The sequence below is a fragment of the Puntigrus tetrazona genome, unplaced genomic scaffold (assembly GCF_018831695.1).
Source record: "Puntigrus tetrazona isolate hp1 unplaced genomic scaffold, ASM1883169v1 S000000266, whole genome shotgun sequence".
NCBI lineage: Eukaryota > Metazoa > Chordata > Actinopteri > Cypriniformes > Cyprinidae > Puntigrus > Puntigrus tetrazona.
This window is the reverse complement of record NW_025047928.1, coordinates 9,571-81,659: the sequence shown is the minus strand read 5'-3', so window position 1 is coordinate 81,659 and position 72,089 is coordinate 9,571. Positions and strand designations below refer to the sequence as shown.

Below are 72,089 nucleotides of genomic sequence, written 5' to 3'. Positions count from 1 at the left end.
TTGGGTGCATCAGGAGTTCCTCTTGATGTGCTAAAGATGAGAGTCATTGCTTATCAGCAGATGTTCCCAAACATAAAAATTACTTAGATTGCAAATGGATCTGTGAATGATAGTCATCTGATGGTCTGCCTAAATTTGGAAGGTTAATTAGGATGTATGTACTTAAGATACAGTAAATTTCATAGTCAAGTAGTTATCAGCTTGAATTAGGAGCATTACTGTGCACCTTGAACTGCAACCATGTCTAACTGGTAAAAATGTTCACATGAGAAGTATCCACTACAAAGCTACTTCCCGTTTAGGCCACTCCGACTCGTTACATTTAAAAGAATATCCTTATATAGATTTGTTAAAAACTTTGTTTCTAACCCTTATAAATGTACATTTATCATAAGCCGAGTTTACATAACACTCACTTGTGTATGTCATTATCTGTATAATGCACTTGTTTCAGTGTTAGCCATGCAGACGTCTTGTCACTGAACCTGAAAGTCTATCATAGTAAACTATAGTAGCAATCGGTTGGTGATGTTTGGTCACAGTTCAGTTTGTTAGTTATTTCGTCTGGGAAATTTGGAAAAGAGAACAATGGTATTTGAAACATTGGACACTACTTGACCAGAGTATATGCACAAGATAACACATGTAATATCTTAATACATCTCAAATAGCAAATAGCAACAAATTTAAAATTCAAAGTCTCACTCAAGCATCATGGTAAAGCAGTTGTATTGAATTTCTTTAACAGTACAGTAGTCTGAAGCAAACCATATAACGTGGAGATGCAACTTCCAAAGGAGTACAAACCAGGCCTTACGTGTCAAGCAAGAGCTCTCTCCAACTCCCCGCCACAAACTGAAATTCAGACATATTGGAAAGTTCTGGCTGAGGCAAATAATTAAGTTCAAGGAGTATCCTTCAAATTTGGAAATAGAATCTGTTGCTGGAGGAAGCACTGGCAATCAAAGCTCACCCATGTGTTTGAGAGACAAGGATCTTCAGTAGGTTATTATGGGGCTGGAAGAATTAACACTTAAGTACAAGATGGATAACTATAGGACAAAGCTAAAGAAACTAGGTTGCTTTAGAGATGTAGCATTGATTCCCTCAAGAACAAACCTGCAGATAAATGCTAACCAGAAAAAAGGCCACCAAGTAAATTTCGCTTTGTTGTCCGAGGTAAAAAAAGACACAACAGTGCAGTTATCAAAGGAGAAGGTGGCCTTTAACATTATAGGAGACAGAGGTAGTCAGAGAGACAAAAAAATTATTGCAGAGTTCAGATGGCAAGGACTGTTCACTGTGCCACAAGGTAAACTGCTTCTTAAAACATCCATAATCAATGTTTTGGTCTATTTTCTAAAACAGAATTTGATAAACAACTGTTGCAGATTGAACCTGTTGTTAATTCAATCAATCAATCAATCAATCAATCATTTGTATTTTATATAGCGCTTTTTTAACAACACAGGTTTTGCATCAAGCACTTATGTAATTCAACCTAACTAGTAAAAATTAAAGTTAGCAAAATGATTTTGATTGGATTACTAGAGCCTGAATTAAGATTGAGTGTCGTTAAGCCATATAACATAACAGCTTTTAGTTAAAAATCAAGCGTCTCTCATTGAATTAGTGAATATAGCTTGGCTTGGAGTCAAGATTTTTATTTCTCCTCAGGCCCCATTCAGCCCCAATGAATTAGCCTCACAAAAGAAAGTAGAGTCAGGAAAGAGAAAAGATCCTTGCAGCATCACGAGCACAGATTTGGACATGTACTTCAGTGACATTCAGACATTTTTTTAATTGTGAGTTAATTGCCCAAAAATTCAATCAGAGAACTCGCTTTTGCTATGGAAATGAAATCATGGCAAAACAGCTGAGCAGTGACTGTCACTTCCTACGAAGCAATGAACATTAATCAAGCTGGTCTCCTGCACACACTCAAGCTATTCTGGCATTTGTGTACATTTGAATAATTGGCATATACTTGAGAATTATTCTTCAAAATACTCATTCAACCTTGTAAGCATGACAGCTGCCTTCCTCGAACTCTACAAGTTACATGTTCTACCAATCCAGTTTGAAGCAGAAACTGCTCTCATCCTGCTCTCGAATGCGCAAAGCGCATCAAGTGGTCAGTGGAGGGACTGTAGATGGCCTGTGGATGAGACTATTGGATTAATAAATTCCCAAACTCCTTTCTGTCTCGCAAGTCTATTAACCACTGTGAGCAAGCACTATTGATACCTCTTAAATTAGCCCACATCTAAGCATCTCTGCGATACGCCACCACTGTTTAGCAGTTCGCTGCTTTAGAAGTGGACCGATTAAAATTTAAAAATGCCCACATTTCTTTTCATTCATTTCAAACTCCGCTGCTTCAAAAGCAGTTGCGTCCGCTGCCAGCATTTCCCCAATTATAAATAAACTCGACTCTAAAGCTGTCCGCCACTCCTAACTTCTAAATTCACATGGAAACAAAACCACACTCTTTATTTCTTTCAGGATCAGCTCTCTTTTTTTTCCAAAATACAAAGGTAAACACCCTGAGTACTATTTATTCGTTCTCTCGAAAAAACCCTCCCTAAAAAACATAGCCTCATTTTTATACCTCGCAGTATATGATTTTTCCCCAAAGCACAATCACAGCAGGACCAGGTCTTTATTATGTCTGAAATGTGTTTTTGTAACCAAATGCAACAGATTACTCAGATTAGAAGGCCCGGAGCATTTATGAATAGACGAACAATTGTGACAGGCTGAAAATCAAGAAAGTGGTAGTGTATCACACAGTGAGAATAGATACGCTGTAATGGAAGAGCCACAGTCTGTATTTAGCAGACTGCAGTTTCATTAACAACACTGCTGAGGGCTTTAATTAGATGTATACAGAATTCCAGTACGAGCGCCAAGGAGCAATCAAAGGGTTTAAATTTGTATTTGTATTTATGTAGCATAGGGTGTGAGCAGTGAAGTAAAATTAATACCATGAGCACACACACACACACACACACACAGAAAGTAGGAATTTAGTGGATTCTGGTTGTGATTACAAGTCCACTAAATTCCAGTCCTGTAACACTTTTTATTCTTTATATTTTGAGGAAGGAACACTGAAGGAATATTTATTTATTTATTTAGCATTATCTTGTTAAATTGTAATATTTAGACTTCGCATAATAAGAAGTTATTTTTGTTTTATTTATTTGTTTTAAGTTATGATCAATTATTAAAAAAACAGCATCAAGATTGTACTGCAACTGAATCGCTCTGATCCTGAAATAACTATGTATTATTTAATTTACACATATGTCAAGTATACGACAAACTGCACTGCAATTATTTCTTTCTTGCATAAAGTATTGCTTTTTATCTCATAATTAATTTGCTCCTGAATTATATGTCGAGCTGACACAGAGGTTATTTCTTGTTTACATATAGGCAGAACAACCTTGCCTCAAGCCAATACTCCCGTTGAGGTCGTTTGTCAAAATCTGAAATACGACCCATCAGAGAACATTCTACACTTGCACCCCTGTAAAACGTAATCATGTGATCATGTGTTCAATCCCAGAGAACACGTGCTTATAAAATATCCACAGTATAACCATTATTTTGCATGATTTTTGTAAGGGGTTAGGATTAGAGTTAGTTGAATTAGTGTGTCAGTCAATTTATACGAATCGCGCTGAAAGTAAAATATGTATGAATTACAATGACATAGGTGTAAAAAGTCTACACATTGCATTTAAAGAAAGCGCATTTTGATATGACAGTCATATGCCATTTCATGGCGACAGATGCAACCACGACACTGTCATTATTTTTACACCCCGCTCAAATGTAAATAAATAGGACATATTAAAATATCATTGATATTTGCATCTATCACTATTTGCAAAATGCTATTTTGTTTCCTTTTTATTATTTATATCCAACATAATTAATTTGCCTCATGCATTACTTTTCAGTCATTTCAAAAGTGTGTGAGTGTGTATGTGGTTCAGTTATACACTACACTATGGGGACAAAATGTCTCCACACAAACATAAAGTTATGTCAAAATCTTTGTCCTTTTTAGAAGAGGTTTTGAAAATCAAAAAAATTCTGAAAGTTGTGTTTGGGGTAGGTTTAGGAAAAGTGGGACAGAATATAAAGTTTGCACATTGTAAAACCCATTTCCGTCTCCATGTAATGTCCCCAAAAACATGGAGATCAATAAAGCGCGCGTGTTATTGCATTACAAAGAATCCACAGTATGTGTTAAAAATATTCACCTGCTTAAAAAAGACTTGTGCCTCTCAGCCACAGATTCGATATCAGCTCCTAGAAAGTACTGCAGGATTCTGTATTGGGCCTTTAATCAATCTTTTTTTTTTTCAGAGTCGCACTGGAAGAAAGACCAGTCAATCTGGATGCAGACACACATTTCAGGAGGAGAGATCATGTTCTGAGTATACACTGCTGAGTACACAGCTCTACGCACACAGTTCAATTCAATAGAGCCACACTAATCTCTCTCCTGAGTATGAAAGAAAACCTGAGATAGATTCTATAGCAGACAGGCCACTTCATGTGACGACCCTGGGTCTATAAATAGGCCAAAGACTTCCATTCTTGTCAGATGTTTGGCTTCACATGGGACCACTGGGGTCTGTCAGATTGAAAACGGGCAGGAAAGTAATGAAGCCTCCGTGTGACCAGCGATTTGGTGTCATATGGAAGAGATTTGTCTGTTAGTGTCGGCTCCACTGCACTCAAATGAATCAGACACCTAGAGCCTAGAAGACCAGGCACAGACAGAAATCCCAATCGCCTACTCACTTATTCTCTCTCTTTAGAAAAAATCTCTTAAGCAATGAATGCCGCATTAGAAAAGCCATTTAAAGACACATTTTGCTTTTACAGAGTGAATGTAAAAGCCATTGTAATCTTATAACAATTTTAATCCTTTTACAATCGTAATATTTGTTTGAGCTTTAAAAGTTATCGGGCCCAGTTCCTAAAGCACTGAAGCGTAATGCGGGTTCACCCTCGAATAAAAGCCCTGGGATTTAGATTAACTGGCCTTGTTATGTTTAAGACTATCAGGTTGACACAATCTTGATAAGAGACCATACTTTATTACTCAAGATGCCAGGTTTGCTTGCTATCTCAGTAGAAGCGTGGAAATGCTATTGCACTTCTTTTTAAACCACAGCGAGCCCCATGTTCAGTAAATGAATCAATTTAATGTAAAGCGGTCATAAATATTCATCCCACTTACTTTCTTTCGCCACCAGAGGCCCTTTCAATATAGATTCCACCTCAAGCAATGGTTACAAGCTCCAGGAAAGATAAAGTCCTTCCGGGTTTTGATAATCGCATTTCCACTTCCATTTACACACAGTTTCAGAGTGGAAAGATCTTTAAATACATGATTTATCCATTAGAGTTGGCGCTACATTCAATCGCCATGGATTCCGATGTATAATTCTGCATAATCCTACTTTTTATGGACTGAAGAAATGTCCAGTATGTTTGGCAATATGATTTGAAATGTCATTTACCAGAAATGCTCTACATTTAAGCTCATGTAGCGTATTGCAGGTTAATACTCAACCCGATTTTTAACAAATCTGGATAACAAACCCCTCAATTCGAACTGATCGCACTCTGATTATCTTCTTTTCAGTAATTCAGTAACCTCGCTCACTTTGATTGAGCTTCAATGAACAAGCAAACTGAATTTATTTCATTCCAATTAGCTTGAAGATCAGAGTACATATCAGAGCTATTGGCACAAAAATAAGAACATTTTCCACGGAAGCCAGTCGTATTTAAATCGTATTGCACATTAGTGCATTAAATATTTTATGCCTCCAAAGTCTGCAAAAACCTCTAAAGGGTCAATTCTTGAAAGCGTTTCCGTTTGATGAACTGGAAAAGCCAACCGATCTCAATCAGCGTTATAATCTAAAAAAAACCCACGTAAATAAAAACCAACTTTAACAAAACCCCTGTTTCTGACCGTGTGTGTAGCACCTTCCACTCTGCATAGAGATTCACTGTTAAGAAAAACAACATTTACAAACTGTTTTAAAGAACACAGAACAACAAACCTCTACAAAAATGTGCATGACACGACCCTTTGGAGCACTTTGTTGTGATGTGAATCAGGCCTATGGCAGGAAAGCAATAAGACCGTTCTAGCAATAACTGACATTCTCAGAGCGCCTCGTATGCGTCGTCGGCAGCATATGTGAACCGTTGGTTTGCTGAATGTTTTACCGAATAAGCTTCAGTAATGGAAATCCATTATTCGTACCTCAGGGTACAATTTGTCTTCCAAGTATTGTAATACGTTGTTATTCTTTTTTGGTGACGGCGTTACGCTTAGCTTACAGGCAGCCGATAATTTAACGACATGCTTTGTGTCCATAAGGTCTCATGTGTGTTGGCGAGATTCCTGACGTTATCTTGATTAGGAACCTGGCGCTGCTTTCAACGCAGGCGCTGTATACTTTCGAGATAGAGCTTCCAAAGCAGCCGAACAACAATACAGAGAAACGGTAGAGAGTAGTTACCCGTGGCAATAAAGAAAAAAAAAAAGAAGTGCATTCAGGGGTTAGAAGTGAGTTTAGAAGAAAAACTGAAGGGATGATCTGTGAAACACAGTCTGATACAGTACCTTGATACTGACTAGGGTAAAATAATGAGGGCCCTAGAACATTACGACTGCATGAGGTATAAACACAAACCATGGAGAAAGCATTGCCTTATGTTCTAGTCATAACATATAAAAGAGCGGCGACGGTCAGGGAGTTTCTTTGATACATACAGCATGTAGTGAATTAGGAAAATCCTGTTTATATCAAAGGAATACTGTTGTTCCAGAAATGAAAATATTTTTTTTTCTTTCTACATCAACTGCAGGAATAGCTGTCTTTGTTGCTCCTTTTTTTCGTGCAATGACAACGAAAATGGAGATTAGGGATATCAAGCTGTGAAAAAAATACCTGAAATGATCATATAAAACAACGGTCAAAGCATGAGCTTTATTCTAAATCATAACAACTTTGTGTGGGAAATAAAATAAGACAGAATAAAATGATTAAAAATAACTATAAATAATTAAATATTCCAAAGCAATACAAATATAGACCAATAAATAAATTAATAAATATAAAAAAACATGTAAATAATATATTTTAAAATGTATACATTTTAATTGCACATTCAATTCACCAAAAACATTAAATTGCGTCCTTTAAAGATTCTTATTTTTAAATTACAGTTTCATAATAAGAAATATAAGAAGATTTGCATATTACAATGACTTCTGAAGGATCATGTAACACTGAAGACTAATAATGATGCTGAAAATGCATTAAAATTAAAAACAGTTATATGAAATTATAATAATATTTCACAATGTTTTTGTACCAAACATAAAAAGCAGGCTTGTTGATCATAAATATTATTTCAATTGTATTTATATGATAGTATATATATATATATATATATATATATATATATATATATATATATATATATATATATATATATATATATATATTTTCAGGTTGTTGAAAAATGCTTATCTGACGTGTTATTTTTCATTTGGTCCCAGAAGAAAGAAAAGTCATGCAGGTTCAGAACAGAGATGAGGGTGAGCAAATGATGACTGAATTTTATCTCTGGCTGAACTATTCCTTTAAATTATGCACATCATTAACATTCCTCAGAGTGAAAGACAGTGGTGATTTGAGAAGTAGCCGATGATGCCGTGTACTGCTGCGCTGCAGACACTTATGCTCCTCTAATTCAAAGTGCACTGAATGACAGTTTTAAAACCAGCTGTCCCCTCGCAGCAGGAGAGGGCCCCATTTTTCCCTTCACGGCTCATTTTCCTTTGAGTGTGACAGGAGTATGGGTTGCTAACAGGGAGAGACATCAGCTAGACACGCTAACTTGACAGAATGAAATGCATAACAGACTGATATTAACACTGCATTAATCTTAATTTTGTTTCTCTCTGGCTTACACTGATGCTGAATAATTACCAGTCTATTTGTACAGGAGATCCCTGATGGGGCCGTGACAGCTGTCTGTGTTTCTTTCTCACCTCTGGCGTCTTGTAGCACACAGCTTTACAGCTTGTGTGACAAACTGTATCTGCTAGCTGTGTGTTGCTCTTCCTCTCCCACTGAACCTGTTCTCCACAAATGCCCGGGACTCCTAGTCATCCGCACAGTGATGGCTATAATATATTCCCCATCAAATTCACAGCCATTGTATTCTTGGATAAGTTAGCAAAGAGGCTGTGCTGAATTGTTATAGACTGATAGACTTTTTATGCCTAATGCGCAAATTCTTGCTCACTAAGAATGCATTTATGTATGTATATGTGTGTGTGTGTACATTTTACAAAATTTGTACTTAGCTATGATTAAAGTTGAAAATAAAATACTACAGTTTAACTATATCATTTAAAATAAATCTCTAGTGGACAATATGAGAACTATAAAGTCATGAGCCAGGAGCTCTGAGGTATAAGAGGCAAAAAAACAAAGAAGAAAAGTTCTAAGTTATTCCCTTTTGGGCAGCAGTGGTTACATATGTAACCTGAGAAGTTCCTATTCTAGAGGACTGGAAGTGCTTCTTCTTGCAGACCTTCGCTTCCCTGCAAGGAAACTACAGACACATAATTTACTCTTTAGAAGAGGCAAGTCACTGAAGCCTGAGGCTATCCATCTCTGAAAAAATGGGGAACGCAGCCAAACAGGAGGGTCATCCCACTAGAAGCTATACTCAGCAGCATATGTTAGCCTGCAGGGGTCAGTGGGACCACCTTTCTTAAAAGACCCTGTAGGAAGGGTGGGGAACTACCTCAAGATTAATTGTAAATGAGGTAGACCATCAACTTAAAGCCCTAACAGCTTAATAAGAGTGCTCAGGGGTGGCCTCCTCATAAAAACCCTGATAAGGTGGTTAGTCCACTGCCCACATCACAAGGGAGACCAAATCAGTCAATGGTTCATCAACAAGTGAAACACATACGAATACGAGTCCAGCCTCAGAACACGATGTAAGAAAGCGGTGTAAAAACACTCTTAAGGGGTGAGAAAGCATCAAGAAGTGTTAGAATCACAGCGTGTTTCAGAATAGGAACGCTTTTCATCCAACACCTTCCTGAGATTCACTCTTTCTCTCTCGCCACTCGCCTCTGCGCCCTTCTCCTAAAGGGGTGTGGTGGCCAAGATACTTTCTGATCCTGCCTATGATCCTCAGATCAAAATGGTTGAGCCCCTCAGAAGTTATAGGGAGACTCGGGACAGCAGAGAATGAGTTTGCTAAAGTCAATGGACTTCACCTCCTGAACTTCTCGACCGCCAACTTAGTTGAGGTGCCGAAAAACCAGAAGGTACCTCAACATTTGCATAATGTGCATGCTAAAAGATGCAGCCGAGCTAAATATGGCTCATCCACAATCTCACAAAGTCCATGTGAAGGTCAGGAAGAAAGGGAGGCAACTGGGAGTAGGAATATCACGATTGGCCCAAAAGTGCTGACCAGACTAAACTGAACTCAAGTACGCCTCAAGAACCTCAAGAACCTTTAGTTAACACACTTGATTCCAATAACAAGATTGTTAGAAGTGAGCTCCGTGCATGAACTGTATTACGGTCAACATGGTCCCGACACCTGGCTCATTGCTTCCTACTCTCTAAAAACAAAAAGGTTCTTCACTTGAAACACCTAATACAATTTACATTTTAAATTCACGTCTCACACCTACAATGCCTCTTTGAACGGAACGAATACGTCACCCAGACTTGATATCTGACAGAATTTACTGATGTCCACTTCGCAGGAGCACTTACAAAACGATAATATTAATATATACACATGAATTAAATGTTTATTGTTAATAAACTCTGAGAACCAGGTAGCTATGGTCATGCAGCTTTGTTTACAGATTAAAACCGTGACCATGAGAAAAATATTTGGTTCCTCAACACAGCATCTTGAGGCCACGACGGCCAAAACGTAACTATCCCTTTTTACAGGTCGCATGAGCTCCTATTGGTAGTCGCCGCATGACCTCACTGCTAATTTGCATAAAGCTGCTTTGTCACTTTTCTAAACACGCCTACGTTGGATCACCAAAATTTTTAAATAAGTCAATTATTTCCACATCAGTTCATTTTCCTGAATTCTTTCTTTGTCTTCTGGGTTTTGACATCACAGGAAGCGTATAGGCGCGTGCACTTGTATATGTCAGCAGTGTCTTATAATTATTCGCAGAGGCTTTATTGCCTCATCCTACAGGAAGATTGTTTTATAATTATTCATAACTCCACGTGACCTTTTCCTCTGACAGGTACTTCAAATGCTTTACACCACGCGAGAGCGCCGCAAGTGTTGGGTTTTCACGGTGAAAACAAAATAGTGCTCTCCCTTCAAGCAAACAGAAGCGACAGGCTTTCAATCAACAACTGCACACTTTTTGAAATGCTTGCGTAATAATAATTTATTATAGGAGAGTTTCTAGATTTATGGAGAGGTGGACTTCTGCTCGATTGAAACAGCGCGATCCGGCGTTGGACGGACACGAAGCGTCGCAAACACTATCCATCCTCACTGTCAGCGTGCTCGCATATTAGCACCGTTATATCTGGGAATCATCAGCGCAATGACAGTTATTTAACAATTCTCATAAAAAATGTTTTTTATAAGCCATTAAAAATGCAAAAGCACATCTCTTTCATATTCAGAAGCAGAGGACAAATGCAAACAGCTCTGGTTTTCATCTGTGCGTTAAATTAATGAATCACGAAAATAAACGTTTATGGGTCTAAAATGTAATGTAACATATTTTGTAATTTTTGGGAAATAAAATATAACACATTGATGTTTTTTCATCCTTACCAGCATTAAAAAAGTTGAAAAAATAAACCAAAAAATACTAAATTCTGTAATAGGACACGAATAAAGTGCGGAAATGTTCATATATATTTATAAATGGTATATTTATGCGCTTTATTGAAGCATGCATGTAAAAATTTGAACATAAAAAAAAAAAAAACCGTAAAAGGAAACGAAAAAATTACTAAAATGGTTTGTTACTGTTTGCGACTGAAGCTGAAATGTAATTAATTTGATATTGTGAAATAAAATACAATTAAAATAGTTCAATTTTAAATAATGGAAATAAAAATAAAAAAATATTAAAATATATGCAGTAGCATAGCAATACTACAAATACTAATAGAAAATGATCAATGTCTATAATACGCTGTGAGCTTACAAACAATATATATTTGTGCGTTAGCTGTGTAGAAATGTGACTCAAGCATGCATTTGCACATTTTAACTCTGTTAAAATGCAATAAAACAATAACGGAGGTTTTAAAATAATAACCTGTCCTCCTCCACTCCACAGCTTCAGGCATGCATTTATTTTTTTACATTTTCATATCTTGGCGAGAACAGACCTGTGCCGAATCTGAGCTTTTTCGTGACATTTTAAAACACGAAAGGACGACAAGCTTCTATCAGTAGCATGTGCTGGGCTTTTTTGACAGGAAGCATCAGTGTTTCATGTTTTGCTGTGGATCTGAGCTCGGCTTTGACACTGACAGCACACAGCCAGCGGGGAATAAAGATGAGAATAGAGGACGGCAGCTGCTGTGGAGAGAGAGTATCATAAACCTCTCCAACAGCTGGAGAACAGACATCTGCCTATTCCCTGCAGAGAAAACACATGAAGTATGCAGTGAAGAGGGAAAGCCAATCAGAGCGCGCTGCATTAGTGAGAGTCGTCGGAGAGTCAGGAGACACTGAGCTACAATCAGGACTAATTCTGGGCTTTTCTGTGCTGAACAAGGTGGTTGCTAGGGTGCTCTCGGTCGTTACTACGTGGTTGCTAGGTGGAGTCTATCCCGCAAATCTATGCGTCTCTGTCTTATAATCTGCTGAGTCTCCATATAGGCAGCACTGTAAAGCGGCATGAGCCCTTCATAGTCCGAAGACTATAGTATGCTGTAGTATGTTTTATGGAGTAAGAAATAAATAGATAAGAAACAAATGAATGAATCAAATGTTTGGCAGAATAATTAGAGTAATCAGAAATGCACTGTATTACGTTCTATAAATAAATAAATAGGTAAGTAAATCAATAAATCGAAAAATGAACGAACAGACAAAACAAAATGTTTTGAGAGAAATATAATTTGAAATGAAATCAGTGTCAGAAATGCACTGCTTCACTTTCTGTAAATAAATTGATAAATCCTGGATAAAGCGGAAAAATTTCCCAATCGATAAATTTAGATAAATATCAAATAATGATAATATAATAATTATAATAAAATGAGTTAAAATAAAATAAAAATATATATATATAAAAATAAAAATAATTTAGATTTTATTCAATAAATAAGTTATACAAAACAAGTTATTGTAGTTATATATAACTATATAGTATGTGTATCCAAAATTATAAAGAGGAGAATAATCTTAAAATATATTTAGAATTTTTTAATAAATAATAATAATAATGGATCATCATCATCATCATCATCATCATCATGCAACAATGGTGTCTAAGGCAGAATTGCCTTAGAAATATATTTCAATTTCTTCAATAATAAAAGATCTTCCAAAGGAAAATGCGCACACATTCAGACATGTGGAGTACTGCTGAAGACTGTTTATACCAAGACTGTTCACCTATATTACTACTGGATGAACATTCAATGTGCATTGTCAGAAAAAGTCCGGCCTTCTAGATAAAACCAGCCAAAAATGCATTTGTAAATTCAATGCGTCACTACAGCTGCCATCATAAGCTCCATTTCCCCTTTTGAGTATTTTTGAGCAAAGGAAACCACATTACGGAGGCGGTTCACATCAGATTTTTGTTGCTGATTTTTATTTGACTGTGAGTTTATATAACTCAGATACATAGGAACTGGTCTTGCGTGCTGCAAATACATTAAATCAAGTCAACCGACATTGGTTAAAAGGGAATTTAAAACTGCGTCATTAGCATGCTAACAACAAACTCTTTTGAAATCGCTTGGATTTAGCCCGTTCTATTTTAGTTTTGGATGTTGCCTTAGAAGACTTACTGGGTTTTGGAAAACAGCCTGTGATATTTTGGTCCCTATAGATATGGCTCAGGTCCTGTTAAGCTTAGGGTTTGTTTGTTGGCAAATGCAAGCGACGAGAGACATTTATTTGTAGAAATAATTTACTTGAGCGAATCGGAGCAGAGCAGTCTTGAGAAACGGAGAGACACAGACAGTTTCTAGAGTGATTCTATTAGACACCGCAAAGAATTGATAAAGCGCATTAGCGTGTTGGCTCTCATACAGGCGGTTCACTGTTTATGCAGGCCGATTTATAGACGTATCAGATCATAATAGAGGAATTCATTTTGCTTTCTCACGACAAGACTATAGAAATCGCATTTCATCCAACTTCAAAGCGACATATTGAAGTCTGTCAGAGATATGGATCGGCAAGACCATTAACTCCGGCAGCCTCGCATCTTCTGACAAAACAGATTAAAGAAGAATGTCTTCGGTTAAGCGCAAAACTGTAACTGAAGCGATTTTCGCACATTTCACTCGGGTTAACAAAAACCGAACGCGCTGAACTTTTGAAGCGAAGCGGAATGGCGTTATCTTTCAGCGTATTGAAAGCATTAATCAGAGAAGGGCTGATAGAACTGTCTGCCGAACAGAGACTGGCAGATACTGCGGTATAAAGCCTTTCTTGTCTTTCGCGTCAGCGTTGCTCGATGCATTAAACTGTCGAGCAAACCGTGAATTGCAACATTACCTCCAGCGCTTGGTTGTCAATCAAGCATTGTTGCGTATAGCGTTCAAGCTGTTTCAACTTTGACCCCGTTTGCAGTCCTTTGAGGCATATCCAATGATTACCAGACAGTTTGCGATGACAGATCCCACTTTGCAACCTTGTGGCATTTTACTCGTAATTTTGATTGACTGACCATGCGTTTTAATCCTGGAAACTGGCAGAGTTTGAAAGTGAAGGTAAAATGAGTCCTATTTCATGCAGCATTTCATATTTTATATCAATCCGTTTTAAAAACAAGAATCAGTTCATTTGATATAGAGCAATGACATATATTATATATTATTTTTTAAAATCAATATAAATTTAAACACCTCATAATTGCAGCATTTTGAGAGACAACTCAGGAACTATTACAGAAGTTTCAAGCGCTCACTGAGAAACCATGAATTAGGAACAAGGGGGTGAAAACTTTTGTACAGAATGTAGATGTGCGCATTTTTTCTTATTTTGGCTGAAACTTTTTAATATTATTATTTTCTGTCGTCCATTTAGTGCTGCCCTTTAGAGGCTACCGTCAAACAATCAATCAATACTTTATTTACGTGGCGCTTTTAATGATACAGATCGTTTAAAAGCACGAAGACAGTCGCCTTTATGATATAATTGATATAACTGCAGTCCATCATATCTTTCCATGTAGCGTCCACACTTCTACGTTGTGCAAGAAGAAAAATTGTACCAGCCTTTTTCTCAAGAGAAGGTCAAGCCGGTTGTTGTCCAGCCTAAAGCGAGACAGAAACCTGTTGTCATAGTGCTCCAGTTTTTCAACTAATTTAAATTCACCAGGAGCATCCAGAGATAGTAAAGTTCAATGTTAGATGTTGCCATTTTCTTCCTGCAATTTATCAAAGCCTTCACCACAACATTCATTCGCTTCCAAGCTCATATACATGATTTAACGGTTTACTTTGTTCACTTACCGCCTCTCGTCAACAGTTTGACAAAGTCGTACCCGATTACATGCTTACATTCAAGCAGGTGTCACCCCTAGGGTATTTCATAATAGCCTTCTCTTCTGCTCTAATAAAAACTACAGCATTCAAGGCAAGTATAAATGATGCGCTTTAAAATCTTTCAAGGATATTTCGCGTTTAAATAGAGCAAGCATAAAACGGACTGTCGTGCGTCTCACGGGAGCTGTTCGTAGCGCTGAAATACACTCTTAGTACTGTGCGCAGGAATTTAATGAGGTGACTTAGAAAAGGTAAGAGATGACAAAAACTAAAACCGTGCAAAATACACAGTAGTAGGGTTCGGTTGGGCTTGTTAAGTTTTGTCTGCAGTTCATAATGGCCACGGTGTCGCTAATAATAAGGGTTTCTGAATTCTATAAATAGGTCCTATGATAATATGTAATAGTGTATCTGATTCAATACGATGCAGCTGAAGTACATCTACACAGGTCATCAGATCGTGAAACAGTACCGAAGCTTTTGAATAAAAGCATTATCAAGAGACTCACCCCTGCAGTTCTTTGACTGAGAGTGATATCTTGAGGTTATGTCCCAGCACATGAAGGGTGGTCAGGATGTCTGCCCACTGGACCATCTCTCCGAGCGGGCCACCCCTTCAGCACCTTTGGACTGAACACATCACCAGACTCCTCTGTGAGAAAGCCCACGTGCACCAAGATCTGAAGAAAGAGGAAAAGAGGTCCAGAATGACATGTTTCTACGTGACTAATAACACATTATGCTATTTCTGCATTACTGTGCACATTAGACTTAATTCTATCTCATCTTATTTTAATTGGAAACCATTTTAGTTATAGTCCAGTCTATAGGCATGATTGAAAAATGCATATTATTTGGATCTGCAGTTCTTCCAGTCACCACGCAAGGTTGACAACATTTGCCCTTTTCACTAAAAACACGTTTTCTACATTTCAAGTGAATAGGTGCACTCAACCCTACATATACAAAGGATAAAAACATACAGCGCTAAGTCTCTTTTCCTGACAGCAGTCTGAGTTTACTTCAGTGTTGCGTTCCCTCTTTCGGATATAAAGAAACGTATACAACCGTCCAAAACGAATGAAAGATTGCGTTAAAGCTGCGTTCTTACATAAGTCTGTATGAATACTACAGCAAAAGGAAAAAAAAAAGCTCCAAATGAAGTATGGGTTTGTACAGAGATGTAGGTGAGGCACTGTGAGACCACGAGAAGAAGAGGTTTTTAGGAGTAACATCAATCTCGATATAACTGCTCCGATGCACTGAATGTAGCAACAATATCCAGCTAGCGAAGCAAGAAATAGAATGTAACATGCGCTCTCTAGTTTGTTGTTGTGTGTGTGTGTGTGTGTGTGTGTGTGTGTGTAGTGGACAGTCAAAGTTTAAAATGTGTAATGCTTTTACAATTTCATATTAAAATCAAACCAAATCTTATGTGCATGAAACAATTAAAATAAATTGCTCATACTGCTACTACTACTACTACTACTAATAACAATAACAACAATTGTTTTAATTCATTGATTTCTTTTGGAAACACTTAATTGTGTTGCAAATATAAAGTTGCACTCAATAGTATTTATTTATTTATTTGATTTTGCATAACCGTATTTGGGAATGAATAGGTCTCTGAAAACCTCCACCTCCCCCAGCTCCACCTGTCTAGAGATGTATGCATGCTCTATCATGCGACACTTTTACTTCAGCTATCTTCAGTCTTCAGGGGTTCTGTCAGCGATGAATCTATGGCGGCTAGGTAGAGTTCTGTCCGAAGGCTCCTCGTGATCGACTTCTAATGAGCGGTCGAGTGCACTATTAGCATTTCCAGGCGAAACATTTATTCATTTAGCAAACGCTCCAAGTTAAATTGGCTAAATGAAGTGATTTTCAAAGTGATTTTCGGAGGCGCATTTTCAGCAGAAGCCGCATTATTGTTAGCTCGTCATCTTTGTTCGTCCATGTCACCCGACCGTGAAGAAGCGAAAATTACATACAGCCGCCCGCCTTAATGTTTAATTGAGGGCAAGTCGCGAACAGGTTTAATGGATCAGCACTAATCGTGGATCGCTGTTTGTTTTCTTTTATTCTTATTTCCACCTATTCATCCCTCAACGGACTATCTCAGCATGCGAGACATTTCCGTTGGTTGGTTAGTTATCGAGCGCAATCAGAGGCGGGCTAAAAGATTCAATCAGAGCACTGATTGCCCAGCAAATCTCAACCGTCCGACCGAACCAAGGCGCTTTTCATGCATGAAGACAACGATAGCGTATTCTTTGTTTTAAAGCAGAAAGCAGTTCATTTAGCGAACTCACAGATGGACTACTTTTATTGAGCGAAGCGTCACTGAACGCACCTCAGATGAGTAATGCGGCTCTCACATATTTCAAGCTATTTCAGAATGATTCATAGAGCTCATTGTCTTATCCTTTTCTTTTTTTTTTTTCCCCAGCCGTTCACATGGCGCAAAAGCGTATGAAAGAGTTGCATGGCCTTCCCCGAGATGACGACAGGCTGACACCTCTGAAATATTTGTGTGGGTTTCTTAACATGTTGATATACTACAAATGACACTTTGTCTGAAACTAGACACAGACTGACAGCACCTCAGCATCACAAACCACCCCTAACCGCATGCGTATTTTTTTAGTGCTTTAAATTGTATCGTAAACCTGTATTACGTCATTTGTTGGTGATGTGGTATTTGAAGCAACATTTATCGCAAATGCATTGATTAAGCTGCTGAAGAGTGTATTCGGAGATGGTGAGCCTTCACTTTTTTTCTTTTTTTACTGCAACTGAATGATGGAATATCACAGAATATCCAGACATGGACTCAATTTCTTTTTCTGCGGTTTCCCAATGAAATCACTCTCAGTGAAAATGAATTGCTGATAAAGTGATAGATGGGAATAGAGGCCGAGTGCATGATCGATACTGGTTTTGCTTCAGCCACTTCATTTGACCTCTCTGCCTAAAATATAAATGCTTTCATTAATAAACGACGCATTGATGATTTTGATTTGATTATTTATTTCGATTTTATTAATTGCTAATTTTATTTTGATTGCATGGGAGCCAGTCTAGTCTACTATATTGTTAATATATTTAAAAAGTATTAATAACTTGTTTAATTAGCTATACTATTATTATTTATCATTTAAAATCACATTATAGTTTAATAATCAATCATTCTGAGTATAATAAGGTTTATTTAATATTTATTTAATATATACACATTAATTACATGAACTCATTATTAACAATACTAGTTTACAATTTACGCGTTTAACATAACATCACATAAAGCGATAATAATTCATTTTATTTTTATATTGCAAATTATTAATGTTATGCATGAATGCATTAACCTAAAGCATGAGACCTCATTTTTAATATTTTTCTTACGTTGCCATAATTTGTCTGTCTTATCATTAATGTGTCTGTTTGTGTCTATTTTGTAGATTTTTTATACATATATTTATATACTAATATACTTAACCAAAAGCTTATGTGATCACACTGTTTATATACTCAAATATAATGTATTTAATTTTATTAAACTAAACACTTTAACTGTGAACTATATATTTTATTTCCAAATGTTGATTTTAGCACCTAATCTGTAGTTTATAGAATGGTTTGTGGAGTCATTAAAGATCCAAGAAATTAATTCTAAACCAAAACCATAAGATTCCATTAGATTCTCCTCCTACACACGGTAAACAAAGACATCTGCTAATCCGTGTCTATTACTGGCTTTAACATCACGTTAAATGACTCAATAAGGACATCAAAAGTGCACCCAGCCAAAAGGAAGGTTGAGAAAGCACGAACAAGGACAAATCGACAGCAAAAGTCCATAATTAAAAAGCACCACATGGGAAATCTGTGCAACCAGCCACCACGAACATATTCACAAGCACCCGCAATTACCCTGCCCTCACCGGCCTAACTCACGAGCAGCAGACTTCACCTACAGTAAACAGCTTTTTCACGCTCGCAGTCAACCTCTTCACAGAAAACCACTTCTCTGTGTGACAGAAGCGAGAGTCTGTAACTCTGCCGGAGACTGATTTAATTTAATCCACAGTTTTTCATTGGGCTTGGCTCTAGGACAGGAAATGAAAATAATTGGTCTGTAAAACAGATAAAAAGGAAATGGCAAAAATAAATATAAAAATAAATAATATAAAATAAATAAATAAATTAAAAATATATAAAATTAAAAAAATAAATAAATAAATAAACATTATATATATATATATATATATATATATATATATATATATATATATATATTTATTTATATTATATATTATATATATATAGAGATAGGTTAGGTAAATGTGTGTTCTGTAGGCCTATTTTTGTATTTTAATATCATGCAGATCAATTAAAGCCTCTATAAAAAGTAAATTCCATACTCTATTGGTTCCTCGGAGAAATCTAATCCCATCCTTATACCGACATCTGTGATTCGCATTGCATGATTGCGCGTCTCTCGCTTTATTTTGACCTTCATCAAATACCATATCTGCAGCTAAACTTCTGGTTTGAAGTCCCAGTCGCATCCGAATCCATACATGACAGACTTCCTGTTAATAACGAACTCAAATGTCACTTCGAAAAACAAATCGCTTCCGTATGGCGTGAAGGAAGTCATTGTTTTGCGAGGAAACCTCGTTGTGTCCCATAAAGCCTTTAATTCACCTTCTTTAGACAGTGTGTGACAGCTCACCCTCTTCTGTTCTCTGTACTGACTGCATGAGACGCTCATCAAGTCTGGCGCGTGCAGCTGCAGCCCACTGCGCAGCCAGCCTGCGCATACGCCTCCTCATGAAGCTTAGAGATTCTTTGCCCGAGCCGACCCGCTCCAACAGTAGAGACAGATCTGAGCGGAAATATGCCTGTAGAAAGAGATAAAGGCCCATTAGTTGCTTGTTAGCATGCATATTAGTAGTATATTAGATATTTATTAGTGCTTATTAAGTACATATTTATTTTACGTTCCTAATCCTACCATATTCTTCAATATATATATATATATAAATAGAAATGTAAACAAGAACACCAATATATTATGTAAAAAAATGTTTTGACAGCACTATAGTAATTTTAGGATATACAGTAACATACCGTTCTGCCAATCTAGAACATTGCTATTAAACGACTTGCTACTTCTCTCTGAATATCATTTGAATCTAAAACCCGTAAAAATCCAGTGATTAGTTCTCAAAAGCTCCAAAGCAGTGCTTAAACACAACCTAAATGAATGGACTTTAAGCGGTCGGTGGACATGAGGTTGAGGTTAATCAGGCTTTTTGCAAATGAAAGAACTGTCATTTTAAAATAAGAGATTGTGGCGTATTTCTAAAAGAGTTCAGGCGCGTGCTGGTAATAGCTATGTAGAACTTACAGAGGTAATTTAGCTAGGCAGGAAAACGCTACAGTATTGTATGCCTTAGGGGAAAAAAGAATAAAATGATATCTCATTTCAGTCTTAGCAGGGCTTAGAGGCGTAGTGAATAACAGTTAAACAGCTGGAACTCTCTCACTTGAAATAACACACTGTGAGAGTAACTAACCAGGTGAGAACACGCGTGCCGCTCAAACAGTCTCTGCGCTAAAACCCACTGAGCGGCCTTGCTTTCTGTACAGCTTGCTAAATCGGAATTCTGACTAAAATGAGTCCTAATTTGGAGCTGCGCGTTCTGAGATCGTCTTCCTGGTAAAAAGATACCTGTAATACTGCCTTTGTGTTTCCGAGAGAGCCGTGTGTTCTTAGCCCTAATCGCACTTCACGGACTCCTACACTTCTCTGTTGCAATGAATTCGGTGCAGTGATTGACACTCGCCTGTCTTTTGGCAGGCTGCCGGTTGTGGGTGGCTGCTTTGATTCCTCCAGGCCAGCCGGGGGCAGAACCACTCGACTTCACTAAGGTAGATGAGGAAAGAGCAGTCGGAGCCGTCTACTCCATAAAAGGAGTAGCAAGGTCCGATGTCCACCTGGCTCTCATCCACTAGAAAACAAAGAGATGAGCAACCGTTAAATCAGTCGAGCATGGCATAGGTGGAATATCTGAAACCATCAAAGGAACTGTTTTCATGTGGGACGGGGTTTCCTTTCGGGTTTTGATCTTGCAAGCCTCACATCACCAATGCAATGCTAATACAACGTGGTCTTCACTCCTGCAACCGAATCTATCGAATCGTACCCATGGACACAATGTCCTTTTTTTGTTTCGTGTCACGATTTTCAGTGTAATGTACCTCAATAGGAATCGTCTCGGTTCAGTGCTTGGTCTCGAGACACTCAAGATCCAATGCCTTTTCAGAAATCGGAACCGGCGTAAATGACATTTAACTATCGAATCTGACCTAACGCTTGCTTCTACGGGCGTACATACCCAAGTACATACCCAAGTTTATTAGATTCGCAATGATCTTATAGGATTACTAAAGTTGTGCTGTCTGTGCAGGCACAGGATGCCAGCTCCATATCAATGTCTATGTAATTAGAATGTGTTTGTGGACCTTGACATAGTTCTACGAGTTGAACATGGTGAGAGCACGAGGATCTTTAAAGATAAGGTTGAGTCGATTCAGGTCAAAGGGTCTTATTTATATACTCTTCAGTCTTCACCTCAATGCCTCCATAAAACCTTTACAAGAGCGTAGCAAACCAGAACTCTAAGTGCTTTTAGATTTTATTTCAGCTCAAATGTATATGCCTTTCAAGCAAAGATTGGTTTAACTGCTTTCAGGATTTGTTTGGAATGGGACCGCCGAACGAACATTTGACCCAACGCCTACTACTCTCATCCACACGACAGCCATTTCACGTGGGCGATGGATGGTGTCACACTTGTTTGAATCAATTGAGCCTTGAGTGAACAGTCCTTTCACGCCAAATGAGAAGTAAAATCTAAATGTTTCGCATTTTTACGCGGTGGAATTTAATTAGCGGGCGTTAGCAGCAAAAACATCAGTGAAGCGAAGAAAGATAAAGCCCTGTTTTGTGGATTGTTTAATTACTGTTCATAAAGTTCAGTGTTTACGTTCATTTTGAGAAATATTATTTGCTGAAATACACTCCGTTTCGTTTTCTTTTGTGCATCCGCTGGCGTGTTTCATGCGATCGATACATTTTAGCAGTAGCATAAAAAGTAATGAATGCACGTATAATTAATTGCCAAACAAGCTCTTGCACGTTTTTTTGTTGCTCATCACGAAAAAGGAACTTGCGAGGTAAGGCGAAGTCAGAAAACAAACGCTTTTCTGTGTTTTTCAGCTCTGGAACCGGTTTATTATTCAGCGTTCATGCAAAGTCAAGGTAAAAACGTTTATAATGTTTACAAAAGATAAAAAAATATGTCAGGTTCTGTGGTGGTCTGCCTCCATAATATAGCAATAAAGCACTCCGTGGCAGTTGTGAGATCTGAAGTGTGTAAAATGCGCCCCAGCAGAGATTTTCAGGGTGTTTTTCGAGCTGCTGCCTGATCTGCATAATTAATTTAGTGAATCGGGGGCTAAAGCAGTGCTGACAGCACATGCAAATAAACAGCTTTCAGTGGGAGCAATTCATTCTTAATAAATTCCCCCCTGTATGCATTAACCACAATACAAATCATTAAATGCATCGTAATTATTTTAAACTTTTGACAGCCCGAGATTTTGTTTCATAAAACCCACTTAATGCAATAGGCGAAATATGCAAATGTAAAAAACGTGTGGTAGAAGAACGTCCGCGTAGAGCCGGGTGAATATGTGCAAAATGGAGACGGAAAAAGATTAATGAGGATAAACCGTGCGTCACGCACGGGGCGAAATGTGAATGATTGCAGATTATTTTATGTAAACAACTTATTTACCACAGGTTATGCGTGTAGTTCAAGAAGACTCAAGAGCTCACGAACTGCAAATATTTTACGTAATAAGGATTTCTCAGGCTTGTGCTTATAAGTACAAAGAAATCAGCAGTTTTAAGTTCTGTGGGGTTTTTTTTTGCACCAGCCTAATCTCACAGCAATTTGTACATATTTTACGAGGTGGCTAATTCGTACAAATTCGTATGACCTCACTCGTACAAATTCATAAGCCTAATCGTCCGTATTCTACGAGTTGTAGTATTCGTATGAATTTGTACGAATGACCTACATTCAACCCGGCCCCAAAACCTACTTCTCAGTTGGGTTTAGACAAATTTACATATTCGTACAAACGAGGTCGAACTGATTTCCACGAATTAGCTACCTCGAAAAAATTTTCATGAGATGATATATATGAAGCCAATTTAGAACATTTTATGAATACACTCTTGAGTCTCTTGTGGTAACTGATTAAAGGCTGAGCACGTTTTGGTAAAGCGTCGTTTGGGATTATTTAATTTTACAAAAAAATACGGAAAAAAATGTATATTCGAACTAAAAAAGGAAAGAGACATCATCTAAACAACAACATCATCAATCAATGAAACAGGTGAGAAAACACTCAAGCGAAATCCATTTGTTGGATGCCAGTGTTTGCTTCCACCAATCTGTTTTTCTCTAAGGCAACCAAGAAATAAAAAGTCCAGACATAAAGGAGTGTGAGGGTTTGTTGAAAAAATCTCTGTCAACTCACATCCACTTTGCTAGCGCAATCCGGGTACCTGGGATCCTTCGGGACTTCGCACTGGCCTGTAACTCCATCTCGGCCTGCAGATGAAAAGGACAGGCAGTCACAGTCTGACAGCGCTCTTCCACACTACAGTAGCTTCACCGTGGAACACCAGTGGGATCCAAACGCTCTTACGCTTTTAATGAGGCTTTGGGAGAGCCTCCGTAACTCCTTCCATCTCCTCAACTTTCTTTAGGCTAGCTTTATTAAACATTAAGAAAGCGACCTCTTGCACTCGCACCTCTTAGTTGTCTGAGTAATGCTTGCTCTGGGCTTTGTTAAGAGCTCTGCGCTGCTTTGTGTTCAGTTGGGTAGAAAAAAAGCAACAGAAAATTGCAAACATCCCCTCGCCTTGATTAATAAACTCTCATCTCTCACTGGTAGCCGTTCCCAGTCAGCCTAATTAACAAAGAAAGAGGTTGTTCTTTGTACAACATGCTACTTCAGATCCATCAAGCGAGCTCAAAGAGAAAGGAATTATGGGCTATTCTGCTTGATTATGAAAAGATACTAAGCAGCTGAAAAACACCCTTGAACTTTTCAATCAGAAGACATCCAATGACTCCTGCGTTCTATTCAGATACGGAACATTGATTTAAGAGATTCACTTCAAAATTGAAAAAAATATTTCTAGTAACATATTTCTTATTATAGTATAGTACTTTTGGTTTAAATTTACGCTATTAACCGATTTCTTATCAGCATGGTTATTACTAGCAAATTAACTGTTTATAAGTACTGATAACGCACAAAAAAACAAATGACCCATAACTTTTTTCTTTTAGGCGAACAGAGTTTATTTTTATTTTTTAATTGTAAGTCATTATAATTAAATTCTTCTCGACATAAGTCGTAGCGTAAGCTCAAAGAGAACAGATGAGCGAGGACAGAGCAATACTAAATGATGGATATGAATTGAGAAAAATAAAATGTCAGAGAATTTCCTCATAAGAACGAAAACAGAGGTCAGCCAAGAAGCCCATAACTAAATTTACCAGCTACCAAACTAACTCTTCGTAAGCAGCACATTAAGTTTTTTTAGACAAAAGCTGTAGTTATAGCTAGTTAATAGTGTGAACCGGTCCCAAAACTAAAGAGTGGCAATATATATTCTTATTCTCTGGGATTGCATCACATTTTCACATTTTCATTTTCGATGCGAATACCCGGTCCTTGGAAACCCAGAGCACGGTGTACGACTTTAGATCAAAAGATACTGTAATCGGAAAGTCATTAAAACACAATTGCAAGAGCACAAGTGTTCGCTTTCAACATAAAAGTTCTCATAAAGTAAGCTGAGCATGAGCGGAATCCTCGAGCATTCTGCTCAAAAAGGCAGAGCAGAAGTAAGAATTCTGTTTGTCTTACATTAATAGTTTAAATAAACCTCCCACACAGCTTGCACATATGCTCGCTAAAAACCTGCTGGAATTCCACCAAACTCTGTTGGCAAACTTTAGAGATATCAAACCCTACAGAGGCTCTCGCTGTACAAATAGCGGCAAGAGATGATTGGCATTATAGCGAAGGAGCCCAATCAAGTAGCATTAAATAATAAAGAGCGAATGTGCTGTCCTGAAAAAATGGAACGGAGCCCAGACCTCTTCATGTCTAATTTTAAACAGTGCATTTTAAAGATTTTTTGGTGACTAAAACGAGCTGAGTTATTCAATCTTGTGTGTTACGTGTACCTCTTTAAGGACCTAATTATACTTGATATAACGTTAGACGAAATGAAGTAATTGTTAGTAAATTATAAAATATGGAATAATTGGGAAATAGGAAATACATTTTGCAATCATATCTCAGATCATTGAAGATTTTTGACTGGTGATTCATAACATTCAGATTGGACCACTGATGGCAGATGAAGCACTTTCATGCTCGACATTGTTCAATACTTGGCAGTCAATGGAGCAGTCGCAAGCCTCCCGGTTTTACCTTAAATTGTGTTTCGAAGATTTCGGAAAGTCATGGGGGTACGTGATTAATGACAAAATTTTCATTTTGGGCTGGAGTGACGCTTTAATGCGATTGCTCATTCTTATTTGATTGTATCCAAGTCCTACTTTTGCAACAAGGAAATGTTCCAGCAGTTGTCACCCAAAAAGAAATGAGAGATTCACCTCTGGCGGGGATGTTAGTCTTCTTCAGAATCTGCTCCATTCGAACAGCCATGTCAGAGACATTCTGGGCGATGGCCTGGATTCGCTCCACCAGACCCACCGGCTGGAATCTGTTAAAGTGAAGGGAAGTAAGAGAGAGAAATGATGTGCGGCAACAGGACTATTAAAGAAATAGTTCACCCCCAAATGAGGCTGGGCTACTTTGATGATGCTCTTCTGTTTTTAGGTAAGAATCAGCTTTGATATTTCACCCAAAATCTCATGCTGTGTTCCATATATATATATATATACATAGCAAACCTATAGTACCAGTGTCTAATGGATAATGGATATGATACATTATTAATGGATGATTGTGTGTGTGTCTAATTTGAATTAAAATACACCTACACATACCACAGCCTTGAGAAGAACTAAAAGTCTGAAGCACCTGTACTGAAGCAAGTCTTTCTATTCATTTTTGAACTGCATTGCAGCATCCTTGAATGGCACGATTACCCATCGGACATGCTAATTGTTTGAAATATGCTCGGAGCATGAAATAGCAATGCTTCCGTACTGACACCATTCACGTAGATAGATAATGAAAATGACACGCCCGGCATGTTTAGGCTTGGCCCTGAGAGAAAACATGTTACAGCAATTAAGTCGGTAGCAACTTAATTCCCTTGATGTTGACGGCATAAAAAAATGATCTAAAAGATTAAAAAGCTGGGTTAAAATTAAAGGAAAGGCTGCATCATTTAATTGTCCCAGGGTCGACTTTTTTTTTTTTTTTTTTAAATGAAGAGTTTTGTTATTTAAAGATAACATTAAAACAGCTCTGGAAACCCTGTGCTCAATATGTTCAAATGCTTTTTATGTATTCATTATGTATTGATTATAAAAATAATATGTTACCCTGGACCACAAAAGCGGTCTCAGGTAGCATGGGTATATTTGTAGCAATAGCCAAAAATATATTGTATGGGTTGAATTTATATATATATATATATGTTTTGCAAAAATCTGTAGAATAATGAGTAAAGATTATGTAAAATGAACATATTTTGTAAATCCCCTACACTAAATATATCAAAACTTTATAAAAAATGTTAATTAGTAATATACATTGCTAAAGACTTCATTGGGACAAGTTTTTGCACTCTCAGATTTTCAAAGTTATGCTTCATTTTTGTCCGTTATATTGTTATTCATTCAGCTTTCGCATGATATATAAATCTCTATATTACAACAAATGGATGCAAACTAGAAACAAGGAAACGGGTGTTTCGAGTGATCTTGGGGGTGTCTCAGCAACTTTTGTACTAGACACAGGAAACCAACAAACTCTAACAGAACTCACGGGCACTCCAGCTGGCAATCATGACACGAACATTTAAGTTTTTAGGCTAGGGTTTGAAAGCATGAGATCCCGCCCTCCCTGCGGGTCACTCCCTAAAGCCACACCTCCTTCAAAACACAAGAACGCGATCCGGCAGACCAGACGAAAACAGAGACACGATGAGAGACAGCGTTGGTGGTTGACTGAATGCCTCACGTCTCATTCACCGCTGAGAAAACATTACGGTAGAAAACGTATTTATTACAGTAATAACGCCTTCGGTTCTGGAACAGTGCAATGAGCGCGCTGACGATGTATGACATGCGGGCAGGGCAGTCTATCGTAGAAACATTTGGGTGAAGTTTTTATGGTCATATGCCTTCCGCAGATTATATAGAAAATCATTAATCTATTTAGACCACTTAACTTATTGACTGCTATAGGGACGCGAAAAAACAGCATAACAAAAATGTTTTTTAACCAAATCACCTACCCTGGCTTTAAGTAAAACATATTTATGAAAGACAAGGCTGAAGTGAGCTTTACCGGAATTGCGGGTACCGTTTTTTTTTAAGTTGTAAGGCAATAACGGCACAACTATGTGCAATACAGCATGCTGAAATCATTTTCAGTATTTTGGCACAATTCCCCAACAGCCAGTTTGTTAATATTTAATATAAGAATTATCTGCATTACAACCAACTAAAAGATTGAGACATGTGCCCTTTATCCCTAAAAATACAATTGATCAGTTATCAAAAATGTTCAGATCAAGCAGTTTACCATTTCTACCACTTTTACCCTGCACTATAACTTTTGCTATTTTAAATATGCAAAAACTTATTTGTTTGCGAGTAAAAAAATAAAAAAACTGGCTGCTGTCTCGGTACCCACTGTACTTTTCAAGCTTTGTGCAATGCGTGACTATATTTTCCTCTCGCATTTGAAACAATTCCAATAAAGCCCCGATAGGTTTTATTTCAGGTATCTCAGAGACTTGAAAAACCTCTTTCAGAGAGACAGGAAAATGTCTTTCAGCAAGCTTAAGGAGCGCATTGTCGTCTTTGTTTCACACCAAGAGCTTGATTTCTTTATAATACAGCTCACACGAACCGCCTGCAACCCCGTGCCCTGCAGCTACATCAGCAACACGCTGAAGCAAACAGCCCCCCTCTGCGAGCAACTCTGTCACTCCCAATAAATGTCACCTCCGCGCGGCGCAAAGCCGAACGCTCAGAAAAACAGGCCGCCTGAACCCTGACCTTTCTGACTTCACACCCAAAGACAATAAAGTGTTCAGGCGGAGCTGTCACATGCATGTTTGACTTCCGCGATCGCTGCACTTCTGAGATTTCTTTTTTTAGGTACTGTCAGAGCGTTTTACCTCCTGCGGTCTTTCATCCACACCAATCAAATCAGCTTTGGAAAGAACGTCAGTGGCGATTTTTCAGTTCAACAGACACGCTTCAAAAACGCGAGTTCTGAGGCTTTGCTGATACTACACCCGATTCGATCTGTACTGTATTTCAAACCCGGTCATTAGGACTGACTTTCACATTTCGAGAGCGATGACATTGGAGCCTTTGTTGGGACGGTGTAGTCAATATCAGTTATATCTACATCGGTTACTGTTGTAATTACTTATGTTGCCAGAGGCTTTCTTACAAGACAATGCACGGTGTTCCTGAGGTACATAGCACTTTGTTTCGTCCACTTTATACATTCTACTAACAGTAAGCAGCTAAATGTCAACTAGCAGTCATTAGAGTATAAGCAAACAGAGTTGATGTTTTTTTTTTATATTAGATTTTAATGTAGTTCTTAATAATTTCATCTGGTTTCATGCTGTTCATTCTACAAAACCAAAATCTGAGTCAAATACGGCTACAGATTATGGCTACCAAAATCCATTGTGTGTCTACACCCAATGCTAATATACTTGCTAATAAACTAATGCAAAATTACTCGTAAATTTCTGTTTAGAAATCATGTGAACGGGGCCTTGTAAAAAAATGACAATAAATTAGTCCATTTAATACATTTTCCAGAAGATAAAACATTACTAGTAAATTTCCACCGTAGTGAACAAAACATTAGATTACTGCTTTATGAGCATGTACAGGATCTCGTGTATTATTATCGTGTATTATGAGTATTTATAGGCAACTATCTTGGTCAAAAATGAGATGACAAATTGACATATTGATGTTCATCAAGTACTTTCACTTCGATTGTGCTAAATTCATTTGTAGAGTACCAGCACTTGCATCTGAACTCTTCATTACCGCTTCAGCAAGTCAGCTACAAGTTCAAAACTCTTTTTTACTTCCTGTTGTTTTACGTTTAACTATGTAGCTCTGAGATCCTGCGAGACACAATTATATGGTTTTGACAGTGATTATGCCATTTTCACAATTGAACGTATTATACTAATTTCGTTTTTTTTTAATTATTTTTTATAAACATGCTAGCCAGACATGTTTGCAAATGGTGTCTGCTTTGCCTTGACTTACTTTCCATTCAGCAGTGTCTCTGCACTAAATATTATAATAATACACTGCGCAGTGTCTGCCTCTCCGTTTTTTTATTTATTTTTTTGCGTTCTGTGAGATCGTTCCCTCATGCCTGTCGCTCAGAATTCAAAAAAATGTTGTCAAGTTGGACAGATGGTGAAACTAAAGTGCTTCTCCTCATCCGTGCAGATGTAGAAAGCGCTGAAGCGTTTAAAGGTCATTTCTGTTGATTGACATCATGGAGCTTATTGGTACTGATGCGTGGACAGTATTTTAGCGGTAGTAAGTACCAGAAAACCCGATCTAGTAATTTTTACGGTAATTTACCAGGTAAGAATCGGTAGTTATTTTTGCAGTTCCATCGGTGACACCAGCGGTGCAAGAATGACACGCTTCAACTTTAAACTATCACTTCCATTGATTACTTTTCAGCGTAACAGAAGACATAGAAAGTTGACATTCATACTTTGATGCGCATCAAAGATTGTAGAGCTTCGGTGTGTGGGTGTTTTTATCCTCTAAGATTTGTTGATGTCTAGAAAAATCACAAAGTAAAGCCATGGCACCAGCGCCCGTTTGAACTTCTGATGTGACAGGCATCTGTTTCCATGGAGACGGCTGAAAACTCTGGGAAGTGTCTAAACTAACTCATCGGCAAGAAGTTGACTGTGTCTGAAACATTCAGACAGCTGCCGCCTTCAAGACCTATTGGGAACTTCCCACTTGCAAACTCTGAACTTGTCACTGCGGTGTGATGCGCGTTCGAGTGCCGTGGCCGGAATAAAACGGATGCGTTGAGCATTTTTGCGAGGGTCAAGTGCAATCTCTAGGTTTTCTCAGTTTGAAATTATGACAGATGCGTTTCGGTCTAGCTGGCCGCTTTTTTCCCTTTTACCAGGAGCTAGGCTAATGTTTTCTGGCGAGACTTGGCGCTGCGCAGAAAAAAGTATATGCAAACAAGCGACGAGGCTCTTGCGAAACGCGCCGACGTAAATCCAATCAAATCAATGCGGTGCATCGAGTAAAGTTCTTAAAATGAAAACACCGTTTGTTAGCAGCTGCAAAACCTCATTTGGTTACGTTTTAGTTTCACAGACTTGATTAATTTGTCCTCAAGCCGTGATGAACTGCATTTTCAGTTGAACCGTGCGCTAACAGCACAAAGATAAACATGGAGATAACTGGCAATTAAAACATTGCGGCGCCGTTCGTGTGCATTCATCTTGTAAATACGATTATCCCTACGTGACTTGAAGGCAGCGAGTGACACCTGACTTGAAGAATGTCACTGCTGCGTTGCAATCACGAGTGTGGAGCCGCACCTGTGGAGAGCAGAGCTCAACTCCTCCAGTCTGTGGGACTCGCTGCTGTTGTTCATTTTTGATAGGGTGTCGATCCTCTTCATGATGATCTCCAACATATCGCTGATCTTTCTCAGGACCCCGCGAGACTCCAGACCGCCCAGCACTGTCACACAAAGCAACGAGAACACGTCAGTTCAGACAGGTACTATATGTTGCAACGTGTTGTGATTAAACACCTAAAATCAATATTATTTACTCTTTGAAAACCTGTAATTATCAGTATCACGAGAAGAAATGCCACATTAGACTCTCCATTCTAGTTATAAGAAAGATTTTTATAGTGTAGGACTTGGTTTGCATGTTGTCGAAGTCATTTTAGTCTATTTATTCGCGAACAAACATCTGACAATTCTCAATACATAATTAAACACTGTTTTTGGACAAATCCTTGTTTTATTTGTGAATGGAGCCACTTGTAGCCTGAACGTGGAATCTTCTCAGTGAGCAAGGACTCACATTGACTGCAATTTACCTCACAGTCCGCATTTTGAGTTCAGCTAATCAGTTCGGGAGAACGCAAACGATGTGATTATTAATTATGAGTCAGTCGCACAAAAAACAATGCAATATGTCTGAGGGAAGACATCTTTCACTATGGCGATTAAAGTGTTTCTAAACAGAGCAAAAAATGAGCTTTATTTATTTATTATTTATTTGTTGTATTTTTAAATATAACTTTTAGCTTAAAACTCATTCAAGCATCAAAAGCCAAATATATTAATTTTCATTCATTCAGGCTATGTAGATGCAAAAACATTTTAATTCAAACTTATAAGTGCATTTGTATATATATATATATATATATATATATATATATATATATATATATATATATATATATATATATATATATATATATATGTTTATATAATAAAGTCACTCCAGCTGCACGCTGATGTTTTCTTGAATTTTCAGAACATTTTCAGAATCATCTTTAAACACATACTGTCTTAATAATAATGCATCATAAAGGCCTGCTTTTATTTGATGTCCATGTTAATGTTTATATACATTCTGTTTTAGAAAATAAAGAAAAGAGATGGTATGCGACTTTCTGTAAACAAATTAAGCAAAAATTAACTGAAACTCAGCATATATATAGGCTACGTTACCTGTAGCACTGTTTTCCCTCTTGTTTATCTGTTAACTAAACTCTTGTACGTATATGCAGATTATTAATAACATTATAATGCAATACAATATTACATATTTTCCTATAATGAATCATAATTTTCCCTTATTTTCTTTTTAGCAACCTTAGCTTTAGTGTTTGCTTTTGAACAGTCACATGACAGGAAACTAGGAAATGCACCAGTATTCACAGATGAGCATGGCAATCAAAATGGCTGTCACCTCACATAATGATAGCTGCTGGGGATACTTTGGACTGTGAAGTTCACTATTTGTGGGCTTACCTTCCCAGAGACTGGCTTGAAGGCTTTTGGCTTATCAGTTTGTGTGGATTGCATATACACTGGTGGACACATTTGGACTTTCAGCACACTGAGACTCTTAAAGACTGTTTGAGATATGGTGCCAATGCAATTTAGACAGTCTATTTTATCCAAGCATTCCTTTTTCCTTTTTTTTCTTTGTGTGTGTGTTGCTTTAATTTCAGTGTTTCTGCACTCATAAACTAATATCTGTGATTGGTTACAATTTTGAGCTCCAAATATAACAAAAATCAGTACAATACTTATTGTACACCCCCTCCATCACGTAACAACATTTGCCAAAAGTGCTATGATTATGAGCCGACTTTTAATCATATTTAGCACACATTTTTAGAGTTTATGTTGTGGGAAGTATTCATAAATCTAATTTCTTAAACATTTCTTATTATCAATAATGAAACCAATTGTTGCGAAACATTTGCAATATGAAGGGATCTTCTGAACGGAGTTTATTGGAAATAGTATGCACAAATAAGTAGTTGTTTACTGTATTGTCACTTGATCGGTTCATACATCCTTGCTGAATAAAAGGATAAACCTCTACTGCTTTTCAGCAAGCGGATACCTTAAATTTAATATAAATCTACTGCCTTTTTGTCGTTTTTAAAGCTCAGCAGACCCATTCCCACTTCGCTTTTTATTGTATGGGGAAGATTAGTGTGCCATGAATTTGTAAACATCTTTTTGTTCTGCAAAATGAAAGAAAGGTTTGGAATGACACAAGGGTTGACACCGGTTCCCCACGTAGCGAGACCGGCACCAGTCCGGCATGGAAATTTATGTTTCTTTTCAACGGAGGAAAAACACAATACAGAGATAAATATACTCAAGGGCCGCACTCTCTGCTGAGAAAGGCTCAAAAACAAAGTCGTGGCAAAACAAAGAGCCTAAATGGAGACTGAACTCAAATTCGCTGGCATATTAGTTGTATTTACTCATAATACAAACAACAGGCTGAGGGTTTTATTCAACAACATTTCAAAAGCATCTCATTAGCACAGCCTCTCTCTCTCTCTCTCTCTCTCTCTCTCTCTCCAGAGCATCAGCGGTGAGGCAGCCTACTTCAAGTCTTCTAACTGAAGAGAGGACACAAACAGCACAATACAGGAAGGGGACCAATTAGGCTGACAGTCAAGTTTAATTTCAGAGCTTTCCGAACTCCTGCCGTGCAAGTGGATGCCTCTCACCTGGCCAATTAAACAGAACACATCTACGACTGTGAGGTCAGTAGGCCTTCAGAACACTGTGCTCTGACATTCTCTGTTCCCACTCGCTCTTGAGATCATCCCGAAGTGAATGCATCCTGCTAACGATGAAAGCTATGAAAACATTACAGCCAAGGCGTTTCAAAACTTTCTTTTCCCCGCATCTCCTCCTACGTTATTTTGGGGTCAACGCAAATTGGATTTGCGCACTTAGTTGTAGGTAGCATAATTATGTGACTGTCTAGTCACCCTCTTGTGTGGAACGCAGGTGAACGTATTTGAACGAGCGTTGGGGTCCAGAAGACACTGGAACCCATTGATTTTCATTGTATGGATACTAGGTCGACTACAGTAATTGGACATTAGGAAGACCGCGTGATTAGTCAGTTTACTGTAAATGTTTATCCAAATGTAGGACAGGGACTTGGGGCCTCGTTTATCAAGAAAGCAAATTTAATCTTAGAGTGTGCGTACGTTTAAATCCACGCCAACTCTCATTGTAAACCGCCATTTTAAATTATGATGATTGGTGATATTTTTATATGATAATGACAATAGTTAGGAGTCGTTTACAAGACACAGAGCTGAAACCATTCATTTTCATGTAAATTCATTATTTGCAATTTGTAGTTTTCACATCTCAAAAAGAGGTTTGTGGGTTTCCTGTTTGTACATCCATTTTAGGAGTCAAATGTTTGTATTTTCGAGAAATGATCGCAAGGGCCAATTTAGGATGTTTTCTGGACAACATTTTATAAATGAAGCCCCTGAAAGTGAACTTGTAATAATTGTATGAAAGGAACAGCATTTATGAGGGCAAAAAATTTGAGAAATCCAGCAAGTATGTCGAAGGTTTTAATTACTTTTAAAAAGTGCATAGATTAATTGTTCACAGTACAATCAATATGCAATTAGAATATAGATTGAATTTTCATTTCATGCCAAATCATCCTTACTTAATGCACAGAAAATCTTCACAAGGTCTGGCTTGAAAGCAATTATGATTAACTTCATGTCAAGCTTTAGATATGTATAACAAAACAATGTAATATCTGGTAATCTATATGTCCAGCAAAAGTTTAAAAGCATTCTGGTCCAGATACTTTGGTTTGCTAATTAAATAACCACTGAGTGCTTTTGATCTCGCTGGATTTTGCGCAGAGAGTGCTCTCATATATCAGGCCGCATAACGATTTCATCCAAATCAATTGGAAGATGTGTAAAAACGATTAATGGGTTGGATTCGGCCTGCAGGGCGCTAGCTGACATGATCAGGCAAACATCTGAAAAAACTGTTCTGCATTTTAACATGATGCAAAATAAGTAGAAGAATACTGGGTTTGTTTCAATGTTTTTTCCTTTAAAAAAAAACATAATGAGGAAATTTAGTGACGCTGTCAGTTCTGTGTTCTTTAGGGTTTAAAACTAGCATTGTGATGCTCTTTGTTCTCAAAGCACTAAACTGAAAACTTGTATATTATTTCGGCAAGCAGTGATGATGAGTACGTTTTGTTAAGTATTAAGTGAGACATCATACATTACATTTTGTAACCTTTTCGAAACCTTTTCATGAGTTCCTTTTCACTTACTGTTTACATTTTAATGCAGGTTTTAGCAGAATAATTACTTAATGATTACTTTCAACTTGCAATACTCCACTTAGTAATATAGCTTTACAAAATTCTCTTTAAAAGGTTGTTGGCATTCCTTTGAAAAGCTGAAAAAGACACCATACTGCTGGACTTTGCTGGTTTAATTATGTTTAGCTGGTGTTCAGCTGCCCAAAACAATAACCAGACTGGATTGACTATAAATCAAGCATCGTGGTGACACATTAAGAACAGCAAACCACCATAGTTTGGATTTTTATTTTTATTTTTATTTATTTTTTTCCCCAGAAGGGATATTAACTGAAAGAGCCTGCTCAGATGCATACTTCAAAACAGTACACCATCTGGGATTCTTTGGCATACTATTTTGAGCGTAGGTCTACCATTATTTGGGATGCAAATTTTAATCATGCATACAATTCAGGACAGATTGTATGCAAATTAGGATGCAGTCAGTGATTTTTGAATAGTTATGTAACATCGCTTTTATGTCCCCTGCACTGAGAAGAAAAAAGGTTGGTAAACAACTACCATTCATATGCCAACATCCAATTTTGCACTTTTTTAAAAAAGCTGGTAGTTTCTTTTACACTTATTCAATGAGGGTTAAATCAAAACGGACTTTTTTAAAATGAGGTTACTGACAGAAGGCCACGGCCAGTGGGTTAAAAATAACCTGGAATATTTCTTTACATCACTGCTTAATTCAAACTACAGAATATAAGCAATAAGGTAGGCATAATGACTCAAAACTTTTCCTTTTGTGTTTCTTAATCAACCCTATTATGGAGCCAGGACTTTCCAGATAGCAAAACCAACCGCGCAGTTCAGTCATTACTGTCCACGAGAAAGTCACTAGCGTTTGCCTAATTACATGATACATGGTGGTTACCAGGTTTTTTAATCTGATTAGAAGTCATATTTCTGCTTTGAAAAGTGGAAGTGGACTCCACAGTGCTTGATGTTTTAGAATACTAATGTCTTCGGACATCTCTGCTGAACCTGAAAACCATCATGATCTGTTTGGGTTATTCATCAAGGCTTCTTTGTTGTCTTATCTTGGTCAGCCAGCCAGTACTTGAGACTGGAGTCCGTCATGAGTCCAAAGATGCATTTTCAGGATTGGTCTTTCATGGACAGAAGAGCATTTGCATCCGTCCTGACTTGAACCTGAGATCAGATTCAACTACTACAACATTGTTTTTTTGGCCTGTGCTATCGAGTGTGTGGTCCTCATTCACCTCGACAGAAAGAATATTTTCATGGTGTGAGACATTTAGACCCTCTTAAAGCATCTGTCTTGACTTGAACGCAGATTCAACCCCCTTCTCGACCAATTAAAGACCACATCTGTGCTGGTCTACCAGCAGCAATCCAGCACTACAACCAGCATAAACAAACTTAGCAGCATGCAAATTCATTAAGGTCTCATTCAATGTTTTACTAGTCTCCAGTTTGGCTAAAAAGTGTCTACAGGAATTACAGCAGTACACATTTCAAAGTATGTATACTATACCACAGTCTAATCCCAACTGAGATGTAAAATCATTATCCCTGTTTCCCAAAACCCTCCTGAACCTTAAGCGATACATTTGATCCTTGTGCTGTTCTAAGGCTGACTTTAATGCGGACACCATTTTCAAAGCTCTGGATCAGTGAACGATGCGAGCAACGTGTGCCTACTAATCCCACTAACGTATGCTGCCTCAGCTTCCTGATGTATTTATTAGCTTACTGAAAATCCCCTATTTGTTAAACGGCGAGGGTTGATAGAGTGATTCATGACACCCACATGCGGCTGTATAGTGCTGACTGGAGCCGGATCTTGGAAGAAGTGCTTGTGTGTGCGTGTATGCAGGTGTCTGTGTTAGAAATCCTTAAGGCCATTATAAATGTTATGTGTGGGTGAATGGGTTTAAGTAATACAGTAACACTGTACCTAGTATTCTCTATCACAGTTTTTTTATTATATTCATGACCATTTTCTACCCTCACTCTGACTATTTTAATTGAACAAACCAATAAGTGCATGACTCACCTAGTGTATATCCAAAAATATGATAACAGGATTGTGTTATGTTGGGTCTACAACCCAACAAAAGTTCTAGCTTTTTTAGTCATTAATTTGTGGTGCTACGAGGTTTGAGAATAACATTTAGTAAGGGGCTGTAGATTATAAAAGACCATGCCAATTTTCTGTATAGTCATACTTAATAGTCATATCCCTGCTGAAAAACAGCATTGCTAGGAGCTATAGGGTAACTTTGACCAGCATGGAAGCTTAATGCTAGTTTGATGGTTCATAGCACAGCATAGGCAAGAGCTCAGACCAGCTTTGTTTTGCTTGAGAACTGCATGACAATGTTGGTAAACCAGTTACGCCAGCACTAGCTGTCATAAACCAACCTGGGTCAACAACAATGATTGGTTTATGCTGGATGTTCTCATAATTGTGATGACAATTCTGTGACTATTAGTGAATGTAAATATGGTTTTTGTGGTGGTTTGCATGGATTAGAAATGATTTGGGTTGTCTTAGTTAGGAGGGCCTTTTCACTTGCAAAAAATGTATTTGCATCAAGAGTTTCCTTTTTTTTGTCCAATACGTTGCGTTAACCATGGAACAATCGGAAGTCACCCATGACATATCCTATTTACTCTGAATTAGTTTAAGCCCAGGCCAATTCATACAAGGAAATTATCCCTCAACCTCACTGAACGACTGTTTGACAAATTAACCCCGGTAGATCTCGACATTCTCGTTCTGGAATATGGACATGGGTGCGCGCTGCATCAGTTTTGCCTCCTAAATCCTTCAGTATTTGTTTATTTAAATCCATTTTTGTTTGGACTGATTCTGATTTTCTGTTTGGCCATGCAGCCAGTGTGCACAGTAATAATGTTTACCACGCTTCTCCCCCTTTTTGCTATACGTTAACGGTATTCTTTTGTTCATGAATAATAAAGTACTAAATTGCACATGTAGCACTTCGTAAGGCAAGCCAATGGCAACACTTAATACAACTTTCACAGTTGTGATAGCACTTAACACAACCTTCAGCAAAGTCAGAGTCTATCACATCTTTTGGAGACTCCGAGATAAGCTTCAAGCAGCTCGCTGATAGGTAAACACTCTGAGTCAGTGCAGGCTGTTGGGTAAACATTCACTTCTGGCTGCAAGCTCCTGAATATGGAAAAGTGTACCGCTGTGATTGACTGTGGCTTGGTATAGTAGCATGCTGTAAGCCCCGTTGGCTTAGTGCATAAGACATAGGCCATCTGAACCAAGGATTGTGGGTTTCAGTCCCATCTGTGCTGGGTTTAGGCTGAGCGAGGCGGTAGATGCATGCCGGGCACAACACCTAGAGGTCAACGGTTAGAAACCTTCCTCTGTTAAGACTGCTCATTACTCCTGAACTTCCCCTCAGGGATCAATACAGCGCATCTGCCTTCTAAGAGTTGAGAGTCTTCTGTTCTGAACAGCTGGAAGAAATGTTTCCAGCGTTGTGAGTGCGGTGTGATGGGCTTCCTCCTGCAGAACAGACAGATGTGTGATCGCTAATTGGCAGAAGAATAAAGTCGCATCATGTTCATAGAAACCCACATATGCAGAATGTTGGGACATGGATTTAGAAATCTGTGGCGAATGTGATCTAGCAAAACTGAAGTTTGCCAAAACACGGTATTGTCATTTTTGCCATTTTAGAAAAAGCCTTTTCAAACTGATGTTATAGCCAAGATTTGCTAGTGGTTCTTGTGGCGTTCTGGATTGCTCATTAACTTTTTTTCCTGTTTGTGATTTAATCTGTCTGTGTGGTTGCTTATGCTAAGGTGTTCATATAGGCGGTTTATAAGGTGTTGAAATGAAAAGCTAGGTGTTAAAAATGGGTTCTAGGGATTATTTTGGCAGTTGATAGTATGTTTAATGCCAGTTGAGTTCAATCCTGCTTCTTGAGTGTCCTGCAAATTTTAACTCCAACCAGCACCAACACACTTGCCTAGAAGTTTCTGCGTAGTGAGTCTGAAGACCTTGAGTAAGCTAAATAGAGCACTTATTAGTATCACAGAAATCGCTACAGCGCTACAATTTTTTTGTGTCTTTAGGGCTTAGGTAGATGATTAAAGACAACAAAGTGGCTGTTACTTTTATAAGTTGGCTGATAACTATAAATACGAACAATAAAAGTATGGCTTTGTTAATAATGTAGCTAGAAAGCATGCCCACACATCAACGTCTATGGATTAACAAGCGTTTTATAATGTATTCCCATTAGGTAAAAATGCGAACCGCAGGTAGTTTGGATAAAATTTTCAAAAAAAAATAAACAAGAATTAAAATTCTATGCCTTGCCTCTCCAACGAACATTAGTGATGATGATTAGTCGCAGTCAATGCCCACTTTATGAGCGCGGGTGCGGATACATTCAGAACGTCAAAACAAAAACTACTACAGTCTTTCCTCGCCAAATGAAGTCCCATATCAGTGAAATTGAAAATAACTTTGCATATTGCCACTGGATGAAGTCAATTGAAAGGTAAAAAGAAATAAATAAAAAAATAAGAAGGCACAGGCGCAGGATAGAATAAAAAAGTAATGAATTCACAATTTTCTCTTGAAAAATTTTAATCCCTTGCTTCCAGCGTTCTAAGATGAGAAAATTATATAAATAAATATCAATAAACATCTCCTGTTTTTTCACCTGCTCCACACTTCACACTCGCAATCTAATAGCAAAAATGCCCCTCTGTCTTGTCTTACCGCGTCTCATCTGTGTCTCACAACAGCTCAGGGATGAAAGCAGGTTTAATTCATGTCACGCAAGTGTGTGTGTGTGTATGTGTGCTTCAATTAGCAAACGCTCACTCAGGGATATGAAATCGGAGTAAATAGGCTTGCGGGAGGGATTAGAAAGCATGTGACAGAAAAGGGAAAAGAGCTGTGGAACGATTAGGAATATTAGAGCCGAGTGCAGGAATATATTTCCACAGAAACCAAGAGAGAGGGAGGGAATGACTCAGGCTACAGCTCTTCATCACACACTTCACTGCTCTTACGGATTTAAACGATGACCGCTGCCATGCAGAAGAACGTGAGTGGCTCTCATCGGGCCACCGTCGCAGTATCTCATTCAGCTGTAGGGAAACAAAAGGTCCGTTTCGGAAGCATACTGTGGTATTAACTTTAGTGAACCGATAAATTGAAATAAGTACTGCAGCGCACTGTAGTTTTTACTACGGTAAACTGTAGTGTGCTGTAGTATTATAGTTGTATTCTGTATTTTTTTTTTATCTCACACACCACAAGAAATGAATTCAGGTAGTACTGTGTGGTTCAAAACCATTATAGTATTTACTATGAATTACTATAGTATTTTTATTTTTTTTATGTGGGTGTGAATGAGTCATTCAGGGGTGCGTTTCCAAACAGCAGCTATGCTTGCATTTTCTGTCGTGCAATAGAACAGACTACTATAGTTAGGTAATGACGGTTTGGGGAAACGAACCCCAGGCTCTTTTAAAGCATTTTTTAGTTTTAGCCAGTAAATACCTCCACTGCTTTTAGCATATTTTTACTTTATTTTTATGTTGCAGGTTTATGCTCAGTGTTTTAAATGCATCGAGTGAGTCACCCACTTAATCATCAAGAGATTTGTTCAAAAATGTTCAATTCTCACTCATCCTACTATCCTTAATAAATAAATAAACCAAGATAAACAAATGTCGATGGATAGATAGCAGGCAGTTGCACGAGCGGCTTAGTCATGTGGGTTAGTCATCAGGTTTTTTCCCCCCTTCGAATTAGAAATCCTTCATTTATTTACTTTTTTATTTTATTTTTTTTTTTTATGTAAGTGAGTTACGTAAAAATAACGTGACTAATTACCAGCGACAACTAGCGACTAGCTGGTCAGGCTAGCTCTCGCGACACAATCTTAAAGCGGCTCTGCTTATGCAACCGCCCCCGAGACTTACTGTAACTATAATCTATAAGACACACGACATCAGAAATGACCCAAATAAATTAATTTGGAATGTCTATAATGTCCTTAATCTCCTTGCAAAGTCCTGTAGGCTACTTGCAATTAATGTCATGTAAATTGAGTATGGTCATCAGTCATTTTTACTGTGCCCCCTTTGTTCTGTAATTGTCCTCTGTGGGTTTTTTTACATAACGGTAATTACAATATACTGACTAAATGTGTGTGTGTGTGTGTGTGTGTGTGTGAGACAAAGCATAAGCGCAATATTTGCTCCACTTCCATTAAAACGACCACCATACAACTAAAATACAACGGCCATCCCACCCACTGTGAACTAAGTCAGAATGTCGTTGGAAAGGGTGTATAAATTAATTGCCTGTCAAGAGCATGTCAAACCATCATTAATATGTTTGCTTCCTGTCAGAGCTGAGTCATTTTACGTCTTATCTTGGTCAAACCACATTTTTGTGAGGCCTAATGGATTTTCAGGATTTTAATGGAGTTGGACCAAGAAATCAGCTTGTCTCTCCCGAGCTAAAAATACATCCAGATATCTGAGAATTACCAGCACAGTTTGACCGAGAGGTGAATTCACGCAACGGTTACAGTATATCAATCACACAGAGCATCGTTTTTCAGTCACGATAGGTCCCGAGAGGAAACGGCTCACTTTTCAAGCGTTGTATTTAAAATACTCGAATAGCTTTTAACAATTCAAAGCGTAAACTTGGTCTAGTTCTGTCAACATTATGCATAGCAGATTCATTTTTAATTCTCATCGGTGGACCGAAACGCTGGGCAATCGTAGATGATGAAATATATTGTGATAAAGTTTTGGGCCTGCTATATGCGTGTAAAATAATCCAGTTCACTTCTCCACTAATGGGCTGGTAAGTGTATTCAGGTGTGTCAGATAATGATGACAACCAAAATACGCAGTGGTGGGCCGGTCCAAAACAAGGGTTTGGAAAAACGCTGATCTAGAATGATTTAGTCAGCTCATCCACCTCCCACTGTTGGAGATGTCAGATGAACGCAAGATCTTTCTGTGCAACTAACAGTTCTTCGTGACACATCATTATTGGATATAGGCATTTGTCACATTATCCACACGATGGTAATTGGAATATATATATACGAATCTTCGAAATAAAATTATTATTATATATACTTGTGCGCAATGCACATTTCTTAAAGGGGTCATGAACTTCGAAATCCCCTTGGTCTTTTGAAATATAAGTCTCAAAACCTTCATCGTTTTTCTAAAAACAGCTTACATTGAAGCCAAACCGCCAAAAGAACATCTTTTGGAACGTTCTACTTTATGGCGTAATAGCGTAGCTGAACTTCTCCTGCTTCTACATCAGCCTAATTGTACCGTTTACCAAATATACAGAAATACAGAAATCAAACTATAAGGATGCTCTGAACGTAAGATGAAGCTGTGGAAAAAACAGTATTTGAGTTGCCTTCCTTCTGATCCCGATGTTAGAAAAGAGTGAGTGAACTTAATAAAAAAATAGATGAATGAATCAATGTTTCGAGGTACTTACTAATCACTAAACTTACTAATCTTGTACTCACTAATGGTACTGATTACTAATTCAAGCCTAAGTCTTGGAATATATGAGCCAAATAAGACTTTTGACCAAATATTGTCATCTGAACAAGTAGGCAACAAGTCTGCCTTGCTTTGTTCTTACTACTCTATGGATCTAATGATCGATTAGCTCATATTACATCAAACCCTGCAAATGATTATCATTGTACTTCATTGCCAAATTATTTGTGATATCAACATCAGGATTGTACGCAATAGTGTTTAGATTTCAATTTATTGACGCCTAATCTGTAATTGTCACATCATTCGAATTTCATATCAACCCAAAAAGCAAACTATGCTCCCTTCTAACCGGTTATCTTTAAAATACAAATCTTGCGTAATCCCAGGCTATCTGTAATCAAGCACATTCAAATCTGGAATATGTTTCGATTTCCTTCACGTGCTTCATATAATCTCTCCTGGATTAAAATCTTTTTCTAATTATTCTAGTTGCTCTGAGAAAAGGCTATAAAACCTAGCAGCTGGGATTTCATCTTTATGTTTACAGACCTAATGCAGCGACATGCCATTCTCGAATTTCCCTCAAAAAACCTACCGGTTGCATTATTATGAGCGAACCGTTATGAACTGGGCTAAAGTAAGGCGTTTTGAACACTGGCTGGTTGATGCAGTTTTCATTGGTTATGATTTTGGATCATTTTTAACTAAAAAAAAGCTTTAATATATTTATTTTCCGCCAGGGCACAATTTTTTTTTTTCCAAGCACTGACTTCATTAATTCCATCTACTTTCCCCCAGGTGTGCTGGTGTTAAATGTGAAGAAAACAAACACGGATTACGTCTAGTGAGTCAGTCAGAAATTCGGGAGCTCTTTCGCTCGACTCTGTCTGACAGCAGCTGTGGGTGTTTGCGATAGAAAACAAGAGATTTTGCCACGAAAACCGCATCGGTTTTCAGATGATTCACTAGCTGCAAAATGACCTGAGGGCTTCTGTAAAGCAGCAGGTCAAACTCGCAGCTCCAAAATCACATGCGCCCGCATCTGTCCAAGACATTTAGCATGGGGTGGTTTGAAGACCTGCATATACAAAGCATTGTTTACGGAATGTTGTTTCTGCTGTTTAGTTAAAAAAAAAAGGTGTCCGGAAAGCTACCTGTCCACATCCAATTTCAACTACTCATTCACATTTGCATTTACAAAACTTTGAAATGTGAGTTTAGTCAAAGACTTCGCTTACTTTTTTATCCATCGCCTCCAAACACTCGTTTCCATTCTTTTAAGCAACTCCTCTCAAGACCCAATCGACTCCCGGTGGAGAAAATCAAGACCGGCGCTACTTTGTTTTTCCTTCCTCATCGATTTTCTTGTTTCGCTAGGAAATATGTCTGTTTACAGAATTAAAATGGGTTAAGAGCTGCGTTTTGGAGGTCTGCTTTAAATAGTTTGATCTAATCTGGAGTGAATTTGTGTTTTAATTACAGAGAAGTCTTCAGAAAAGCGCAGAAGCAAATATTTACTTGGTACCAAGAACCTAACAGCAGACTCCTTGAGAGAGAGTGTGTGTGTGTGTGTGTGTGTGTGTGTGTGTGTGTGAAGAACACAGCTCCTGTTCCCATTAGACCGTCATTTAGCATTATAAATACACAACAGTGAATGAAGAAAAACATGGATGCCGGTGAAAGTAGGGCACATCCTGTGATAAAAGGACTGGGGATCATTATATCAGTATCTATATTCTTTCTATGCGCAGTGCATTTCAATATCAATTCATTTAATTCGTTTTAATAAAAACAATAATATTACGCAGTCATCGAATCTCCTCAAAGAGCGCTGAACTTTGTTTCTAATACACTTTACACCACGACTCGTCTCTGCTTCTTCTTTTGGTTCTTGATTAAAACTTAAATCTGAAATCCGAGTCCAGCTTTTTAGACATTTGAACCCCGTTGTACATAAGAGACAATGAAAAAAAGACATCTCTTATATAGAAGAAGATATAGGCTTTTAATAGAATCTGTGTTTTTATCTCCTGCTGTGCCTGTGTGCCACAGCTGTCAAAGGCCACAGACTTTGAACCCCGCATCGACTGTCTAAAGGAAGGAGAAGCGCTGGTTTTTGTTTTTTTTTTTTACTTCGAGTGGTGCAGATATCTGCCGGAGTGTGATGGAGCACAGGGACGATTCCAGCTGAAATCTAAAGCCCTTCCTAGAGGATGCTATGTCAAAGCCCTGCAATCCGCAGATTTATATGCCACTGGCAACCAAACACCAAATGAAGCACACGGGAGACTCGACTAACAGGGTTGTGCAACAGAACAGAACTGAGCTATAGCGAACAAGATAAGGAATCGCTGCTTACTTTATGTACGAATGTAAGGACGCTGAAAGCCATCATGATGCATTTTGATATACCCAGTCCCGTATGTTGACGGCGATCTATTTTACCCCAAATTTTTTATACTGCTAAGATCAGTGTACAGTTTTGATTTTCAGTTATCAGTTCAGTGAACACTAGCTGGAAAAACACTGACAACTTTCTATCTATTTCCAATTGTGATCGCACGGTAGACTTTGGTTCCTTGTACAGTCAACTCAAAACCACTTCGCCATAGTGCATGTTCTGTAACTTGTTCCTTTTTAATGTGATAATCCGCTTTGTATGCATTGCTTTTCAAATATGGTAAACTTGCTCGGTAGCCCACCTGGTAAAGCATTGTATTTTGTGCAATACGGAGTGGTGGAAGAGTCATGGTATATCATTAAACACTTTACACTTTGCATAGAAAACATACGTTCCGAAATTTTACAAAATGTCCATTTGTGTTTAATAGTGAAAATAAAGGATTTAGAAATAACCTGAAAGCCAATCGTTTGTTAGGATAGGGCGATATTTATCTATCGCTACAAATACAGGCAGGCTTTACGGTCCAGGGTCACAAACTACATTCCAGGGGGCTATATTGTAGATCGATTCTATATATTTTTATTTTGAACAGTAACGGCTGAAAATGCGTCCAGTGAAGGGACACATTCCGAGGCCCGTGAATTTATGCGATATCGGAGCCCACCCATATTTTGGCACTAACACTCGGCATCCTGTATTTACTGCTAAACTAACACACATCTGCTATTTAAAAGAGACAAAGTGCTCCCTGCATCAACCCACACACAAGCTTTCATTAAAAATGTATAATAACAAACCTCTCTTAGAATAGCCATTAGTATCCATTAGAGGCATAATCCCAGAACATATGCTGCATGGTATTACTCAAGATAGAACATGGCCAGAGTGAGGGTGTATAAAAAACTGGAAGATCTCTTATGTGGAAGAGGATTAGTGAATCAGCGGGTTTTCTCTCAGGACCCGAAAGAGAACAGCCATTGAGATAAGATGTATATTACCAGAGCTCAGGGATATCAGCGATCAGTGTTAAAGAGTAACAGAACGCCGGATTGCACAAAAAACAGCGTATATTCAAAATAGAGATTAGTTATAATCTTGTAACTATATACATTACTGTTCAAAAGCAGAGGATAATTTATTTATCGTTCGTTTAATTGATTGATTGAATGTTTGTCGACCGCCTCGAGGGAAATGCGCCGTACATCCTGAGACCTATCCTGGCTATCTTAAAAAAATATTTGTCGTCTTCTTTCATAAATTATACTTTTACTCAGCAAGGATGTGATCAGTGGATAAAAAAAAGTTGCAGTAAGGAAATCGTATTGATTTCTGAATGCTGTTCATTTCAAGTTTTTTTAATTCATCGAATAATCCTGAAAACGAGTAAAATATTAAATAATAGAGTTAACGATAGATGAAAGTTTAGCATTAACATTTTAAAGTGTATTACGCTATAAACCTAATTAATTTGCAGTTGTTTGTAGTATTTTTGATTGACTGTGAGCGTAAGAGATGACTTTAAAAAAACATTTTAAAAAATCGTATTCATCTAAATGTTTTATAAAAATGGCCCGTAATTTAAAAGCTCATTATACTTTCCACAGACAGACAGACAGATAGAGAGAGAGAGAGAGAGAGAGAGAGAGAGAGAGAGAGAAGATAGATAGATAGATAGATAGATAGATAGAGAGAAAGATAGATAGAAAGATAGAGAGAGAGAGAGAGAGAGAGAGAGAGAGAGAGAGAGAGAAATAGATAGATAGATAGATAGATAGATAGATAGATAGATAGATAGATAGATAGATAGACAGAGAGAGATAGATAGAGATAGAGAGAGAGAGAGAGAGAGAGAGAGAGAGAAATAGATAGATAGATAGATAGATAGATAGATAGACAGAGAAAGATAGATAGAAAGATAGAGAGAGAGAGAGAGAGAGAGAGAGAGAGAGAGAAATAGATAGATAGATAGATAGATAGATAGATAGATAGATAGACAGAGAGAGATAGATAGAAAGATAGAGAGAGAGAGAGAGAGAGAGAGAGATAGACAGATAGACAGATACATAGAGAGATAGATAGATAGATAGATAGATACATAGATACATAGATACATAGATACATAGATATAGATAGATAGATAGACAGATAGATAGATAAAGATAGATAGATAAATAGATAGACAGATACATAGAGAGAGATAGATAGATAGATAGATAGATAGATAGATAGATAGATAGATAGATAGATAGATAGATAGATAGATAGATAGATAGATTCTGTGTATTTATTCATTTATGGAAAGGAACTAAAATCCAACAATATGTGTAACATGGACACTGATTACATTTTAAGCAATTCAAAGGTAATTAGTTTGACATAATTAGTGATTTGTAACCGTAATTCGTTTTAATGTAACCCTCACATGTATGTCAGCGCTGGACTCCCAAAGCCCAGTGACGTCCATCTCTGGCTGATCAGCAGGCAGTGTTTAATGAGCGAGAGCCAGATGCTTTCTCAAGGCTTCAGCCTGGGAGTGGTTAATTAATCAGATTGCGCTCCCTCTCTTTCTCTCCCCTTTCTCAACGCGACCTCCTCTCCCACAACATTACAGAACACTAATCCATCATCTTCAGCTTTTTACCGGGCTTTGCTGAACACGCCATGAAGCAGTTTTCCAATTTTCCAGCAACCGAGTGGAGCTCTTAAGATGGCTATTTGCCACATTTGGGTACACCATTTCCTGTTGGGCACAGCGGTGTTGAAACCAGAAAGGAACTGAATATTAAACATATTGGATCCGTTCCAAAACCTCTGCAGTGAGCCCGGGTAGGCAGAATTTTAAAGCGCTATAGGTGCGTTCCCAACATGAAAGCTTTCAGAAAGGGTAGACGGCATAATTACGCGCCTTCTTCTGAGATACCTTCTTTTGCTGCTAAATGAAGTCAACGTCGCTTGTATCCTTTACAGAGAAGTCAATCCCAACCAGGCCGCTGCGAAAATCTTTCACCACCCTTCTTTCGTAAAATCTCACCGTAACAGGCGAGGAAACAAATACGGAGTATTAATTCGTGGGGCGAATCGTCCTTGTAGACAGGTTCTTCTTGGGATTTGCGGCGAACGAGACCTTTGGCCTCCGGCGCGATCTATTTTCATACGCATAAAAAGCGATGACCGATGACAAATGAGATCTTCTGCATCCAGAAGATGCTATTCGCAGAACACTGACCTCTGGATAATCAAGCCTGTTAAAGGCCAGCGCGAAGCCCTTTATTACTCCCATTAAAAATCCCATAAAGTGACGCTCTCTAAATGCCAACGGATAAATTAGACATGCATACGGTCAGCACAGGTAGACGTGCAGAGCCGCCGGTTAATAATGTACCTTCAGTTCGGATGCTGAATGGGGAATCGCCCAGTCGCTTGGCCGAGAACTGCCCCCCAAGAGAGGTCATTAAGAAGCAGAGACTGAAGAAACCGATCCCAGCCACAAATATCCTGCAACAGACAGACAGAGAGATGTATGAATGCATCGGGGTGGAACAAGGATAAAGCCTGACAATGATGAGGAACCTCCACGAGAAGAAGGATAACTTTTAGAAGAAGCATATTATCCTTCGGAGGAAAAAAATACCTCGTTGTTGCAAACTCCAGTTTTTATTTTTGGTGAAAAAGAGCCGTCTTTTATGAAAGAGTAGTACTCGGTGACCACGTCTGCTAAGCTTACATGTAAACATGCGAAGAAATAACCATAAAACTCATTCCCTGTACTGGAAATATTCCATCATACAACATGTCCGTGTAGCAAACAGAGCGAAAACTAATGTTAATTCAATTAACTCCATAATGTTTCGCTCTATCAGGCTCATTGAGTGCTCCAATGATGACAACCGGAAGTTAGCAAACAAATCCGACAGTTGCTTACAGGATAAATAAATTTAAAAAAATGGATCAGGATCTGGATCAGGAGAGAAATATGCTAAGATCGGCCAAAAGTAGTCCAAAAGTATTTAAAACAATTTATTTTGGTTTTGATGTGGAGGAAGCATTATTATGGATTATGGAGATGGTTTAGTAAAAATGGCATAATGACGGATTTGCTTCCTTCTGACGGCACCCATTTACTGCAGAGGATCCACTGATGACCAAGTGATGTAATGCTGTGTATCTTCAAAACTCATTTACATAATAGATAGCTTTTTTGTTGTTGTTGTTTTTTTAAGCTTCCAACAGCTCCTTTTGTCTTTGAAGCACGTAGGAAGAAAGAAATAATAAAAGAAAGAAAGACAGAGAACACGTTTTCCCTGGATGTTTGAGTTGGAAGAGGTTGCGAGAACATCATTATAAACGCGATGTACATTAACTGTAAACATGGGAATGACAAGTTAGAGGTTTATGGACTACTGAGATCAATTTTAGCATGACTTTTGATTTCTTCGACAGCCTGTGCTTCCTTTTAGACACTTGATAGCCTTGTTTAAGACAAGCAAAAGCTTTAAAAAACTAATTAAAAAGTATCTATAACTGATATAACGGACCACTGACTTCCAGAATTATGGAACCAGAAGTGCTAAAATGCTGGTTTCGCCTACAAAAATGTGTCATCCTTGCAGAACATCTCATCTTATGCCTAACTTGTGCACTGACAGCTCACAAGAGTTGGGCTTAGTTTGAGTAATAACGAAGTAAGCGTCTGACAAAGCTATTATACAACTTTAAAAGAGTGTGGCTAGTAATATGGCCTAATATGGCATTAATGTGGCATTAAATGGTGGTTATGAGTTTCCCAGACATGAACACTGTCACTATATTGAAGATAAAAGCATTATCCATGCATTTGGGGTTTTTTCCCCTACTTTTTGGAATGACACAATTTTTACGTTTTTGGGTGAACTGTTTCTTTAAACATCACAGACTTCTCAGACCACCTTAAAACGAGAGTTTTATGCATTGATCCTGAGGCGAGCTGAAATTTGCATCGCAGATTTTTAAACAAAGAAGGTGAAATTCAAAGCGTTATGCGTGGTCTCAAACAGGAATGTAAATGTACAAGGCCGCTCGTGTTGACTTTGCGCTTTTAAGGAGCTCGCTAAAAATTAAGTGCGCTTTTCATTGCTGTATGCAATTCATGCCGTCGTAAACTAAAGATGAGCCGTGTCTTTTGTCTGGGTTAACCTATAAACTACATCTTCGAGGTTTAAAGAAGATTTACACACTTTCCCATTTTTGCAAACCCACAATCAATTGAGGAACTCCCTCTTTCTGTATAAATTATACATGGAATGAAACAGACGCCATTCCAGACCAGAGGGGCTGCAACTGGACAAAAACTAAAATAATTCGCATTATGATTCGTTGTTTCTATTGTAGTTTGTAGAATGCTCTGAATATAAGAGTAGATCTAAGTTTGAGACACAAGTTTGTAGCAGGACAACCCCCCCAAACAGTCTCCTCCAATAAACCACTGTTCCTCGAAGACGTCGTCCTCCAGAAAGTGACACCTTTGTTGGTAAAGTAACCGAAAACAACTAACTCTTTATCCATCCATCAGGTAACTTTGGCTCTTTCACTTAAGTAAGGCGTCTCTGTGTGAATAGGCGTTTCGCGGAAACACAAAAGCTTGCTTAAACCACAGCCCAGGCTTTATTTATTTATTAGTTTATTTATTTTAACAGCGGCGCCCGGGAACTGAATGACCCACATCTTCGCGCCGCTGGATTCCCGCCACTGCGAGAAACAGCGCGAAAGCTCACCGACGAGACTCCTGCCCGAAGTCTCCCGACACCATTAACGGAACCCTCTCAGGAACCGAGAATAGTACCACCTCCACCACCATGTTGTTTACAGTAACCCGTCACGTGCCTCATTCTTTGTAAATGCGCTTTTATGAGGCAAAAATAGTGATAAAAATAGTTTTTTTTCCCCAGCTTTGTTCAATTAAAACCTGCAAAAAAAAAAAAAAATAAAAAAAAAATAGGCCAACGTTTGCTTGTTTATTATTATTGGCGAACTAAATTAGTACGGTAATTAATAAAATTTCTATTATTATTGCTACTTTAATTAATATTTTACTTTACAAAATAAAATTACCTGGCAACAAACTTAGCAGCGTAACGTCGTAGCGCCGTTTGAAGATCTCACTTTGATTTAAATAACGTTTTACATTTAAAAAAAATACTGCAAATGTAGCATTTGGGCTGAAACTCGTACGTATGAAACTCTCAACGGCTGACACGAAGACCTCGGTAACGATGGCCGAACGCTTCCAGACGAGGTTCGTCTGAACGGCGCACGGCCGACATCCTTCGATAATTTGAACATAAAAGTCGTGTCCGGTCTTACCTGAACGGTTTGAACGTCAGCAGGCATCTTCTCGTCATAGTTATACACTCGCTATTTACAGCGATCATTTTTCGCGCCGGCTGTTTAACGACATGCGAAACGCAAAACGCATGGTTGGCTTTAACTGTCAGCGTTTCTTAAAACGCGAGTTTAAAGTAGCAGCCCTAATTCTGTCTGCGAGCTCTTTGATGAAGTTGCGAGAAGAAAGCGATCCGGAGATCGGCGGGGCGACGTCGAACTCCTTGTTCGCGATAGTTTCCGAATAGCGTCAAGGAGTAATCCAAGTCTGGGTCCGTATCTTAAGTGTCGGCGAGGCTCGCGAGGGGGCAACGGACGCGTCAGGAGTCCCCGCGCAGCGCGCGACGACGCCGGATCGATTCAGCGGCACGACCGGCGTTTTCTGCGAGGAGCCATCGCTTTCGGCTCCTTTGGGAATCGCGCCGTCTCTGTGGCTCGACGGGAACGTCGAACGCGGTGCCGCGGCTTCGGGGGAAGAGTCTTAAAAGCTGAAACCGCTCCTCTGTAGTTTCAGGACCGCGGACAGCTCCCGGCGCGCGCGCTGCGAGGCGTCAAGAGCGCCATCCGATGGATTTCTCCCGGTTTGGTCGGATTATCCGATCTGAGATGTGACGAATTGGGTCTGCAGCCCGTTTTTTTTTTTTTTGCGAGCGCTTTGAGTTGAACACGAGCGCGCTGATTGGGTATGCAAGTTGCAGAAAAAAGAGAACGTTTCACAAACATGCCCTCAGGTGTTCTTTTGCACTTTGTTTCTTTGCACGCGTTTATGGGACACTTTTAATATCAAAGCCCGTGGTAAAACATACATACGCTGGCACTATTTGTTTCGAATATATGGAAGATTCTTTCTAATACGATTGACTTGATTAGGGTTCACTCATCTTACCCCGCTCCCATCCACTGCCTTTAAAGCATGCTGATAAACACCGCTATCGCTGTCTCTAGAGAGTACGTTTCATACAGTATCAACAGTAATGAGAACCTAACGAGGATCGTTATTCAGAATAACGAGAATTATGGAGAAACCCGAAGGAAGTCGAGCAATCTCGAGCTCTACGTGGATCTGGCCCAGCTGATGGTTTCCTGCCAGCTTCGTCCCCATCGTTCCCGAACCCCCGAGGAACCCAGAGGAACCCAGAGGACTATTAGCAGTGCAGCCCACACCTCTGGATGACACACTTCATATCCAGCAGAGAGCCTGACAGATCGGCCGTTAATGAAAGCCTCTCTCTGTACAGTTTAAGATGCTGAGGATCTGCTTTCAAAAAAAAAAAACGAGAGAGAAGAAAATCGATAGTTCTCTATTTCCTAGACCCGCAGTTTCAGAGTACAGCAGTACAACAGAACACACAAAAAAAGACGGCAGTGTACAAAACTTTCAGGCGCCGAGGAATCCATATTGTTTCGGGGGCCGCTTCGAGATGGAGAGACCGAGAACGACAAGAAGATGATCGCCTTGCTTTTCAAAACAGACGTGCGGCGCGCATTGATTGATGCTATTAAGTGCTGCTCATTTCTCTATAAAACAACACAGATGGGAGAAATGGGGTTTTCTTCAGTCTGCAGGGTACTGAATGTCTAGACTCGATAACCCGCAAGCCTGCCTTTGGAACACGAACCCCCAATAATGACCCCAAATAGCTGCAGCTAATGAAGCTTTTGGACCGGAGACGTAATTGCAAGCAACATACATCACGGATAGTTCATTACATCGCGGAAGGGAAAGAGCGAAACTGACATGTTTTTCTCGGTCCGCTGTGTTTGACGTCATTAGTGAAGAGCTTGATGTTCTTGCGGTGTCATCAAACAATCAGCGTTTTCATTTTCCTCCAGGCACAGAGGTGATTAGTCACATGACATTTATGGCTCAGGAGTTGAGGGCAGCATATTGCAAGTAATGCCAGTTACGTAATCAGATTTTTATTTTTTTATTTTTTCCAAGTAAACTAATAAAATTTACTTTGTTTTCCCATTTATTGAGAGAATTCAGGAGGATTCAGCCATACTAATAAGCCCAAATATTTTTTTTTTCGATAATAGTTGTTTTGTCGTCTTATTTCTAATTGCTAAAGAGTCTTATCTTGCTTCTAATTTATTTATTTATTTATTTTCATTATTTAATAATGATTTTTTTTCTTTTGTATATTTTCTTCAGACTAAGGTTTATTAATTTCACTTTTGGTGTAAAAGTGACTTTACATTTGTTAAAATTATAACCTTTTTATGTAAAAACAATCAAGCAAGCACAGTCCAGATGAGAAAAATGGCAAAGCCATTTAATATATTAGGTACTTTCCATGAAAAAAAAAAAAAAAAAAAAAGAATAAATATATATAATTTGTATAAAAAAAAAAAAAAAAAAAAATATATATATATATAAAAAAAAAAATATATATATATATATATATATATATATATATATATATCAGCATTTTACAGTGCTTTCTGAACATGGCTCATCTAACAATAATATAACAATTTTTAATAATTTACAAACATATCTAGAGTAGAGTAATTCTTAGGGATCTAATAAGGATCTTACTGTAAAGTGTACCAAATTAATAACGCAATAAGACAATTGAAAGTGTATGTTCTGCTACGATAGATAACTAGCTATTAGAAAGCTGTAGTAGGCTACCGATCTGATTCTTTGAACGTAGTAGCATCATTTAACCGGTTTATTGTTTGAAATCAAACAGCCAATGATACCAGTGTCCGAAAACTGATACTTTAAATCAAATATCATCGTACAGTGTGTGGGTCACACGTATCATTAAAGCGACACATAGAAATAAACGCTGCTAGCCGCACATTTCAAGACTACTTCAGCCTTCCAGAAATCGAATTTCTCTCAGTCCATTCGTCATAAGCCAGCCAGTCACTTGTGTGTTTAGATGCCAATAAAGCACTTCAGGCTCACAACTCATCAAATTCAATTTACTCTCGCTGTGTGCTAAAGGCTCTCTATGCACTCTAAATGCTCTCATTCATCCGTGTACATTAAGAGCGATCAGCCCACTGGAACTATTGAGAAACCGAGTGATCTGTTCAATGAAACCGTTAAAATTTGGCGGCAATGAACCCTTCAGAAGCAATATAGCGAGGACAGCTGGACACTCGGATCGACGTTCTCTGACCTCTCAAGTCTTAACTTGATCATCTTGACTCCAGTTTTCTGACACGACAGAAATAACAATGCCAGGCTTCGAGATGCGAAGTCCAGATGATTTTTGATCAAGCCTTCAAGTTGAATTACCGACTTTGAAAGGTGCCGTCGTACTTGATAAACACGTTGCCAATTTAAGACTGACAGGGACGAGGGCCGTGCCCGGAATATCAGAGAAACCGGAGGTAGACTTTTTTCAATTAATTTAAACAAAGCAATTCATAATACTTTGTCACCGATAAAACAACAATATTAGCACGCCTTCATTACGTCCTTCACCCTTCGTGAGAGAACTTGAGAAATGACACCCACACCATTAGTTTTTGTTTTAAATATTCATGGACTCATGTTGTCTGTGGCTGTTAACAGCTGGTTCATGAAATATTTAAACACCCAAGGTTTTATTGTGTCTCTGGTTTTTCAGAATGCTTTAGATCCAATTAATTTGCTCGCTTGGATAACGGTGAAAAAACCGTCAGTCTCTCTCTAACGATTTCACGAGAGCGTTATAGGCGTGCAACGGCTTTATCTCACCGTCACATTGGTATTAGCTATCGGAAAACCCATTTCTTTCCGGCCTCCGATTCGAACCCCGGTACTGACAAGTGATCCCGTCTGGGTCTCGACATCCAAACATCCGCGAGGTGAATTCCTAAAGAAGCCCAACAGCAACAACGCTTGCTTTCACTGTTGTTGTTATTAATTCGTTAATATCATCCAGAATTGAAAAAAGGACACACTTTCTACAACAAAGCCAGAGGCATACGACACAAAACGCACGCAATGCATCTTAAGAGGAACCTTAGGATGCAACAGTACTTTCGGCCCTTTTCCCTTCAGTTTCCTGGTCACGGTTTTTACGTTTTTTTCTTTACGCAATCATTTCTCAATACATACGGCCGGAGGAATGGATCTCAGACCCAAGTGAACGTCTTAAGCGACCGTAAAAGCCTCATGTGTTTGTCAGTGTGTGTACACAACCGCCCTAGCGACCAAACCACTCATTAGAGCACACGTTCGCGGAATCTGTCAAATGCGACATTACTGTAAAATCCCCGTCCACGACTGTCGACAGACACCAAAATATTAGACCTCGCGTTAAACACAAACCTTAAAACTAGAACATTCAAATAAGAATGTCTTTTTAATAAAGCTGCTGAACCCGTTCGAAAATGTCTTTAATTGGTTGTCATATTAACAGCTGTTTGCCTTCACAGACCAAACCGACTTTGTTTTTGCAACGCACGCTGGTTTTAAACATATGTATTTGACAGTTTAAGAGCGATAAGTCACGAAGGAGAACTTAGTTTGGTGCTCAAATGCCATGATGAGGCAGCTGCTTTCCGTGACGTGCGCGTGATGTTTACATTAATGTGGTTTAAAACGCACGATTTGAGTTCAACAGACGTGATAATCAAAAACGAAAAGATATTTTAACAGAGTACTTAGGTACGAGCTGTAAAGGAAGAGCCCTATGCTGGAAAAGGGGGCGGGGAGCAGCAGCTTATTTGCATTTAAAGAGACACGCACAAAGACAGTGTAGTTCGCCTTTCAATCAAAATAAACATTATATAATATGACATGTGGGCTATTTTGAGCTTGAACTTCACAGACACAGCCCGGGGAAACCCGAGACTTATATTACATCTTATACAAAGAAGCATAATAGGTGCCCTTTAAAGTGTTCAGTCTTTTTTCATCAATCTTCATTTTTTCATGCACTTTAGGGAAATGTCAAGTTGTGTAAATGCTACTTGAATGCAGCTTAAATGAAAAAAAAATGCCTTTATGTATTCACAATATGCAATGAGCTAAAAAAAGAACTAATGAATACAGTTCTTGCATGTTATGCGATTGATTGCATGAAAAACGACAACAACGTGTTAATATGCAGTGTCTGGCCATTATCAATTGATAGGTGCGTGTCACTGTACTCTACTGATTTCACTAATGCAGCACGCTCTGATTGGCTTTCCCTCTTCACTGCATACTTCATGTGTTTTCTCTGCAGGGAATAGGCAGATGTCTGTTCTCCAGCTGTTGGAGAGGTTTATGATACTCTCTCCTCCACTGCAGCTGCCGTCCCTCTATTCTCATCTTTATTCCCGCTGGCTGTGTGCTGTCAGTGTCAAAGCGGAGCTCAGATCCACAGCAAATACATGAAACACTGATGCTTCCTGTCAAACCACAATAAATCTAATTTATTATCAATCGCTCCTCTAGGGAATGGGGATTTTGGTGTGGGTTCGCACGTTTAGAGGACAGCTTTTGATAAAAACTGTCACATTTCATAAAATATACATTTCTATCACATGTTAGCGCCCGTGAAGGGAGTGGTGTAAAGGAGCAGCGTGCACTGAAACTAATTAATTTCTAAAATAAATAAAGTATACACCCAGTCCTGGCCAAAAGTATTGGCACCCTGGTAATTATGATCAAAGAAGGCTGCGAAAATGATTCTACATAGTTAATCCTTTTGATCTTATATAAAAGAACCCCCACAAAAATCCAACCTTAGACTGGATAATAAGAACTAAAAATGGGGGAAATGTAATTATGAATTAAAGTGTTCAATGCAGATTCCTTTTTCACGTATTTTTTTTTTAACCAAGGGTGCCAATACTTTTGGCCCTGTCTATATATCTCCAAAACATAAAATATTGTGAAACATTTTTTTTTTTTACAACTGACGGAAGTCAAAAATCTCAAAATATTTACATTTATTAGAATAGCGAGCAGCGTTTGAATCAGAACACAGCTGCAGTCATGCACCACCTTGCGTTACTCTTGCTCCGTCATTAATGCGCTGCGCCTGTTGAACGAGGCTCTGTACAGCTGAGGGAGCTTGTGTTTCACTGACATTTCATTACCGGTGACCCTCTCATTTTCATTACCCTCTGGACAGGAAGACGAATTACAGGTGTGATGACGCTTGTGCGCTGAGACCCGGAGAGACGCGGAAAGAGAGTGAGAGTGCAAGCCTGTGACGGACAGAAATATCCGTACCGCAGGCTCTTATATCAGGAGCTCTTACGCGCTTTTCTGTCGATGTTCTGTCCAATGCAGATCCTGAAGGAAAGCAGTCGTTCAGTGTACTGTTGCTATGGTTACGTCCTCTGCCGACCACTAGGGTCCCTGGGGCCGCTCACAGGATTCTGACTACTAGGGCCTCGTGGGACCGTGATCTGAAATGCTGTTTAAAAAAACATAGGACATGTGTAAAATTAAAACTGATTTAGACTTCAAAACCATTTTCCTCACAGGAGGGTCCATCTTCATTAGAGTGATAAGACTTACACAGTGTGTGTGTGTGTGTCAGTATATGTGCACTATGTGTTAAAACACAATGTGTCATGCTATGATTCCACCTCATGTGTTCTGTGCTCCAAAAGATCTGTCTCGGTTATACGTGACAAACCAAAGAGAAATTACAGAGCTGCTGAAATCAAAAATGTAGGACACGGTAGGAGAGCGTTATGTTGTCATACAGAATTCATATCGGAGCTGCGGTACAGTAGTGTGTTGTGCTAATGAGACTGTAGACTTGGAGGATGTGATCCAGATAATCAGCTCCATCGCACTTCCGCACAAAGAATCAGCACACGGCGTATGAACAGTGAATTCATGAGCACTGAACATGTTTTGAGCAGAAATGAAAGGAAAAGGACACTGAAACGCGTCATGATATTGCTTAGAAGCTTTCCTTGACTATTAATAGCAATGTGCCACTTATATTACATACATATTACATTTACATCGTGCTTACCTGCGTGTGATTACATCTGTAATGTCTCTAACCTTACCCATATCACGCAAGTGTTTGGCAATATAATATGAACACAATATTGTACTTTATAATAGACGGCCTTAATTACTTACATTAAAAATGGGACCTTCTTTGAATCAAAAAGTACAATTAAATACATATCGAAAAAGAAAATGCAGATAATGTGATATCGGGTAACGTTATCGGGGTACCGCAAGGGCTGGTATGGTCCTCCAACGACGGTCCTCTAGCCAGAGGAGGAGGAAATCCGCCAATAGAGAGGATCCATGGGAGGGAACTCTGGAAACCAAAAACGGAGAGAAAAGATGGAACAAAAACGAGGAGTAGAACCCGACAAAACTAAGAAACTGTTTGTTGGTCGGCAGTTGAGTTCAAACAAGTCTTTTAATCATCCAACACAGTTACACGGCAGACAGGAAGACACGTGGCACAAGAAACACACAGACTAAACCAGGCAATTAACAGACACACCTGGAACTCAATAAAACACTAACGGCAAAACAAGAACAGGAAACGGAAAGCCATAGTTCAATAAGGGCATTTAAATAATTCTTAGAATGAAAGAAAAAAACATTGCCGGTGTGCATCTTGAGGCAAAACAAATCAGTTAGTGCAAGTATTATTTTATTTTTTCAATTGAAAGAGCTCAGACTTACATTTTAGTCTAGGCCCAGGCTTAAGCCTTGTCTGTGAAACCGGGGTATATCTACTAAACTGCAACTTACGCAACGTCTCATTCTGTATTCTGCATTATCGGGGTCAGAACTGGCGCAGAACGCATCTCGGTGCTCCACACGGGCACCTGCAGCAGAGAAGTGAGTAAATGATCACGTAACGCTCATGTCAGGTTGGACTTTTTTTCCACTATTTCCGCCGTCTCCCATTTCACACGCACTTTGTATTTGCAGGACGCAAAGGTCAGCGTAAAACAGCAAGCTTTGAGCTTTAGTCATGTGATAATGCACGGTCGCTTACATTGTCTACCCTTTTCTGCTTATTTGTTGGTGATGAAGATGGTGTTTGTGAGAGCTCTGAGACCGAATGCGCGCACACACACACACACACACAATGACACATGATTGATAGAGCGAGCAGGGGATGGGAAATTGGTCTCTTATCAGCTCTACTCTGGTGCGCTTTGAACACATTCAGCGCAAGGTCATCTGGGCTCAGGTAACTCTGGTCGGCTCTCGGTCGATAATGGACCACAGAGATGGAAAAGCTGTTCTGCCACACCGCTTCAGGCACATTAATACAACTACAAACAATTTCTCCTGAATTTATTATTCGCGAGTGACCCGCTCCAACGCGCGCTCTCATAAGAAAACATCTCTCTCAAGACTTTTACCCTGCACCGACAAAATATCACCTTCAAAACTAATTTCGAACATCCCGCTGGGGACGTTTTTCACTTCCTCAGAGGATTCGATCGCTTTATCCAAAACTAAACTTTAAAATTTATGGAAGCTCATGCTGGCTTTGACAGTTAACATAGGTCGGTGGGTGCTCTAACTTGCACCATTATGCTGACAAAAATATGTTTTTCTATCAACGTATGGTATTAACTGTCTATAAAATGATGCACGATACAATTACTCTCACAGTCAGGACATATTAGAAGCTTAATTTACAGCTACCGTATGAGGAGCGGGATGCAGGACCAATTAGAAATCGTGGCTACCCAGCATGACACCTCTGAAATAGAAACGAAACGGTCAATAAGATTCTGTTGCTCGTAACTTTATTAGGACTGGTGAGACGCTTAAAGCGGCACGGTGCCACAGTTAAAGCAACAGTTCATTCAAAAGGGAGAATTCTGTTTGAAACCTGTATGATATTCTTTCTTTTGTGGAACACGAATAAAGATATGAAGAACGCCCAAACAACACCCACCGATTTCACAATCCTTTACAGCTTTTATTAAAAAAGGGCTGAATTTAAAAGGAAAAGGAAAGATCACGGCTATAAATGAGTTATAACTCATTTTCTTTTTGACTTAATTTCAACTGCATTTAAACTACACACTTCGTACCCGTTGGTTTAGCACATGTTGGTTTAACATTTAGACGGCATGCTTTTCTTTATTATATGGGTTAGTTCACCCAAAAATGGACATTCTGTCATTAAATGGTCACGTCCATGTCGTTCGAACACCTCCTGTTATCATTGGATCACACCATATTTTTAATGCATCCCATGAGCCCAACGTAAAAAAAAATATCTCTGTTGTAGCTGACACAGAACAGAGTATGCTGTTTACACTCGGTGGATAAAAATAGCACGAGGGTGATGTGAAATTGTTGAATAAAGTCATTCTTTTTTGTTCTTTTCCACACAAAAAGCATTCTCGTAGCTTTGTAAAGTCACGGTCGAGTCCTTGATGTCACACGGTTTATTTGAATGATCTTTTACGCTTCGTTTTTTTGGACCTGCTCGGATGCTCGCTGTCTATGGAGGGTCAGAGGGCTCTCGGGTTTCATCAGAAATGTCTTAATTTGTGCTCTGAAGACGAACGGTGGTGTTACGTGTTTGATACAAAGTGAGGGTGAGTAAATAATGACAGAAGTTTCATTTCCGAGTGAACTATTTAAATTTATAATATGGTATTATCACTTATACCGCACATTGAGGCACCCCTAATGTTGTTGGACATCATGTTAACGCTGACTGGGCAAAATTATACGTATATTACTGTAATATCATGACAGCATATCACTGGTAAACATGGTAGCTTTAGCTTAAGATGTTGAAGGATTTCTTAAAATGACTGTCTGCGAAAAGTCAGTTAAAGGAATACAGAGGTTGATCTGTACAAATAAGGTAAAGCACAAACAACAATAAATACATTCATAATGAACAATGTCACATTTTAATCGTTTTCATTGCTGTACAGTAAGGTGGCGCTATTACTTATCTACCGAAATAGTACCGTTATCAACAGATTCAGAAATTGCGCCTTGACTTCTGATACTATATGAGTGAGATAAACGTGAAATCCCCAAGCCTAGAACTTTGTATCACTTCCTTCCGAACCGCACGGCACGTCGCCACAGTCGACGTTTTCGGTTTGGTTTTCACACAGTGTGTCGAGTCCCAGGACTGTTTTGTTGCTGTTGTTGTTTTCCATGCCCCACGCGCTCTTGCCTGTGCCCTAGTTTCTGTCTTCCGTTAATTGTTAATTTGGTTCAGGTGTGTCTTGTTACAGTAATCACCCTCGTTAGCTCCCCTTCATAAGTTCCATTCAGTTCCGTTCGCGATCGTCCGGTTTGCCTGGTCCCTCCTTGATGTGATGCGTGTTTGCCACTCTTCGGTAATTACGTTTTATTAAAAGGCTGCCGTTGTACTCGTTCTACTCGTGCTTTCACCGTTATGTGACAAAGCGAGGAGAAAAAGCACAGAATTTAGGTCAGTCGGTTCGTCGCTCAGCTTCGGCTATGCAATACCACAACGAGGGCAACCGAAATAGGACATGTCAGACATTCACGCAATTATCGGTCAGGAGAAGCTCATTGTATTCCGTATCAAAAGATGAACGATAGAGCTGAAATTCAGCCCAACTCAGAAAATAGTGTTATGAATCAAACGAAAATCTGATTAAAATTGAAGCGTATGCCCGGCTTAAGCTAACACTATCATCAAAGAGGACCGTGTTTTGTTAGTGTTGATGGACTCCTTCTGCTCGGTCTGTGGTTTGAGGCATCGTTCTGATTCCAATTATATGTTCAGATATTCATACAACAGAATATTCTGTTGTCCGTTGAAAATAATCATTAACGATGGAGCCGGCTGGCGGTTTTTTAAAAGCGCTTGCATGGAAATATTTCAGTTCTGGAATATAATAGCTGCCACTGATTTATGCATACCTCCCTATATAGTACGGATAACAAAACAGAACCTGGATACTATGGAATATTGAAATGTGATTACAAAGGGCACTTTACTATCCCATGAGACCACAGGAAAGATGACGTGAATGGCGTAAAAGTGAATCAACTGATCAACGATGAAGTATAGGTTAAATTCTACGCACATTCATCGATACTCTGAAACAGTTGCAAAGCAATTACGCATAAGAGGGTGTTTTGGATGCATGCGTTGCCATGTTGGTCCAGTGTACTTCCATTTTTACATGAATGACGGCTACATTTTTTTAACCAACTTCGGGCCTCAAATGCGACTGATTTCGTTTACTGAAACGCCGCTGCAGTAAAACGGCAAAATTTAGTTATTCCGCAGGGATGTATATTCGAGACGACGGGCAAAAAAAGAAACGATTTCCTCCAGGGTTGACCGGGGCAAAGACAATTCAGAAACTGCCTTTGCTGTTTTGCAGCGCTGACATCCCTAAACACCGCTCTGTTTTTTGTGGAGCAATCAGCAGTCTTACGCAGTGTGATCTGCATTCGGACCTCTCTGCTGAAACAAGCTTTTCTACAATGTGTGTGCGTGTTTAGTCTGACAGAGACGGAGAGAGTGAGATAATAAACAGAGAGAGGCACACTCCAGTAAGCTCGCTGCTGCGTATCGGACTCTTCCTCGCGGTTATAAGTCTTGGGCGGCAGCTTGTGTGTTTCTTATCTGTAATGCATCCAGCAGATGAAGAGAGCAGATACGCGCACCACATACACGCTCATAAGTCACATCACTCTGCTGAGCCGGTCTCGGGTGGGGGACGAGGACAGGAAATGAGACGAATGGACAAACAAACACACATGTAATGAATTGATGTAACCATGGTAGCACTCGGCGGTGGAGCAGCTATTGTATGTGCGCTTGTAGGTATCGCTAAACCTCCCCACACACACACACACACACACACACTTTTTTGGGGGGATAATTGGCATATTTTAATTTGACTTATTTTACATGATTGTTGTGCAAAGACTGGTGCTCGTCTATCAATATCTATTTTATAGATATCCTGGCCAAATATCGCGTAGCTAGCTATTCCGTTTGACCAAAATACAGTGAAAACAGTAATATTGTGAAATAATTTGGCAAAGCTGAATTTTCAGCAATCCTCAGTGTCAGACAATACCTCATTCATTCTCTGTGGTCAGCTCATGGTAGTTAATTTGTTTATTAATTCAATGTGGTAACACTTTTTATTTTAGGGTCTCTCAACTAGTTTCTTATTAGCATGCATATTACTAGAATGTTAGCCATTTATTAGTATTTATTAAGCATATATCAGTGACTTATGACTCTATTCTACATACCCAATCATACCCAATACCTAAACTTAACAAGTATCCAACTAACTATTAGTAAGCAGAAAATTAGGAATTTACTGAGGGAATTCTCACTGTTAACTAACATTTACTCATTTATTAACTTAGCATCCATAGCATTCTTATTGTTAACAATTATTGAAACCATGGCATAAACCTAACTGAAATAATCCTGAACTTCTCCATTTACCGACATTTCTGGAAAGTTTACTTTTTAAACTTCTTTTTATACTATCTCATATAAATGTATCCATAGAAACTAGCCATTTGTAAAGTGATAAGATTTATAATGTTTATTTTAGAGAAGCTGATGAGATTTATAACGCGCGTCCCCACTTTTCAGATCATCCCTGCTCGCATTACTCACGTCTTTTATCGAAATGGAAGGGCTTGAATATAATACGGCATTTAGAGATGGATATTACTGTAACAGAGCCCTGCCTGATATTGTGATGCGTTTGTGTCCTTTTTTCATTCTCTCATGTGTCTAGATGAAAGATGTGGGTGGATGAAACTATCCCGGAATTCGTAATGAAATATCAGAAGCAAGTTTAGCAGCAGGTCTTTGGTGGTTTACACGTTCTCTGCTGAAGCATCTGCTCACAAACACCAGCGGCTTTGCATTTGGCAGTTCAAGTATCCCTGGAGGAGAATCCCAGAGAAACTCTCCCAACTGACAAATGATCTCCTGCAGAGAGGAGGTGCTCTTCTCACAGTCACCTGCTGAACATGTGAGCCAATAAACTGCGCACCATTTAGCATTTAAAGGCTGAGACTCATCAAATCGACATCAAAGTACTAGCGACAAACAAAGCCAACTGTGTTGTCACCTCGGTGTAGCATGCATCTAAGCCAAAGAAGTAGCTCTTGAATATTCCTAAAAACCACAATCAATGGCCAACTAGCATGTAACTTCTGCACCTGAGAAAATAGCTCTCCGAACCAACAGGTGGCAGTAGTCTATATTTGAAGCTTTTTTCACAATCTAGTCTTTTGCTATATCATGTTTTATTATGTTAGTTAGCTGTTTTTTTAAAGCTATTTTAACCTAATTAAAATAACTTTTGAGATTAGAAAATGTGATTTCTGAGAATTGTTAAAAACAGATCTGTTTTTGTAAATTAACTTCATTTGTCATTGAAAATGTTAAGTGAAACGAGGACTGTGGACGAAGACGAAGCAGTGCTTGCTTACCATTTTGTATATGAACCTTGTCGATCACTTGGTGTTCAGTTTCTTCGTTCCAGACAAATTGCTAGAATGCTTATACTAGACGTAATATTAAGGCCAAATTTTTTGGACGTTGAAAAATAAATACCACCTCACATCGTTTCAATCGCATTTACAAAGCGTTTTGAGAGTTTTTTTTATGATTTACAGTCACAAAACAAACGCCAAAATCCAGAATGGCGAATTGTCAAGTTCATTCACTTCATCTCGCAGAACAGAGCACTGCAAAAATCTTGCACATTGAGTTCACAGAAATGTGTGGTCTTTATATATATGTGTGTGTGTGTGTGTGTGTGTGTGTGTGTGTGTGTGTGTGTGTGTGTGTCTCAAGTATTACCAGCAAAGCATCTAACCAACTGCCTGACGTCAACATCAAGAAGTCGCGATGAGCCCAACTAGTGCAGATAGTGTGGAACATCACAAAATCCGATCTTACAGATGCTCAACAATGTTTTGTTATGTATGATGTTTAAATCATTTGGCTCAGGAAAGTTTTGATGGAATTTTCTTTTCATACCTCTGTATAGTGTTTACTTTATGTAACGCCTATAATGCTGCTGTTCCACAAGCGCCACCTTCTGGCAAAGAGTGAATTGGCGCATTTGCTAATGACTAGAAAAATGTTTAAATTCACTATAGGTAATCAGCAGAAAGCTCAAATGATTTTAGCCCCATTTCCGTTACACTCTTAATCGCGCAAATCAATATAAACCTAATGGAAATGTGTCCGTTTCGCAAAAGCTCACGTATATTGCAAAAGGAGTTTTTGAAAAAAATTCAAAAAGGAATAATTCGCAAAACTGAGATGGAAACGTGTTTGCGTTTACACACGCTTCTGCAGTGGCTGTCCATGCTGCTTCTGTAAAGATGCATGCATACACCTATACAAATAAACAATAAATAAACCAACAATAAATATCCAAAATTCATCAAATCTCAGCAAAACTCCATTGCCATGATTTGTGGAGAGAAACAAAAGATTACGTTTTAGTCGCATAAAACTGATTAACAGAAACAATACATTTTTCAGTATTCGCAAATACTTTTTTATTGACATGAAACTTTTTTGTCGATGCATTATTCTTGTGTTTGCATCTGTATAGTATTTCCTCTCTTCCTACTGCATGCGCAAATCAGTGGGCAAGGCTAAAAATGCAATAATGCAGAAGTAGCTATTGACTTTTCATCTTTCATTGCAATATGATAATGTGACATCATGCAAATATAATGCGACGAACTCAAAAGATGTCGTTTTTCAGCTCGGTTCCAATAAAAGCTGTTTTTGAACCGACAAGAAAGTATTATGAGCTGAAATTTGCATGTTGTTTTTATAGCGCATCTATACACCAAAAGATGAAGGGAAATTTGATCTCTCCGTTCGCGACCCCTTTAACTGACAATGCCATTTAACTGTAAGGCAGAGCTTTCATTCCTTAAAACTTTGTTGCGATTGCTATTTCCAAAGCAAACTAAAAAGAGGCTGGTGTTACAGTTTCTCCCGTTTGCTCTTCATTAGCTCTAACGCGAAATCCTCCCGAGTATCTTAAAATCTAACGGCGTCTCTCTGTGAGTCCTCAGTGACTCTACGAACCTTTCATGAAGTGCCGCTCATCAATCAGCGAGTTCGGTAATGAATAGAGATGAACACAGAGACACATAAAGCACTGATGATCACAGCTACATAATCCTGAAATTTACCTCATAAATAATGGAGAATATTTATGCGTCTCATCGCTCACATCAAGATGCCGCATGCATAATATATTATAATTAGAGAAGGATCAATTAGAGGCCATTTTTCATTTGTCAGTTGTACCATTTTTCGTTTGTCAGTTGTCTCTATATTTGACTCTCGTTGAGAATGAGGCTGATTAGTCTTTTTCTGTGATAAATCAACATAGGCTCGAAAGTTCGAGGTCAAGCATAACCATTATTACTCAGAGTTAGTCATTTGAACCAACTTCTAGGCTTAGAGAGGTGTGTTGTTACTTTTCTAAGCAGCCAGGCTTGAGATTTACATCTGAAAGAAACAAAGCGGAGACCGAGATATCATAGAGACTTAGGGATGGGTTTGTTACTTGGGCCAACAAGCAAACCCCAAAATAACAATCTCATAGGGTTCACTGTTAATTGAACACACACGCACACAAAAACAAGGTTATATTTATATCTAAATCGCGATTCGAAACGTGAAAACTGAACTAGGTTGTCTTTCACTTTAGATTTTTGACTGTAACACTGTGAAACTGGATGAAGGGGAAATAATACATTTTGGTTGACAATAAAGAAGAAAGAAAACGTTAACTCTTTGCGAGTTCTAGTTGTAATGTGATATTTTACGGTAAAATACTACTGCTAAATGTACGCTTTTTGAAAGTGAAAAAGAGCATCGAATTTGATGTTTTTTCAGAATCTGATTCATTTATTTATTTTTTATCATTTATGTATATTAGGGTTTTAGTTTGCATCTTGAGCGTCTTACTGTGATGTTGTGTTGTGTCAGTGCGTTTCACACTAATTTTGAGGAACGTTAATGCGATTTTCGCTAAGTAAGACACGTTCCTGGATCAACATTACTGTCCAAAAGCAGAGACCCTTTACCTACCCATAATTTATTAAATCAGTGTGAAATGATAGATGATTAAAGGAATAGTTCACCCTAAAATTTAAATGTACTCACCCTCTAGTAGTTCCAAATCTGCATGAATTTCTTTGTTCTGCCTAACATAAAGGAAGGTACTTTAAAGAAAGCGTGTAACCAGGCTGGTTTGGGTCACCATTGACTTCCATGGAGTTTTAATTTTCCTACTGTGTATGTCGGTGGTGACCCAAAACAGCCTGGTTACAGCCTGGTTTTCTTTAAAACAGCCTGGTTTTCTTTAAAACGCCTTCCTTAAGTTTTACAGTGGACTATTCCTTTAACACTGATCAAAGAGCTCAAAAACATATATTTCCTAAAATGTATCCCACGATTATGATTGGTTGATTGGAATGTTGTTTCCTGGATCGACAAGAAACATGTTGTATTCGGTGAAATCACACTCACCATTGATTTCATTGACGACCTAAATAATCTACAAAAAGATAAGAGATTTATATCTGTGAAAAAAGAAATTATATACGATATTTGTGAAAAGTGCCAGTGGCAGTGACTCTGTTTGGTCTAATATTGCTGCTGTCACCTTGAGGAGGAAGCACAACGATGGCAGATCTTAAAGGTCTTGGCTAATAACATGAAGGGCAGTGGTTTAAATCCTAGAAGGAATGGTGTGTAAAATGGGACTAGGCTCTGTTAACACTTCTGTGCTCTTCAAAAAGGCACTTAACTAAAATACTCGAAAGTCAAGCTGGAGGAATGTACTTTACTTTGAACAAGACCTCATCTGCTAAATTGCATATAAAAGCGGACGTGTGCTGTGAAATCGGTAGAAAAAGCTCAAGCATTATGCTTAAAGGCACAGGAAATCGTATTCGCCCTAACGTCACTCCGTCAGTTTTTCCAAATGCTCAAGCTGCTCTTTTCCGTATCACGACCGTTGGCCTTCAGACTCTGAAAAGGACCAATCAAATAACGTCAATGCACTTCGCACGCTATTTCAAGACTTAAAAACCACACGATAGCTTCGTAAAAGAGTGAAACTTCTAGCTCGGAAAAGACTGGCTTCACAAACTGCAAAATATCTCCTTTTGTCACAACAGAAAGTCAACAGAAAATCGCGAAAGCGAGTAAAGGATGGCATTTTAATTGTTGCGTGCGCTATCACCGCGCTGTTCTCTCTCCGAGTGATTTGAAAGCCTGCGTGATGTTTGCTTGTAAGACAGGCTGTCATGTAGAAACCATCTGTGCAGCGGCGTCCCTAAACTCTTCTGAAGATTTTGCGTCATCCAGACAGTTTAATGTCGCTTTGATCCTGCTCTTTTTCCCCATTCTTGTTAGACAGTAATCGCTTTTTGTTTGCCGTCAATCTGTTGCACAGTTCACGTCGTGATTCAAGCTTCAACGCATTTTCATTTCTGACCTTATCAATCCCAGCATGCGATCGCTCATAACTCATCGCATTCTGATAATGACAAACACGATGCATGTTGTTTACTGTCATTTTAGCACCAAAATGTGAACAAAATATCCTCAGATGGTGAAACAGGTTTTAGTCACAAAGATTTTGTGAGTGACATTTAGCTGTGTGATCGAGCTGCCTTTTTATCTCAGAGCTTTTAGCCTTTTTATAACGGATGACTCAATGTGGTTTTTAGACTAACATGCTAAAGTACACGTATATTGTTTGATTATAATTTTAACTGTACTAAACTGCAACTTCATTATTACAAATACTAACGATTACAAACAAAAAAATTACCTAGTTTTAAAATACAAAACTAATTATAAAATACAAATTTGAAGTTCCAGTTGCTTCTGACAACTGAATATGCTTGAGTTTGTTTTTGGATGAGTTAGAAGAATTTTAACTGCTCTAGCTCTTTCTTTTAAAGTCCCATTACTAATTATTTCAGAAATACTGGTTTTTTTTTCATTGTGATGGATGATTAAAGGTATTTGGGCTTTGTTTGCCCTCCTAATTTACATGTCTGTGAAACAGGAAGCCATGGCTGGATAATTTCATGTTCAAAATGTGAATTTGAATGGGAATATATTAGTTTTACTCATAAGAATCTCTAGGGGTGCCAATAATTGTGAACCAACGCACCATCCCCCAAATAATATTTGAACTGGCACCCTGAACTTTAAACATGGTTTAACACGTGTTGTTAAATTATTAAAATATTCAAAAATATTTCAAGAAGATATTTTGTGTTTGGCCTGGGAATCCCTGCATTTATTTCATTGTTCATTCATTCATTTTTTTCCATCCATCCATTCATTTACGATTAAACACTGTGTCAGCAGGAATATTTCACGCAAAAACAATTCAATTGGTTCATTCGTCCCTGCATTATATGAACAAACATGAAAACAGCAATGACATTACACACCCAAAGTCTAGTTTGATACATTTTTTTGTCCATTCTTCCAAAATAAATAATTATTAAAAGTCATGGTGAAGACATAGTTTCACATTACCAAACTATTTGTCAGATTGCATGTAATCAGTTGCTACCCAGCACTAATATTTGGCAGTCTGATCAAACAATGCATCATAATCACAGCTCATGATATGTTTCGTTCATCGCAGCAGAAAACAGATGGTCAAGTGGACTCAATACGGACTCATGCTACTGACATACTACATACTGCAGATATAGTAAGAGTAGAAGTATGGCAATTTGGTATTCTGAACAGAGCCATTTTCTGTGTTTATGTCCTCCGTCACTATTGTTATTTCATATCGATCCACTGCTGCCACTGCCATAACGACAGCTTTCTAAACAGGGACAAAAATCTTGAGCGCTTTACTAAAGGCCTTTGCATTGATTTCCCAAATGTCATTTTGCTCGTAATGACAGTTCATTCGTTTTGAAGTGCCTTAACCATTGAGAAAGGGCAATCAGTCTCGTAATTCTGCAACAGGAAGGTCTACTAACATTATGCCCACTAACCTTTACCCTTCTTATGTAACTTGTTTTGAGCCATTTTGTCTGGTCTTTAACTGGGGTTTGACGCGAATATCAAGCAGGACACGTGTGAAGTATAGGAATAAGAGAGCATTGTTATGTTGCTAGTTTTTTCCTTCACAAACCTCTCCGTGGTGTTCTCTTTCATGTTTCTGTTCAACATTAGAATTAATAATTTATTGAGACGAGAGACAATCTCGCCAAAATGTGTCTAGTGCAGTGGTTGATCTGGGAAACGATTATTGGTTTGACAAAGAAGTGGGATATAAGGCCTACGAGGGGTGGCGACTTCAAAGCAAGCACCCGTGCATCGTTTTTTTTATGGATTTATGGCACGACATACCCAATGTTTCTGAATAAACAAACACTGTTGCTGCTGTTTTGTTTAAAAAATATTTCCAGGGCACCAATTGTCTACTACACATGCCAACAAAGTTAGCATGTACACTGTTGATGTTACAAGAAACAAACCAGCTTTGTCAAACGATTGTTTGGTAGAACATCAGTTGTTCTACCAAGTGGGAAAAAGGTCTAAATCTACTAAATATCCAATAGATAAAAAAGAAATCACAGATTTCCACACCATTTTTGAGTTTCAATTATTAACATTGGACATCTCATGGATTTTATGTAGGTTACCAATTCAAACAAGACTAGAAGTACACCCTATTTCACAAAGACCCACCTATCTGGAGATTTTTGGTTTCTCTATATCTATGTAAGTGCAGCAGACAATCTGCACTCCATGAGGAAATCCGAGTTACGTTACTCGACAAAGGTCAGAATAAACCAGGAGAAGCGTTGTGGGAAATAACAACCTAGCGCAATCACTGACATCCCATCTGGACAGAACTGGATTTCCAAGGGCTTCTTACAGATCTGAATGCTGTAAGTAGCTACTGTAGATTCAGCCAAATCGAAACTTGTAACTTGCTCTGTAGTTTTTTCCAGTGTTGTGTGAGGAAATCGTATGATGAAACGCTACATTTCCATCGCTGAGAAACCATTTCTAATTCCGTTGAGCTAAAACATCAAACTTTAATACTCTCATTGCATAAAGGTCCGTTAACACGAGGAACGATAGCTATAAAGATAACGTTGATGGTTAAAATGTTCTCAATACTAAAGGGCTACTCCACCACAATATTAAAATATTGTCATTAATCATATCCCCCATGTCTTTCCAAACCCATAAAAGCTTTATTCGTCTTCGGAACACAATTTAAGACGTTCTGGAATGCAACCAGTCTGTCCCATTAACTGCCAAGCAGTGAACGCTGTCAAGGTGCAGAAAAGTAAAAGTCTGGATACTCCTTTTGCCATCAGTGGTTGGACCGTAATATTAAGAAGCTACAAAAATACTTTTTGTAAGGTAAGAAGACAAAAATAAGGACATTATTCAACGATTTACCACCGCAATGTCACTGTAGCACCACTTTGGACACCAGGTATTCTCGTTGCTTCATAATTTTATGGCCGAACCACTGTTGGCGAAGGAGCATTCAGACGGCGTCTTTCATACTCTCGATGGAAATACAAGCATCTATTATTCATCATTCATACCGGTTCTGATTCAGTGGAGCTCTGGTCATGTGTACTGAACCATCTTTCAAGAGCAAGCGTTTTGTGTATGCTGAACTCCTCAAGATTACAGAAGCAGTCATCAGTAAAATGATGTGTTTGCGGCCGGCCAAAATAGAATACAGGCATCGATTC

General features: G+C 38.5%; 1 protein-coding gene across 1 annotated transcript; it reads right to left on the bottom strand.

Annotated features, from left to right (window-relative positions):
- Positions 1 to 15,334: 15,334 nt before the first annotated feature.
- Positions 15,335 to 51,771, bottom strand: LOC122333352 (alpha-1,6-mannosylglycoprotein 6-beta-N-acetylglucosaminyltransferase B; the record flags this gene model as incomplete). The annotated part of the gene is given in 12 exon segments (XM_043230923.1): positions 15,335 to 15,438; positions 15,440 to 15,505; positions 19,567 to 19,590; positions 19,592 to 19,735; positions 20,684 to 20,705; positions 20,707 to 20,824; positions 20,827 to 20,848; positions 23,451 to 23,524; positions 25,613 to 25,722; positions 30,772 to 30,916; positions 48,414 to 48,526; positions 51,371 to 51,771. Coding segments are annotated over 12 exon segments (1,010 nt in total), but the record flags the coding sequence as incomplete, so codon positions are not given.
- Positions 51,772 to 72,089: the final 20,318 nt, after the last annotated feature.